General features: G+C 34.5%; 6 protein-coding genes across 7 annotated transcripts; 4 read left to right on the forward strand and 2 right to left on the reverse strand.

Annotated features, from left to right (window-relative positions):
• Positions 1-5,885: 5,885 nt before the first annotated feature.
• On the forward strand, positions 5,886-11,544 carry LOC107926839 (AT-hook motif nuclear-localized protein 14). Of its 2 annotated transcripts, none has more exons than XM_016857784.2 (6): positions 5,886-6,331; positions 8,029-8,081; positions 9,351-9,482; positions 10,239-10,391; positions 10,688-10,976; positions 11,058-11,544. In XM_016857784.2, the coding sequence occupies exons 1-6, from the start codon at positions 5,977-5,979 to the stop codon at positions 11,108-11,110; spliced, it is 1,035 nt and encodes a 344-aa protein (XP_016713273.2). In that variant the 5' UTR covers positions 5,886-5,976; the 3' UTR covers positions 11,111-11,544. The 2 variants fall into 2 exon arrangements, with proteins under 2 accessions (XP_016713273.2, XP_016713274.1); XM_016857785.2 differs by lacking the exon at positions 5,886-6,331 and adding an exon at positions 6,416-6,605.
• Positions 11,545-13,949: 2,405 nt separating this feature from the next.
• LOC107926811 (protein EIN4) lies at positions 13,950-18,536 on the forward strand. The gene is made up of 2 exons (XM_016857739.2): positions 13,950-16,702; positions 17,607-18,536. The coding sequence occupies exons 1-2, from the start codon at positions 14,957-14,959 to the stop codon at positions 18,144-18,146; spliced, it is 2,286 nt and encodes a 761-aa protein (XP_016713228.1). The 5' UTR covers positions 13,950-14,956; the 3' UTR covers positions 18,147-18,536.
• A 1,138-nt stretch (positions 18,537-19,674) lies between these two features.
• LOC107926812 (tRNA N(3)-methylcytidine methyltransferase METTL6) lies at positions 19,675-26,809 on the forward strand. Its single transcript, XM_041104587.1, has 8 exons — positions 19,675-20,076; positions 20,197-20,306; positions 20,821-21,019; positions 21,111-21,212; positions 25,391-25,493; positions 25,659-25,801; positions 26,113-26,238; positions 26,336-26,809. The coding sequence occupies exons 1-7, from the start codon at positions 19,870-19,872 to the stop codon at positions 26,209-26,211; spliced, it is 963 nt and encodes a 320-aa protein (XP_040960521.1). The 5' UTR covers positions 19,675-19,869; the 3' UTR covers positions 26,212-26,238; positions 26,336-26,809.
• Positions 26,810-32,573: 5,764 nt separating this feature from the next.
• On the reverse strand, positions 32,574-33,951 carry LOC107926760 (AT-hook motif nuclear-localized protein 19). The gene has a single exon (XM_016857691.2). It carries the CDS (start codon positions 33,665-33,667, stop codon positions 32,759-32,761), a length of 909 nt encoding a protein of 302 aa, XP_016713180.1. The 5' UTR covers positions 33,668-33,951; the 3' UTR covers positions 32,574-32,758.
• Positions 33,952-52,058: 18,107 nt separating this feature from the next.
• LOC107926827 (uncharacterized) lies at positions 52,059-55,090 on the forward strand. The gene is made up of 5 exons (XM_016857759.2): positions 52,059-52,471; positions 53,367-53,656; positions 53,731-53,820; positions 54,187-54,551; positions 54,665-55,090. The coding sequence occupies exons 1-5, from the start codon at positions 52,258-52,260 to the stop codon at positions 54,927-54,929; spliced, it is 1,224 nt and encodes a 407-aa protein (XP_016713248.1). The 5' UTR covers positions 52,059-52,257; the 3' UTR covers positions 54,930-55,090.
• A 311-nt stretch (positions 55,091-55,401) lies between these two features.
• LOC107926826 (pentatricopeptide repeat-containing protein At3g26782, mitochondrial) lies at positions 55,402-57,890 on the reverse strand. The gene has a single exon (XM_016857758.2). The coding sequence runs from the start codon at positions 57,816-57,818 to the stop codon at positions 55,497-55,499; it is 2,322 nt and encodes a 773-aa protein (XP_016713247.2). The 5' UTR covers positions 57,819-57,890; the 3' UTR covers positions 55,402-55,496.
• Between the last annotated feature and the right edge of the window lie 14,199 nt (positions 57,891-72,089).

A 72,089-nucleotide genomic window follows, 5' to 3' on the forward strand; every position in this document is an offset into this window, starting at 1 on the left:
ATACCATCATTTCCATGTATTTTGTATCAATATCAAGAAACATGTATGAGCTCAATAATAATCAAATTTACATATACATATAATTTCCATATTACGTGTTCATACAAATCATATCCATATATTTCAGATTTATTTTCGTAATAATTCGTCTCGAATTCAGATCATCTTATACCAGAACTTTGCCTATTGAATTGTTCATTATTCGATGGATACACGGTTAGTACACATGAAGTGTACAATTCTGTAAACCGTCAATAAATATACAGGTATGCCATACGAACATGTAATCGAGAAGCTCTTTTGAGCCATATAACGGGAAGCTCATGTGAGCTATGTAACGGGAAGATCCGGAGAGCCATTAACGGGAAGCTCATAAGAGCCATTTATTGGGAAGCTCCGAAGAGCAATAAACGGGAAGCTCAAAAGAGAGCCATTAATCAGGAAACTCGCAAGAACCATTTAACGGGAAGCTCGTAAGAGCCAAATATCAGGAAGCTCATGAGAGCTAATAACGAGACACTCTTTCTAGCTGTGGTGTGTCTGCAACACATACAAGACTACAACCAATTCGGGAACCCTATATCCATCGAATTTTATTTATTCATACGGGACTTAATATTTGTCGGACATTGTCAGAAATGTGATTGACTTTCATACATGACCATTACACAATTTACATACATAAAATTCAATTCAAACATATAAATATACAATTTAATTACACGAACTTACCTGGCTAAATTACAACAATACTAAAGTTTAGGGGCATTTTGGTAATTTTTTATTTTTCTCGATTTTCTACCCGATCTCGATCTAAATTAATAATTTCATTCAATATATTAATTTAGACGATAAAACCATTCATTTCATGTAATTTGATCATTTTTGACATTTTTACAAAATTGCCCTTAAAGTTTAAATTTTATTCAATTTAGTCCCTAAACTCAAAACATGCAAATTAACCATTTCTAATACAAATACAAGCTAGCCAAATGTTCATGGCATTTAATACATTCCATTTTTGCAATAATTTCAACAAACCCTTATTTTTTACTATTTCAACAATTTAGTCCCTACTTGGGAAATTCATCAAAATTACTTAACAAAATACTTTTAAATATCAACCAATATCTCAAATTCACCATTTAAAATCTAAAATCATATAGATTCATCAATGGAAACATTCAAAATCTTTAACAGTTTTAAAATCGAAGGTACGGGTTAGCTAGACCTAATTGTAACGATCTCAAAAACATAAAAAATTATTGAAAACGGGGCTAAATTGAACTTACCTGCAGAAAAAATATGAAAAACAGCTTAAATATCTCCCTCCATGTCGGTTTAAGCAGAATGTAGAAGATGAATTGCATAGAAACATTAAAATTCAATTTGTTTGTTTTAATTTCAAACAATTTTCCATTTTGCCATTAAATCCTTTTATTTTATTATTTTCCATGCTTATGCCGCCTCATCATTTTAGTTTAGGTTTATTTTCTTCTTAAGTCCTTCCTCTTTTATTAATCAATTCATTTAATCTCTTAAATATTATAGTTAGCAAATTTTGCACCTTTTTCAATTTAGTTCTTTTTAATTAATTAACTATCGAAACGTTAAAAATTTTCAACAAACCTTTAATACCACCTTATTGACACTCTGTAAATATTTATAAAAATATTTACGGCTCGGTTTATAGAAACGAGGTCTCGATACTTCATTTTCCAGAACCACTTAAACTAGAATTTTATCATTCGAATCTAATAATTCATTATAAGACATAAATTATTAATTCAAAAATATTTTTAAAACCATATTTGACTCCTAAATATTAAATAATAAAATTTACGAGCTTACTCGCCAAATTTGGTGGTCTCGAACCACTATTTCTAACACCACTGAAAAACGGGTCGTTACATCTTTAGTTAGCCTTGCATAGTTTTTAGGTTTATGTAATTAAAATGTTGCGAACATAAATTTCCCTGTGACCTCACATAAATGCTAAGAAACTCTTAGTTAATATGATCAGTAAAATACATATTTAACTAAGTAAAAGATCCGATAGGACTTAATTTGGTTTCCAAACTCATGAAAGATTGAGTTACCGTGGAAGTATTTTTGAACATTGTTAAGCGTGATAAAGTAAATTGAATTGATTAATATGATTATCCTAGCCCATTTAATGTTGATTGTTTTTGTTGCTAAAGTCATTCATTCATACATTTAGGCAAATTGCATCTAGATTAAAATTGCATAGGAATCAATCTTTGCATCTAATTAATTTTACTTAGTTTAATCATCACCATCAAAATTATTGAGTTTTTACATCAAATTGTTAATTATAATTTTGCAATTAATCGGTTAAGCTTATACAGTCCCTGTGGAGACAATAACTTATTTTACTTACTTATTACTTGAACTACTGTGTACACTTACACAAACCCAATTACACAAACCCTTTCATTTTTTGGGTGGGCCTTTGAGCTCACGAACAAGTCTACGTTGAGGGATAATTCATTATTTTTTCTTTTCCTCGATTATCTATGGTCTAATTCAAATCCCGATCAATCTTTAACCTAAAAGTTTCAAAACTCAAACCCTATTCTCACTTCTTTGTTTCATGAAATAAAGAAGATGATAAGAGAAAATGTTTGTTTTTTTTCCTTTTATTTTTAACTTATATAATTTAATTAAAATTAATTAATCATAATTTATTAACTAGAGCTTAATTAATTAGTCACTAATCTTAATTAACAAAATTAGTGGAGTACAATGGCCATCCACCACCGTTTGGCCATTTAATAATGGTCTATTTCCTCATTTAGTCCTCCAATTAATTAAAATTTTATAGTAATTAAGTTTTACCACTTTTATAATTTAGTTCTTGTACCTTAATTAATTACCCAAACGAAAAATTAATGGACCAAACTTTAATTAAACTTTATATTAATCTCGTAAATATTAAATAATAATATTTAAGAACTTGATCATCGAAAATGGGGTTCCGAAACCACCGTTTCTAACGCCACTAACTTTCGGGCTATTACACGACGTTCATCTTGGTACATAAGTGCATAATCCCATACACAATCCAATCTTATATCATGTTATTATATCTAACTTAGCCCAACTAGTAATAGGGAACCCATGTTCTATTTCATTTTAGAATTCAATACATATATCAATTCTCAATCACATTCATAATCACAATTCAATTCATCATCTATACACATGTATTTCTTATCATACAACATATTTCTATTCAATTTCCATTTCACATAACATAATTAAAGTAATTCATGTTATTTCCCATTTTATTCATTTTAGTCCTCTATATAGATATTCCATATCAAACTCAATCAAAACAATTCATACTGTCACCATATACCCACCTCAATGATCAATCATCCAATAAACATACATATACAAGCAAATATTTCTATCCCAAATAAAAAAAAAGTACAAACTAGAGTTTCTGAGTCACTTATCGACAACTCTCGTTTTTCATTTCCCTCTCGAAGGTTCCGCATCAACGTTAGCTATGTGCAATACACAACATAATAAATAATATCAATTTCCATCAATTGGCATTCAAACACAAAATCAAGTATATTTTGCAATTTATTCAATTTAGTCCCTAAACTCGAGACAAAGATAACTTTCGATCTCAAGCTTTACATTAAAATCCGATTTCACATTTACTCATTAAGGACCTTCTACTTTCTATTCTTACCACAATTTCATAACAGGTTTGCATTTTACTTAATTTGGTCCATAATGTAACAGATCTAACAATCAAGATTGTTTAAGCTTTATAGTGTAGTCATTTTTATAATCTAAGGTTAATTTCTATCAATTTTACACCGAATTCATTCAATTCTCAACAATAGAAACTTATCAATATCTCACTAATTGAAAAAATTGATACATGGGTTAGCTTAATCAAGCTCTCATGAAAAAAATCTATAAAAATCAAAGAAAAACGGATGGGAACTTACTTAAAATGTTGTTCGAATATCAAATAGGTTTTCAAAGCTTTTCTCTTCAACTCTTTAATGGTGGACGGTGGCTTTAGGAAGAAGATGATGACTTTTTCATCTTTTCCTACTAATTTTTACTTACATAATTAGATTACTTTTAATTAAACTTAATTAATTACTTTAATCATGCTTGATTAAGCATAAATCCTTAATTAGTTTAATCTAGTGACAATCAACATCACATCTGACTATCATCTATTTAAAATTGGTCTATTAGCCATTTTAGTTCTTTGGATAATTGTTATTTAAGTCCCCAAGCCTTTTCCTAATTAAAAATCTATAGCGATTAAATTTGTACAATTTAGTCCATGAACCTTAATTAACCATATTTTTGGCTATTATTTAACCGAATTTTAATATATTTTATACTAACTCCTTAAATATCTCTATTTAATGTTTATAGACTCGGTTTACAGAAGCGTTTCGAAACCGTATTTTTCGACACAACTGAAAATCAGATCGTTACAAGATGAATCATGTATCATCTCCAATTTATAACCAACCACTAAAATTAGATATGAGACAAATTAAATTAAAATGTCAGAAATAACTGGACAAGATTACACAAGCACATAGTATTTGAAAAATGCTTCTAACTAGAAGTGCTTTACTAAAAAAACTGATAAACTATTTGAATAATATTATTGAGAATTTTGTGATAAATAAAAAATCACTTCTAATTAAAAGCACTGTACTAAAAAGTTAGCTTTTCTATTTTAATCATACAAAATAAAAGCTGCCTACAATCTAATAGCCTAAAGTTTGTTACTATTTAAATTCAACAACCACGATTTAAGAAGAAAATGAAACGATTAACGAGAAGTTTATGTTTCGCAAAAGCATGCACCACACAAATTGTCTCGTCAACCAAATCACACTAATTACCTAAATAAAATTTGAGGTATGGTATATAATCATTTTTTTCAAGTTAAAAAAATATTCTAACATTTTATTGTATATATTATACTATTAGTTAAATTTTTTATTGAGTTAATGTTACTTTCAACCGGGTTTTAACTTGATTAAGAGAATTATAAAAATATCCTTTGATGTATAAATATATTATATTATTATGAGTGCACTTTTATCTTTTTATCTTTTAAATAAAATTAATAAAATTTTGCTTATGGTGTGATTTGAACTCATATCACCAACACTTTTAAAATAATTTCTTTACAAATTTAGCCAAAGTTTTATTTTAATTTGTTTTATACATTTCAATGTTATTGTAGAAATTGTTTCACCCACATTGTTAGTATATATTGCATACATGTGTGATAGAATTTTTCGTATTGATAATTTTGTTGATTAAGTTGGTATTACGAATTAATTCGGTACCAACTTACGAAAAACAACAATGCTATAATAAACAATTGTAGTGTATTTAATATTTTTATTTTGATGTATTTACCCATTTAAATTTTCTTTTATTCACAATTTAAACTATTTTTTTTATTTTAATTTCGTGCATATTATATATATATATATATATTATTATTATTGGTTTTGAACATGAGGTTTTATTATTTATTTTTGTTATTTTTAAAGGTACATGTGTATTTTAAATAGGATATTACCACACTATAGAATTTATAGTATTGAAATTTATATTATATAAATTTAGAATATTTATATATTTAAATATATTATTATCGTATATAATATTATTGGATCTTAGGGGGGGAAAACCTCTAAAACCCTAAAAACAAAATAAACTAATCCGTTTATCAAGACATCTCTTGAACAGTCAAATATCAAAAGTCAATCATCTTACCTTCGAAACTTTCATCCAACGGCTCAGCTTACACGACCCCAAATTAAAATAAATAAATAAACCTAAAACAAAAAAAACAAATTATAAACTAAAAATAATAAAAAATAAAAAAATCTGCAGAGATTTTCCTCTTTCTCTCTCTAAAACCTCAAAAATATTGAAAAACCAATGGAACGCAATGAAGCCCAACAACACTACTTCACCACCAACACCTCCACCACTGTCAACACCACTCCGTCACCGACTAATGGCCTTCTGCCGCCTAACGAGAGTGGAGGTTCCCACCACATGGTGTACCCTCACTCCGTGCCTTCGGCGGTGACGTCACCCTTGGAGCCTGCGAGGCGGAAGAGAGGGAGGCCTAGGAAGTATGGCACCCCGGAACAGGCCATGGCCGCTAAGAAAACGGCGTCGTCGACCTCGAAGGAAAGGAGAGAACATCAGCAGCTGCAGCAGTTGGCTCTTGGTGGCGCCGGTGCTTCGCTTTCCGGGTCTTCTAGGAAATCTCAGTTGGTTGCTTTAGGTAAAAGGTTTATTACTTTTGGTGTACCCTTTTTGGTGAATTTGATGGTTTTGGGTTTGGGGGTTGCAAAGTTACTGAAAATTGAGAGGCTTTTGGTGCATGCGATGGGACACCATTGGCTTTATATACTCTCTAGGTGTTTTTGGAAAAAAAAATCAAAATTTCTTCTTCCGGTGCTTTTTTGGTGAAATTCGAGAACCTTTTGTTGCAAATTTGCTGGAATTGGGATTACTTTTTGGTGCATTACGTGAGAAGCGAATGCTTGTTTGCTGTGGTTGGGTTTTTTCTTGTTAATGAAAATTACTTTCTTTGTGGTTCCTATTCGTGAATTTGATGGTTTTGGGAGTTCTTGTGTTGCAAATTTTTTGAATTTGTGTGTGTTTTGGGTGCATTGTTTACGAATCGTTGCCTTTGTTTGCTCTAGGTGTGTGTGCTTTTTGAAAAATAGTTTTCTACTTTCGTCTATCGTTTTGCCAGTTTAATCATTTCTGGGGAGCTTATTGCAAATTTTTTGAAATTTTTTAAGAATGTTTTTGATGTTTTAAATTATGATCCTTTGATGTTTTAAATTATGATCCTTTGCCCTCTGTTTGGTTGTTTGGGGTGAACCCCGCTTCCCCATCTACGAGTTTATTTTTAGTTGTTTAATTGACAACTTCTAATTTTAAAGAACTTTTAGCTTATGGTTACCTATAGGTTTCTCTATTTGTGTATGGTCATTGTCTTTATATTTTCCTTTGGCTTATTTATTTTGTTCCTTATTTGTTTTTGGTTGTAATATTTTTGAAATTTCTGATATTTTTTGCTGCATTTTTGGGCAGATTTGCATTTCTTTTAAAACCTTTATTTGTTGGGGGAAAAAGAAAAAAAAACTTCAATCCATTTGGAGGACATTTTTTCATTATGTGCAAATCTGATTTTAGATTTCCACATTATTGGTGGTAGTTCATTCTTCTGTATTCCTTTTTTTTCTGTTCCTTTGCGAGGAGCTTTTCTTGTTTAACTTATAACTGCAAAACTGACTTGCATGGTTGCTTTGATTCATTTTTCGAAGCTCCACGGGTTTGCTTTTGGCTAGAAGATGGTATATCTACATGTATCTATGTAGCTTTGGTTTCATAACCAAAATCCAGATCACAGTTGAGTTGTGTGTTCTACATGTTGGTTGCTAGTTACTGGTGGTGGATAGTGCTATAGACTGAGCAGATTGGTTAAATAAAAAAAAATATGGGACTAATAGAGAAAAAGAAAAAGAAAACTTAAATTCTCTGAGTCACATGAATAATAGAGAAAAAGAATCCTTTTTCCTTTTGTCAGTAGGAAACTGGGAATTAGCCTTTTTCTTTTGTTCTTCAATTTGGATGGTAACCTTTTGTCTGTTAATTGTTATGTCAAATTCATCAATACACCAGATGACTGTTCTGGAGTACACCTCTTCAAGGACAGTGCAATGTTGGATTAGGACAGATGAATGCATATTTTTAGTTAATCCTCTCCTAGAATATCATTTATATGAATCAAACTTTCGTTTTGTTTCATTTATGAATGTGCTTTTACCCCCACATACATTGTATGTTTCTCTTGGCTGTGTGCTGTCTGGTACTTTGGTTCTTTAGGAGGTTTAGTTTGCTTCTAGTTGGTTCTGAGTTTCAATTAGATGCTTAATTCTTATTCCTGCTTCATTCTAATTGGTGCAGGCAATGCTGGTCAAGGTTTTACTCCACATGTTATCAATGTAGTTGCAGGAGAGGTATGATGCTTATTACTGTTACAAGCTTTTTTAATATTTTAGATAGTCAGTTCTACACATCCTTGAGTCACAGATATTCATGCATACCAATCCTGGTGCTTTTGAATTTATATAATCTGTTGGAACTATTTTCCTGCATTGTCTAATTGTTTCCAAAAGCTGTGCTCTCCTTTTTTGTTAAAGAAGTTGGTGTAGTTTTACAATTTTTCATACCTTGAAGCAAGGTTTTGAGGCATGGTTCGATTTATAAAATGTCCCATTGATTTTGCCTCATCTATTGATAATAACATATTTCAAGTTCAGAATAGCAGTGCTTTAGTAGAGGACTAAATTGTCAAAGAAGAGAAATTTGTAAAATCATCAATGGAAAAAGTCTGTTATGAGAAAGTTTAGTGTGCGACTTTCTGTTTCTGATATGAAATCCTTAAAAACTTTCAAGGTTGTGATGTTTTACTACAAGCAAGTTGAGGCCAATATAGCCAGTGTGGAAAGTTTCATGAATCCTGAGGATATTTGTGATACTTCCTATTATGTTTCATTTTTTATTTGGATTTTCCTGTTTATACTTGATAGTCATAAGGGGATGGCAGTTAAGGCATTTTGCATATGCAATAATTTTAAGACATGGCCCTTTTCCCCCCCTTTCTGCATTGATTTTCTCGATCATTTTTCCTATGAAGAGGATAAATGAGTCCTTTTACGTTGAAGAAGTATACTAGTCTTTTGATCAAGCATACTTATTAAATTGGATTTGGTAATTTGTTATCTCAAGAAGAGAGGAAAGGAAGAAAAGGGATTGAGTTCTTTCAGCTCTCTCTCTCTCTCTCTTAGAAATGATTGAGATGAAGCACCAATATGTGTCTTCACTCATCTGATAACTGATCCAACATAGGAATGGCAATATCTGGTGGTTACATTCAGTTAACATCTTTTAGTTTTTGGCAAGTTTAGTTATGCCATATTTTTTTCTCTTTTCCTAATGTTTTTGCCAGTAATGGGATGTTGCTGCACATTCCATCTGCCACCTTTGTGAAAGAATCCCTTATCCATTTGTGCCCCGCTTGCTAATGTTGGTGTTAAATGTAGTGGTTTTGTGCCTGAAACAGTGCCATGAGAGTAGATTTTTCTATTTTAATATTTATGAATTTCATTTACAACAGTAGTCTTATAGTGTTATATTAACTCTGCTAGGTCAAGATGCAATATTGTTTCTATATGTAAATCAAGTTATTTTGTTCCCTTCTTGACATGATATATGGATCCAAATAGGATGTGGGCCAAAAAATAATGCTATTCATGCAACAAAGCAAGCGAGAATTATGTATATTGTCTGCATCTGGTACGATCTCTAATGCATCCCTCCGCCAGCCAGCAACATCAGGTGGTAACATTGCTTATGAGGTAACCACTTGTTTCTCCCCTTTTGTTATAATTATTTTATACAAACTAGATGGCTCCTTGTTTATTCTTCTGGGATCTTTAAATTGGAACTTCATTTCAAAAATAATAAAAAAAAACACTTATAAGAAAATAAATAAAGTTTTGTTAGTAAAACCTGAGTTACTTCTAAATGCTGGGAGAGGATTAGGTTCTATGATCTAAAATGGTTTAGGAAATCTGTTGTTACTTGTCAACAAAAAAAGAATAGCCGAGCTTTTTACTTAAAAGAAATTTATACAATCTAAATAATGGTCTAAAGAATGCTATATAAGTTCAAGTGTTACTGGAAGCTTAGACCTATGCTTCCTTAGGGCACTAGTCCTGTAATATCGGGTTGCTTATAACAAATCATTCTCCTAGTTGGGGAAACGGAAAATAAACCAAGCGGTTAGAATCTGTTGTTTGTGTCAGCTGATTATAAGTATGTATAAAATTTCTAATGTCAGACATACCTTAGCTATGCCATGTTACTTGGTAACAGGTAAATGTTTTCATGTATGAGATATGGAAACAATTTATTATGATGCCATTGTAATGCCAATATACCTAAAAGGTTCATATCCTTACGTCATTATTAGTTTCCTTTACCACTTTGTCTTTGCTTGCATCACTGAGAGAACTTGTGGAAACTTGCTGATCTTTTTATTTTTTGGATAACTCGAATAACATTTTTAGTACTATCAAAAATATGATTTCTTTCCTGGGTGATGATATCAGGGCCGGTTTGAGATCATTTCACTCTCTGGATCTTATGTTCGGACTGAAATTGGTGGGAGGACTGGTGGGCTCAGTGTATGTCTATCAAGTGCAGATGGCCAGATTATTGGAGGAGGAGTTGGTGGACCTCTGAAGGCTGCTGGCCCGGTCCAGGTATTAGTCTTGTTATTATTTAATTTAGGGAAAAATGGGGGAATTTGAGCCTAGTTCGTTGAGCAGGGGATACTTGTATTAGTTATTGATTGAGCAAAATAAACAGGTGAATTAAAATAAAAAATGTACAATTGATATAAATAAAACTTGTTTAAGCTTTCCATATATGATGGAATTTTATGCTTGATGTTGGCATGAGAGGAAATAAGAAAGAGAGCTTGCGGATTCTTCTCTTGAAGTAGGTGTTATTGTCCTTTATTTTATGTTGAAGAGACGATAATTTATTGCATCTACAGGTAATTGTTGGTACATTTATGGTTGACAACAAGAAGGATGGTAGTGCTAATGTAAAAGGTGATGCCTCTGGCAGCAAGTTGCCATCGCCAGTTGCAGGAACTTCAGTATCTAATATTGGCTTTCGCCCAGCTTTTGAAGCTTCAGGAAGAAACCCAATTGATGGAAATGATGATCATCAAAGTTTTGGAGGAAGTCATTTCATGATGCAACCACAGGGCCTGCATTTAGCACCTCGGCCAACAGATTGGAGGACTGGTCTAGATGATAGAACTGGTTTTGAGTTGACTGGTTAGAGTCTTGCACATGCATATATGCATGCACGCTTACACTCATGCGGTAGGAAATACTGAAGCTAAATATCTATTGCAGGAAAGACAGGTCACGGAGCTCATCAATCGCCAGAAAATGGGGACTATGATTAGAAGGGAGATTAGATATTTGATTTGTCAATGAAGCATCTTTTGTCGTAGATGTATTTAAGTTACAGCTTTTTGCAAGAGTGAATAGAAACAACTCTCCTTGGCCCTTGCACCCGGAGTGTAATATGATATACCTGTACAGGTTGGCCTGATACTCTTTCGTTAGTTGATGCTGATTAGATTATGCACCATAAAGTAAGGAGATGGCTTGTGAAAAAAAAAATCCTAGTCCTTTGTTTAGTTGTTGAAATGCTTTCTATGGTATTGCTGCTGATAATTTTATTGCATTGTGTTATAAATCCTCACTGTTTGGGGTATGAGGGACACTGTAGTGATAAAACATAACAGTTGTGCATTTAGTCTTTGAAATTACTGATTGTTGAAAGCCCTTCTAATTAAGTTGTGGTTCCCATGATTATAGAAGATATTTTTGAAAATTCACTGGGAATTGTGGTGTATTTGTCATATATTCATGCACCCAAGTCAATTGATCTTGCAAGAACAACTACACTTAATACTTTCTATTCTTCCCCATTCTTAATCATTGTGTTGGATATTGGGATCTTGTCTCTTGTCTAATCTTGAATTTTACCTCAAACTGAGATCATTCAGTGCATGTGAATGTAATAATTGTGCTTTGACAGGTTCTTTTAAAAGGGTATGAAAAAGAAAGAGGGGTTTGTTTCAAAGTAAACAAACAAATCTTCAAGAAGTTGACTTATGCAATGTAATGCAGATTCTGGGACCAAACAATTGCCTAATTTATTTATCTATTTTTATTGTTTCATTTATAGAACATTAGTCTGGATTCTCTACTATGTCTAAAAATTTTCTGGTTTGCTTAGGGTGGGTTTGGATGGGCGATTGGGTGCGGTGCGGTGCGTTTAGCTTACTTTTTGTCTCACACTACAGTATCGCTATAGTATCTAATTTTACTGTCATCGTTGTTTTTATACTAACCGCAGGTAAACGTACCGCCCATTCAAACTCACCCTTAGACATTTTTAACTGCAAATTGCAGCATGCCATGGAGGATTACCCCTCTAACTTGATTTGATCACCTTAATAAAACCCCTTTTTTTATTGAATAAAATGTGCTAACGAAGAGCATTTAATCAAGCATATTTTTTCCAATAATTGATGCATGCATGCAGGCCCCCCTCTCTCTCTTTCTTTTTCTTTCTTTAATACGGAAAGGTGTTTATGGGTAGGGTTTTTCTTAAATAAAATATGTTATATGGGAAGGTGTCATATGGGTATGATTTTTTCCTAAAATAAAAAAGTTTTTTTTTTCACAATATATATAAGGAGATAGATTCTTATTTTCACTTTCCTATGTAAAGAAAAAAAATCCCTCCTAGAATTTTATTTAGTAATTGTAAGATTCATCAGGTGGAGGTTGGGAATTCATTTTTTAAGTTTAAATATGTAATTAATGCATGTAGTTTGACAAAACTCAAGATTTAATTTTTGTACATCAAAAGTTAATATTTTTTATTTAATCATCTTTTAGTTCAATTATTAATACAATTAGTAATTTTCATCAATATTTATCATATTTATTTTTCATTAACTATATATAGGTCATATTAAAGTAATCTAATCAACTTGTGAAGTGTAAATATAAAAAATAAAAATAAAAACTTAATTTTTATTTTTTAAAATAATGACTTTAAGTCTTTAATTTTGCCAATAACCTACTTTTAAATTAAGATTTTTTCCCTAAAGTTGGTCTTTGGTTATTGATCGATTTTATGCATGTACCTTTTTTTCAAAAAAATAAAATCATCAAAATAGTAAAATTTTGCAGGAATAAAAAAGGAAATTGTTGGCCAAAAGAAAAGTCCAATGGCTTCAAATTAATAAAAATTAAATGCTAATATTAATGAGAAGCAGTAATATTAATGTTCTAGCAGCAGTAAGTAGTGTTGGACCAAATTAGATTGGTACATTATTGGTATTCTAAAGATTAGCAAGTTAACTTTCGATATATTTAAAGGGATAATAATTAAGTTGCAGATCATTTAGTTAAATTGGACGAAAGTAGAGTTAATGCTTAGTTATTCTTAAAGATCCACTTCACTCGGTGTGAAGTTTATTGGAGAATGATATCCATCAATGAATAATGATAGAAGATGTTAAGTCTATATATTTAGACACGGTCTAATTGATTTTGTGTCTAATAATAATAATAATAATAATAATATGTTAGGTGTGTTTTAGATCTAAAAAATATCCAATTATAGAGTTTTTTATACATTCACACTTATATCAGCCTCATGTGCGTCACGTGCTTGGTGTTCCATCCTCCAACTCGCTCAGAGTTAACCCGCTGTGTCTCTCTAACTCTAATCAGTAACTGCCCTCACCAAGAAGGCTCCAACTGTCAATATTGACATGTCACCAAATCATCCAGTGTTATTCACCGCCAGATCAAATTTGAGAATAAAATTGAGAAATATACATAGGAAAAAGAATACATATACTGTTCTTCTTTATCCCTTTCTTGTTTCTACTGAAATTCTTCAAAATATCAAATGAAATTCGTAAATCGGATAATAAAACGTAAGTACACAAATAGTTGACATTATAAGATATATTTTAAATCTTTATTGAAAGTTAAGTAAATTATATATATTTTTAATAAAAAAGTATTATAATAAAAATAAGATTATTTTAGCATGTGTGTGATACAAGTGACACATTAAAAAAAAATTCTCAACAGTTAAGTATTAGACAATACTGGTGATTAAAAAAAATCTAAAAATAATGATTTTATTATGTGACTGGGGAAGAAAGGGTGTCTAGGTTCTCTTAACATAGAACTTTGGTCTTTGTGGGGGTCCCTTACTTTTTTAAGCTCCTTTCATTTCTTTTTTCTTTTTGGGGTTGTGTTTTTCTTCGTTGTTGCTATTATTTTCTTTAATTAACTTTAAGACAAGTCCTCTCTCTTACCGTGTCCTTGTCCTTCAAGTCGGTTTTTCTAAACATTTCTTTCAATCTAAAGTGCCAAGAGAGAGATTTTATTTTTTCAGTCTTAAAACCATCTGCTAAGGGGTTTCTCTAAACAAGACCTTTTTTTAGAGTGTTCATTTTTTGATTTTGCCGAAAAAGAAAAAGCAAAAGCAAAAAAAAAAAAGTGGGGTATTTGATTTTTTCTTGATTGGATTTGGGGAAAAGTGCAGACTTGGTAAAATGGGTAGTGGTTATTTTCACTTGGGAAGTTGAAAGCTATATATATACTATTGGTGTTGATTGAGATTGGTGGTGCTTTTTTTTCTGCCAAAGGTTTGTTCTTTTTAACTTTGCTCTTTGATTCTTTTTCCTTGTTGTTTCCATCTTGCTTTTGAGAGAGGTGAACAAAAAGGTTGACCTTTGATTCTTGTTGTTGGTTTCCTCGAAGTTTTTGTTATTCAATTGAAGAAAGTCGCAAGTGTATAAAAAGATCATCTTTTTTTTTCTCGATTTCTTTCTTCTTTTTCCTTGTGGCTATATAATAAAATCTTGGAGGGATTTCAAAAACTACTTCTTGATTGTCGGGGCTGAACAGAAAGGAAATTCTTGAGTTTAGAGCAGGTGGGGGTGTTTTAGATCTTGAAATCTAGGAAAATGATGTTACTTGCTTGCATAGAAGAAGCTGTGTAGTTTTAGATCTTGGATTGTGGCATATGGGATTTTATTGTGCTTGCAAAGGAATTGGCTTCAGGAAATGAATACTAAAGCTTTTAGCTGTAGTTAAAGGAGTTGCCTTCACTATATTTGGTTGAGTACTAAATTTTATATATTGGGGGTGTGGGAAGTTTGACATTTTACTTGTATGGATTGAACCGGTAGTCACCTGAGGGGGCAATGTTAAGAGCAGTAGCTCTTGGCTTGTTGATTTCTCTTTTTGTGGTCTTGGTTTCTGGCACTGATAATGAGTTAGCGAGTTGTAATTGTGATGATGAGGGCCTTTGGAGTGTACATAGCATTTTAGAGTGCCAGAAGGTGAGTGATTTCTTCATTGCTGTGGCTTATTTTTCGATACCTATTGAACTGCTTTACTTCATTAGTTGTTCGAACGTCCCCTTCAAATGGGTCCTTGTTCAGTTCATAGCCTTTATAGTGCTTTGTGGATTGACTCATCTTCTCAATGGATGGACTTATTATGGTCCCCACTCATTCCAATTGATGCTGTCCCTCACCATTGCCAAATTGCTCACCGCCCTTGTCTCATGTGCCACTGCTATAACACTATTAACTCTGATCCCTCTCTTGCTCAAAGTAAAAGTGAGGGAGATTTTCTTGAGGCAAAATGTATTGGAGTTAGATCAAGAGGTGGACATGATGAAAAGGAAGAAGGAAGCCGGTTCTCATGTTCGTATGTTAACACAGGAAATCAGGAAATCCTTGGATAAGCATACCATATTGTACACCACTTTGGTTGAGCTTTCTAAGACCCTGGATTTGATCAACTGTGCCGTGTGGATGCCAAATGAAAATGGAACGCATATGAACTTGACTCATGAGTTGAAAGCAAGTTCTTCAAGGAGTAGTTTTCACCAGTCTATTCCGATGAGTGATCCTGATGTGAAGGAGATAAAGGGGAATGAAGGAGTGAGAATCCTGAGACCAGACTCTGCACTTGGGCTAGCAAGTGGTACTGGATCAGAAGAGGCAGGTGCTGTTGCAGCAATCAGGATGCCAATGCTTCAAGGTTATAATTTTAAAGGGGGAACACCAGAATTGGTGGAGACTTGCTATGCCATTCTGGTATTGGTTCTTCCAAGGGCGAACTCAAGGAATTGGTGCTATCCAGAAATGGAGATTGTTGAAGTGGTTGCTGATCAGGTAGCTGTAGCTCTATCCCATGCTGCAGTTCTTGAAGAATCTCAACGAATGAGAGAAAAACTGAGTCAGCAAAATCATGTGTTGCAGCAGGAAAGAAAGAATGCAATGATGGCCAGCCAAGCAAGGAACTCTTTTCAGAAAGTAATGAGTAATGGTATGAAGAGACCAATGCACTCAATTTTAGGCTTACTTTCAGTGTTTCAAGATGAAAACATGAACTTCAAGCAGAAGACTATTGTTGACACATTGGTTAAAACAAGCAGTGTCCTTTCAACTTTGATAAATGATGTGATGGAGATTTCAGCGAAAGATAATGGAAGGTTCCTGCTAGATATGAGACCTTTTAGCTTACATTCCATGATTAAAGAAGCTTGTTGCCTTTCCAAATGTTTATCTGTCTATAAAGGCTTTGATTTTGAAGTTGGTGTTCAGAGCTCTTTGCCTGACCAAGTGATTGGTGATGAGAAAAGGACTTTTCAAGTGATTTTGCATATGGTTGGCTATCTACTGGACATCAATAGTGGAGGAGAAACCGTCTTATTCCGGGTTCTACAGGATGTTGGTAGCCAGGATAAGGACAAAATAAATGTATGGAGATCAAGCACACAAGATAATTACCTGCACTTAAAGATTGAAATTGATATTCGTGGGGGGAGTTCTGTGGCTGATGCATCAGTCTCAACCAAAAATTTCTCTAGTGAGAAGCGGAATAAGGATGAAATCAAGGAGAGCTTGAACTTTACGATGTGTAAAAAGCTTGTGCAGGTGAATATTACAGTCCTTTTTTCTATTTTCTATTCTTGATTTTATACCTTGATTTGGCTACCACTGCACTTTGCATGGAGTTTGAAGTAACCATGCATCCAATGAGATGAAATTAATAGATTATTTGTGTTGCCTGTGTATGATCATTTGGTGCTGAAATCTTTCAAGAGATCTGAAAGATTTCCAGCTATTTTACTGCATTTTTCATTTTGACCCCCAAGTTTTTCATGGGACATGATTTGCGGACATGGCAAAGACAGTATAAAAATTCTTGTATGAATGTGGCAACTGCTTTTAGCCTTTTAAGCTGTTTGTGCAATTGATTTTCAAGTTCTGTACATTTAGTGTCTTGAGTTGTTTGCTCAGAGCCCTTGCGGTAAGTTGCTTGTTTCATCGAGCTCCCTTCATCTGGTTTAGGTAACTCTAAAAGGTCTGGATTGGATACAGAAAATCAAGTGAAATAGTAGCTTTTGCCTTTAAGCTTTCTCTAGGGTCAGCTAGAGTTATAATGTGGTCTCAAGAATTCAATTGTGGATATCTTTAGCATTCAATCATATTTTTAAGGACAAAGCAACTTTCTATTAACAGAAAATAGAGCATACTTTCCTTTTCGTCTACTGATGCCATTTGATAATATTGACACCATATATAGAGAAAGGGATTTATATAACGATTCTTTGAAGTAGTTTAATGTCAATGGTAGAGTATATAGAAATTTTGAAAGGGATTGTTCTTTGAGCTACGCTGATGTGCTTGAAGCTGTTTTCTGATTCTTTATGTTAATAATGTGTTTGTCTGTCTCTACCTGTTGTCCTTTAACCATTCTTTCCTTCTACGTAAATAGAAGTATGATGACCTTTGCATTTCTTGTATTAATTGTAGATGATTTGTTGGGTGTATGCAGATGATGCAAGGTAATGTCTGGATATCAACAAACTCTGTGGGCTTTGCACAGAGTATGACACTTCTTCTCAGGTTTCAAATCCAGTCATATGTCCAAAGAACCATGTTCGCAGCTGGAAACTCTGAGCGATCAAATTCCTACTCCAGGTTCCGAGGTCTACGAGTTCTACTAGCTGATGACGATGATATAAACAGGACTGTGACCAAGAAGCTGCTAGAAAAGCTGGGTTGTGAAGTGACAGCTGTTTCTTCTGGCTTTGAATGCCTCAGTGCAGTAAGTCATGCTGAAAATTCTTTCAGGATTGTTGTTTTGGATCTTCATATGCCCGAAATGGACGGATTCGAAGTGGCAATGAGGATCCGTAAGTTTCGCAGCCGTAATTGGCCATTGATTATAGCATTGACAGCTAGTGCTGAGGATCATGTGCGGGAGAGATGCCTACAAATAGGAATGAATGCAATCCTTCAGAAACCTGTTTTATTGCAAGGAATGGCAGACGAGCTTCGAAGAGTTTTGCAACGGACAGGGGAAGGGATTTGAGGAGCCGCTTATACTTTAGGCCAATGGGGACTGTATACTTATTCAACCCCGGGTAGGCAGGACAGGTCTTTTGATACTTGGCCTGCCGGTATGAGGAGGTAGCCTATTTGATTTCCTTACATGTTCCTAAACAGCTTGCCGTCCACCTGGTTAGAGCAGAGAGATCTTCAACATAGCATTTGCATTCTGTCATTCCATGGTATACCAACATGTAGGCATTAAATTTTGCTAACCATTTTGCTCATTGAACTTCATTACCAGAATTTCATGGAATGACTGGGGGTAAAATTACTTGTACACTTATTTAATACCAAAATCAAAGTTAGTGTGAGATTTATGAAACTGAAAACGTATGGAGATTAATGTATACCGTCAATTCCTTTTCTTCTATTTCATAGAGTATATCAGCAGTGTACCATGCTATGATGATAAATTGAATTTCAGAGCCTGGAATATCTTTGAAGGTTTCTCAAGATGCTACCATTCATATGTTCAACTTCTATCCTTCTTTTCCCATTGATGCATGCTATTGTGATATCACTGCCGTTGAATATAATCTAGAAATGGTTGATGTTTGTTTGTTTTCAGCCATTACTGTGATATCCATGGGTGCTCTGAAACCCTGACTTCATATGCTATCACTGGTGCATATACAGCATTTGACGGCTAAAAGATTTGGCATTTTAGTCTCTGTCCTCATGATTCAGTTTTAGAACAACTTGTCAATGTTATAAACCTTGGCATCTGAGCATGGAACTGAAGCATCAATTTTGGAGCATAAATTCTAGGGACAGGATGCTGAAAACCACCATAGAAAAATTCTTTTACCATATCTACGTGCTGTCCCCAGCCTCCACAAATTTGTTCACACAAGTACCATCAACCCCTCAAACCAATCCCAAAGGATCTTTAAATTTATACAAATACATAAAACATCCGGTAAGAATACCAATGTCATTTCTCCAAGTACTGTACCTAAAAGTAAACCTGTTGAAAGTGGGAGATGTGTGGTTTATTAGTTAATTATTCACTTTATTCTTAAATCTGTGTGGGTTTAGCTTGTTTGATTCAAACAATTATATAGATTAATTTATTTTAACATATACATTTATAAAAAAAAGAAATAAATGTTTTAATAATGCAATACTAAAATTTTTGGTTGAATTGATGTCACGATTCAACTTAACATCAATAAAAATAAAAAATTATTCCTTTGTAAGTAAATTATATTACTATGAGAATATTGTCTTTTTATAAATCAACAAAAATACACGGTGTTAATATTTAACATTAAGTTTTAAATATTAAACTTTATCCTTTCAATTGAAGCTTTATTTAATTTGTATATAAATTTTTAATAAATATATTTATTAAATAATTCTTTTCTTATATTATGTGTGTGTATAATTTGGAGATATCAAATTCGAGTTCCAACATGTGTAATATAATGTGGATTGGAACTTAAAATTCTTCAAGTTTAAAGTTGATAATATGTAGGATAATTGGTTTATAATCTATAGAAAGAAATTTTAAGGGTCCAGGTTGGGCTGGTAGCGAACAGTGCATTTGAGACCATCAACTCAGCATGTTTTTCTTTTCTTTTTTGGTGACAAACATAAACCGAACATGATGGTTCATATGAAATCCGAGTTTAGTTAATTTGAGACCGGTGGTTTGAGAACTCAAAACTTTGATCCCACTAGATATTTTCGAAGACAAAAAAATGAGTGCATCGGCGGCTGAAGCTTTAGAGTACCATTCCAAAGACTTCAAATGGGACACACTTCGACAAGAAATAGAAAACGACCCTTCTCTTAACTACCATTTTCTCCCTTTTGTATACCCACAACCAGAACAACAACTTTCAAAAGATCCCATAAAAGCATGGCAAAGTTTCCACATTCAACACTCTTCTGGCAAATTCTTCAAGGTTTGTCTATAACCCCCCCCCAAAAAAAAATCCAATCTTTCCTTCATTCTTTTTCTGGGTATTCTGTTGCTTTTTAGTTCTTTGTTGCGTAAGCTTAAATGGGTACTATGTTTGATACAGGAGAGGAGGTACTTGTTGAAAGAATTTCCAGAGCTGGTTTCTTGTGGAGATGGTTGTAAGGTTTTGGAGGTTGGGTGTGGAAATGGCAGTTCTGCCCTTCCTATATTGCGGTAACCCCTAAATTATCTTCGTTTTTAATTTTTTTTTGGTTGTTATAATTTGAATAAAATTTGATAGTTGTACTATATTCTTAACTGTCTAGTGCAGTGAAAAATGATGTTTTGTTGTGTTGATGATATGAGAAAAGCATTGGTTTTCTTTAGTTATTATATTAAAGAAAGGTTAATGGTTTTCGAATATTGTTGAAAGTATGGATTTAACAACGGACTAATAGTCTACTTTTAACTTGTTTCGTCTTAGGTAGCTGCTAATCTTAATTAATCACTTTGGTTTTGTTCTACCATCCATTTAGAAGTGAACTATATTCTGCAAAAGTTTATATCATTATTCAGAGTAAGAGCCTAAGAGAACTTTGGTTGATACTTATGAAAGTTGAGATTGTTTTCTTTGAGCTTTTGTTGTGAAGATTAATATTGAAGTATTGAGAAATTGTAGATGGAAAGTAATATCAAATAATGTTGAATTTTCGTTTCTTGTACTTATACCTTCAATACATTTATCCAGTGGCAACGAGAAAATTATTCTATATGCATGCGATTGTAGCAATGAGACCCTACAGAGAGCTAAAGAGTTCGTAGCTGCTAGTAATGTAGCATCAGTTGAGAATCGTTTCTGGCCATTCTATTGTGATTTTGCAACAACTGGATTTCCAAAGTGGTTGGCTTATGCTAATTGCAGAGAAAATCTTGGACAAAAGGACCAAATTTGTGTTTCAGATAGCTATCTTTCCTGTGTCTTACATTGCTTTGCTTCCAATTATTGGCTTTTCTTATATCATGGACTTAATATCTCACTTTTTCTTCCCAGATGTTGGAGAAGAAAGAACCCTTGAAACTGGTTCATGGTCAATGGAAGAAAGAAGCTGTTGCGTTGGTGGTGTAGACTTTGTTACCTTGGTATGCATATTATATTTCATGAATTCCTTGATAGGCAATGTTAATAGAAATCTTAATTTTCTTGGAAATGAAGGAAAATAATTTACTGCATAGTTCATGCTTGAAAGTTATCACGGTGATTAGGTGATGCAGGTGCTTTATCATCAATATTTTATTATTTTCAGTTTTGTTTCAGTTTATTTTATAATAAATAGTTTTCAAGTTTTAGATATATTAGTTTTCTTCAGGGTTAAGTCTAGGGTTGAGAGTAAAATTTTAGTTGCAAGAATGTCTAGTAACTTTACTTTTAAAAAAGTCTATTGCAAATATGCTGTAACAAATTTACAGCCATAGCATTATTATTATTATTATTATTATTATTATTTTGAATTAATATAAAGGAAGCTGAATGGTTTTTTTAAACCCCAAGTTTTTTAGAGTTCCAACTTCTAACTAGTTTTACAGTCATAAATCCTAATTCTCTTGTTTGCTATTGTTTTCTTCACTAAACCACATCAATTTTGGCATTAGAGCCTAATTAGATCCTAGGGATTATATTAGTATTTGCTTTTAAGCCATGGTTGGATGCATTAGAGATCGAGGAAGAGGAATCAGTGTTGAGAAATGAAATTAGCTACAATACGTCATGCGATTGAAGAATTTTCGCTTGCAGTTTATGCTTGGCTGTGATAGAAAGAAGTGGAACCTTGATGGAGATTCTGGAAGCTACCGACAACCAGTTTGACATACTGGAAGGTAGTCTCACTGATTAATCTGATTTCAATGACGAAGAAAACCCCTTTCATGACATAGGAGCTGCCAACCTTGCGGTATGATGCGGACTGAAGGATCGATTGGTGCATGCCTTTGAACTAAGCGAGGGTGGAATTGATGTTAAAGGTGCTGATTTTCTTGACAAGATGCATGTGGAAGAGCAAGAGTATGATCTATTATATCTTATTTATGATGTGTATCCTGAGGAAAGTGAAGAAGGAAAGCCTGCGGTTGTTTAAAGAATGACAACCACAATCTCAAAAGAAGGGGGACGATTGGAAGCAAATTGGAAATCTCCTAGTATGTCAAAGGACACAACGTCAGATGATGATTCTGGAGTAAAGAAAACTGACAGGAAAACTTGAAGACAAGTTATTGTGTGAAGGGGGGGGGGGGAATTACTTGCACTTAACCTGAAAGCTGTTTGTGAAAATAGAGTTCTAGTGGTTTCTAGAGAAGATCAGTTGCTGGTGGATGAAATTCATGAAAGAGGTAAGAATGAGGAATACATTGTGTTAGATAATAAATATATTGGTGACCAGCAGGTGGAAGTCAAGGTAGCCAAGGATCAAAATAAAGGGGAAGCATTACAATACAAAATCATATTTAAAATGAGGCTATTTTGGGAGTCAGATGATGCTGTAAAGGATCCAATGTTTGTACAACTTTCTTATTTTCAATTACAACATGATTACATTGTGGGCTATTATCCTGCTGGAAGAGATGATGCCGTGCAATTGTCTACACTACTGATCTTACCTGAGATTGGATTTGTTGGTAGCCTTGAATTGTGCATCGACTGGAATACTCTCCTACGCAAATATCTTTAGAGACAAATTACAATTACTTGAACAAGATGAGATTGGGAATTGGATGTTTTCTTGTAACCTTTCAATGGAACATCTTACAAAAGATGATGCAAGACAAAAGTTTTTACTATTGTGGACACTTCTTATAGGATTTCGATTTCTTTCATGTTTGCAAAATTAATGATCCAATTGAACTTCTACATGGACAGATAATTTTGGTTATCAACAAGAATGGGGTTTAATTTTTTTCATGCTGCTCCTAAGGAGTATTTACAATCATTTCAATTAAGAGACTTGTTGCAGTTTGGCAGCGGCAATACTTCTGTATTTTTCAAGATGTGAGTTTCCGTTGTTCTTCAATATTCCAACTTCAAACTAAACAAGGGGGTGGAATTTGTGTTGTTATTCGGGCTGCTTTTATTAGAGAAGACGACAATGAAGTTAGGTTAGGGAACAAAGCCAAAAGGGAACATGGCTGAAGCTTAAAGAAGATACGATTTGGCATTATGGGAACGAGACTTGGAGCAATATATGCCTGTATATGCTGTTTCATCTTCACTTGCTTGCTTAACTGATTTGAAGTCATCCATTAGAAACTCAACCACCAATTTCCAGCATTGTCCACTTCTGAGTATAACTTACTGGCCTGTATCAAAAACTGACCTGTCTCTTGAAAGGAACTTGATTGTTGTGATCTACAATTCTTCGGGATGGAAAAGAGAGGATGTAATACGTTTTATTGTCGTTAATGAAGATGTTATCGATCATGATTATTAGGGAAGAATATTTGAATCACAGCTTGTTCCAGCATTAGATGCTTATATGGATCTAAGCTATTATGCTAGAGCTTATTTAGGATCTGGATCAACATGAATCGAAGCTGATAGTGTAAAAAAATCTTCAAGAGTTGAAAGGGCATCTATATATGCGAAAAGAACAGCACAAACTGCTCTTTTGCAGCAAAATAAACCGACTTCCAGTGTGGAAGCTGATACAACAGGTGGTTCTTCACTGAGCTCCCATGCTATGCCAAAGCTGGAAGTATCTACTTCTCCATCTAAAACTATACATTTAAGAAAGGGATACTGTTAAGTTTGTAGGTACCACATCACCTTTTGGACTTTCCTCTCCACAACTACTTTAAGGAGGCCAACGACTGGTGTTCGGAGCAAAGTAGTCCTTGCTTTTGAAGCAAATGGTTCCTCAAAATTTGGGGTCAAGTATGACAGATCTATTCTCTAGAGCAATGACCTTGGTGATCTTTGTGAAGAAGATCCTGGTTTCTTCTGTGCTGCTAATTCATTGTGCTCAGATAGTTTTGGAGGTGCAATTGACAAGCTAGTTGTTAATGAACCTTTTGAGGTTGTATTGAATGAAAGAAAAGGCTGTCCCTTGATACTGTTTGTGACGGATATAGAGAAGTGTAGAGCTGGAAATATACATAGGAGACTCACTACAGCAAAAACAGACATGGGAGATCTTATATCAATGTTGAATCAAGAAGTTGCAGTTAGACAATTCCTTGCAACATAGTTACTAGGATTTGGAAGTGGAACTTGAAACCACTAGAGAGAACTGTGAGAACATGCAGCAAGTTGTTTTGTTTGAAAGAGAGATTTACTCAAATACAGTGGGATTTGGAGTTACTTCAAAAGCAATGTTTGGAGCTGGATTTCAAATTAAAGAATGAACAAGACAAAAGGGCACAGGTTGAACCAACAAAGTTATTAATCATGAAGCACTACAAAGAGCTGGTCCATTTATGCCGGAGCTGAATTTTCCAAGCCAGGGAGAATGATGCAGAAGCTTTATTATTTATATTGTTTTTCTTGAGGGTTAAATCTAGGGTTAAGAGTAAAACTTTATTTGTAAACTTTATTTGTAAAAAAGTCCAGTAACTTTTCTCGCAAGCGAGCTATTATAAATATGCTGTAACAGATTTACAGTTATAGCATTATTATTTTCTGAATTAGTATAAAGAAATTAGAGGTTTTTTTAAGCCCTAGGTTCTTTAGAGTTCCAACTTCTTCCTAACTAGTTTTACAACCCTAGTTCTCTTGTTTACTGCTGTTTTCTCCCCTAAACCACATTATTAGGTACAACATCCAATAATTATTAGTAAACGATGGGGAAAAAATGAAAGAGGATTGTAACCTGCTATGCTGGAAAGGTAAGAGTGTAAGCTTCTAAAGTGAAGATAGTGCTTCAGGATGCGTAACAGGAAACTAGCCTGGAAAACAAGGCATGCCATCATTTAGAAGTGGTTGAGTGTATTCTTCACCTCTTGTTTAAATTGGTGCTAGATTGACGTGTTTTGGTACAGAGTGTCATGGTTAGTCTACAAATTGAATACATGGTTTAGGTAGTGGTGGTAGAATGCGACTTATGTTTTGTTCTTCTAGAATTTCAAATAGCTGCGAACTGCATTGATTTTCCAATTTCCTTTCCTTTGCAAGTCCCTTTTTTTTTCTGCAATATTCATCCCCCCTCCCCCCAACAAAAAAAAAAAAGCATTATCCTGAAATTATTATACTGTATGAAAAATAGATATAAAATACTATTTGAGTCTACTATATATGGATTTTGATATGTTTTCTTTGCTACATAATGTGTCAGATATTCACTCTATCGGCAGTACCGCTCCAAATAATGCCAACAGCCCTGCGAGAGTGTTTTTCTGTCTTAAAACCGGGCGGCATGCTCTTATTTAGGGACTATGGTATTAATCAACAAATCACAATGCTACTGCTTTCAGTTATTGTAAAATGCTTGACTGTAGTTTTTCATCAGACCTTGTATTTCTAGCTAAATTTAGTGCTTTTGAAAAGAATAAAAGGTTGTTTCCAGAATCAGTTTACAAAAGTTTCAGTTTGATGGAATCCAGGTCTCTATGATATGACAATGCTGAGATTTGAACCGGACCAAAGAGTTGGGTTCAGGGAATACATGCGTTCAGATGGCACCCGTTCATATTTTTTCTGTTTAGATACTGTCAAAAATCTCTTCAATTGTGCTGGCTTCATCGAGGTACAAAATTGGGTATTGGGAAAAAAATTAAGTTTGTACTTCTTATAACCTGGATTTGTGCGTAAGATATAAGTTGCTTCACCACCATTGGTTTGACTTTTACTGCATAAATCTCACTCTGGAATGGTTTCTAGAGCATTTGTGTGTGGTTTGGCTGACCCTTTACATCAAAGAGAGAACGAAACCTTCTCGGAATTTATAGATTTATATTTTATAACTACTTTGTCATGTCTGAAGATAGAAACCCTAAAGAAGTTCGCGGTTAATTTGACTGCTAGTGGTGTTGAATGTTAAATTATTTGCACTTGCAGCTAGAGATTGAATATTGTTGTGTGAAGTCAGTGAATCGCCGAAACGGGAAGAGCATGCAAAGAGTATGGGTACACGGTAAATTCCAGAAGCCCACATAAATTTATAGGTCAGCAGCACTACTTAAGGTACGGTTGGAAGAGGGCTTCTTTTTTTCGGTGAATGACTAGATGTGCATATTTTTCTCTCCATATAGCTTACGGTGACAGATTTTTCTCTTATCAGAATGCCAACAAAAGGAAATTGCTGATGGTCGACTTACAATTTCATGTAGAGGACATTGTCCAATGAATGGAAAATTGATATTCAATAATCATTTTTCCCATAAGACATCCTAAATAGTTATGACAGCTCTAAGCCTGCGGAATGGTATCATTCAGTCCGATCGCATGGAGAAGAACAAAAGATGGAAGTTATTTGGACCTTCAGCGTATCATAGAACTAATGTTTTGTACTGTTAAGCGTGTCATAGAACTAATGTTTTGTACTGTTAATTTATGTCAACTAAATAAGTCCTTGGTCCAGACAAGTCCGATTTTAGGGCCTTGGACACATATATGTACTGTCATAATCATTTCAATAACCCTAATCTTGATCGTTCCTCTTGAATATCTGTCAAGATAGAATAGGTTAGTGAATGCTACAACTATGTAGATACATGCATATGGTGATGCAGAATTGAATTTGGTTTGTTTCTCACTCATCGTTTGTATATTCAAAGGCCCCTGACCAATAATCCAGGAGGCCTTACAGTTTTCGTTTACTTAGATCCGCTGGCCATGCCGTTTACGACTCACATTGTTAAGAAATAGGTTAGCAAATACTGGCTATCTTTGGAGGTCGGTCAAGTAATTTTTGGAGCAGGCACACCGTGTAGAATTCTCTTTCACATCTAGCAAGCGAATGGGAAAGATAAATACTTTCATAAAATTAGCATCAGAATATATGTTGCGCTTGAATCATCACAGGTTGTGTGTGAATAAACTTCTTGCTAAATTGTGGAAATGAGTGCAGAAAACTCGGCATTCCTTATATATAGGATTTGGCAGGGTATGCTACTTACTGGTAATGCTTCCATTTGATCATGGTTTCTCTCTTGGTCTAGCTTTCAGTGGTTTCTTTCTTCAGCATGTTGCTTCTGTAACCATAAAAACTGTTAAATTATAATAGTCTCACTGGTTAATTATTTTAATGTTTAGGTCAACGTTATTAAATGTTTTTAATACTGAAAACAAATGAAAATGTAGAAAATATTAAATGTTCCCAACCAACAAAAATATTGTCTCCCTTTCTTTGTAGCAGTTCACTCATATTAAATACTTCACTTTTATTATTGACATGTCAAGACTCAAGATGAATGCATATAGAGAATGTGGCAAGTTAACCTTAGTTTCATGCATAAAACAAGATATGAATGTCTCATCACTCTCTTCCCTCAAAAGAAAATGCATATATGCAGGGGAGGGGTTGATGGGGCATTCATATCTTGTATCATTCATGAGATTAAGGTCAACTTGTCACCATCTCTCTATGCATGCATCTGGAGTCCTGATGTCAATAATTGAATGAAGTCTTTAATATGTTGTGCGTAGTCTTGTCTCATGCATTTATTCTTGTGTTGTGTGCATAACGCCTCTCTTAAGTTTTGACCATGGATTTTTTTTCCGTATGTTGTTTAAACTTGAAAGAGAAACGTATGAATGCTAAGTTTAGAAATGTACATGGCAAACTCAAAGAAGCATTGGACAGTGTTCAGGCTAACCCCAAAATCCAGGCGGAATTTTAGGGGTTCTAGTAGCTAAGATGTTCACATCATGATACATGTGGTAGGCAAAATCTTAATCAGTCAGATTGTCAACTAGATCTGGTTTCTGTAGTGGGACCCTTTTCCTTGAAATTGGTACAAATAGCCCATCTTTTGTCTTCTTCTACAATTGTCCATTTCTGCACTCTATCTTTTATTGTAAATTTACAGAAAATGGAAAAATATCAATATGCCCCCTTACTTTTTGATATATATGTTAATGGTCCCCCACTCCCCCTTCTGCCTGCATTCAATTATTTCCGGCATGCATAATGATAAGCAGAGCTCCACAATTCCAGCTTATCAACCAACACAGTAATTTGGAGACTGCAAGAGCAAAAGATTGAAATCCCATCCTTTACTTTTGCAGACGTTGGTAAGGTTTAATATGCCATTATTGTTCCAATATGATGGTTTTGATTCAGTTCTGTGGAAGTTCCAGTATAAATATATATATCTTGAAAGAAACCTGCTTATTACTGTAAAATATTAGTTTTTGTTTTGTTTTAATTAATTGTTCGTCTCTCTTTTCTTTGTATTTCTAATGGAAGTGAGATGGTATTTAAATGAAGATTGTATGCCTGCATGCAACACATGTAGCTTTCTAAGGTTTAAAATCCGGGATTGAAGAGCCATATAAACTTCCTTTTTGACTTTTCTAAGTTTTATTTGAGAAAACTGCTAAACATTAAGATCAAGACAAAATGGATATTTATTTGTTGTAGACTTGCCATATAGCACCCTAAATACTAACAAATGAAAATTAAATTAATCTAGCTTAATTGCTGATGTGCATAATAGGATTGAAAAGAACATTTATGCCTCATAAACCGATAGTCTGTCACCGAATTAAAAAGGCCTTCCTCCTACTTCTCAGATATGGACCATGAAAAGTTAATTATTATGACGGTTATCAAATATTAGTTTTACATATATGTGATAGCCTCTCTAGTGCCTTAAGGTTTGGCATCCCCCTGCTGCATAATCATCCATGTATCAGGATTTAGTGATCCATAATCTGCTGAAGTAATCAACAGTAGGGGAGAGAAAACAACTTCATAGTTATTGACTTCAAAATTCGGACTGTATTGAGCTATAGATGGAAAGAATATTGTAGGAAGTGAATATGAAAGTACCTTCACATTGCATACTCCAACATGATCTGATCCCATCATTGAATTCATACAAATATATGGGTCCCATCGTGCAACCCTCTAATTAAAACTATAATTAGAAACTTTGGAGAAAAACATAAATGACTCATTTAACATCCAGAGAATGCTAGTAACTACAAAAAGTATAGCCGTCCCCTTGTTTTGTACATTAGTTGAAGACGTCTGGATAAAATCATAACCGCAGTCCTTTCTTTCCTTTCATTTTCTGTTTTTGTTTAGCAGCAATCATTTTCTGTTTTTGTTTAGCAGCAATCTTTGGCCTCCATACACGAGGAGTTGATGAATCATTTATTTGAATCTTCCAGCCGTGTACGGATACTGAAGATTGCTGTTCAATAAAAATGACAGGTTGTAACTTGGTGAGCGGTTGTCACGTTTGGCTCTTACTTTGAGTAGACTCTTCTTTAGTTTTAACTTGCTTTTCTAGTTTGCAAGTTCCCTTCAGGAGATGAATGTTGGTAGCTGGTGACCATTTATCAGGGATTGCATCACGAATAATGATTCATCAGGGAACTGAAACAAGTGAGTGCATTAAAGTACTCCTGCTTTAGTAGACTATGTTAAAATGGCCATCAATGGGATGAACGTGGTGTTATTTGATTGGAAAATCGAAATAATTTGAGATTATCTAACCGGATAGGAGGTGCAACCTTTTGAAAGTTAGGTCAAATGGCACCTAATTCGCTGAGAACGCTGTGTACCCCACGGCAGGTACATGCAACGAATAAAATAATTCAGCATTTTAGACCTGGAAAGTGAACTTGCTCTCAAATTTCAATTGCTGATGCATGATTCTCCATTATCAATAAATAAATTAATCGTTTGCAATTATACAGATTAGGCTTTATTTGGGTGGACCACATTTCCATAATATCGATTTTCCGGATTCCCTCTTAAAAGTATTATAGTTTAATTACCTTGTTCAACTTTTAAGAAGAGCCAGGGCTGCAAACATTGGTAAAACTACACTTAGAAAGACAACTAGGGTAGATAAAGGAATAGCTATTTCTTGTTTGGCTTTAGTTGAAGGTTATTTTAATAAAAAAAATTAATTATTAAATCCAACGTGGGTTCCACCACTCTCACTGCTTTGCCATTAGAATGTTGTGCAAGTAACTAGGTGAAATTACTAAGGTGTTCATTAACAATGTCATCATCATGTGAATCCATGTGACGAGGGTCCTTGATGTTTGCTAAAACTCTAGAATCCTTTTGACTGTTTAGAAAACCAGCCTTTTTATGGACATCATGCTGATCTTTTGCCATTAACTTGATTTAATTCCTTTCTTTACCTTAATAGATTGTAATAGGATGAGGATGATGACTGTGCAGCCCTCGTTCTATACTTTCAAGTTAATCCATCAGCCAAAGCTTAAGATTCTTGTAGCTGGAGGACAAATTCAAAAACCCGATTTCTTAAGATTCTTGCTGCTGGAGGACAAATTCAAAAACGTTACTTCAAGAAACTGGATTCTAGTTTCATTTTATTAGAGATCTGTGTATAATATGCTAACATCTTTTACATTGTTCCGTCATAACGAAATCATTCACATTCATAGTCTTAAAAATTTATGCCAATACAACTGTTTCGGACTTTATCATTACTTCTGACATTTGCTCATGTTGTAGATGAAAGGTTTGCATGAAATCCATGGTTTAAATTCTCTGCAGCTATGCCAGTAAAGATGGAAATATACCTAAATGAGCATTTGGAACTTAAGGAGCAACGACTGTGATCGAACTTTTTATCGATCTAGTTAGTTTCAAGTCTCATGATGCTTTCGTTTCTTACTTCTGCAAATGTGAATACTGAAAAACAGTAGTCTTACATGTAGTAATGCCTTGAAAGATGCTGTTTTGTGCAAAATTCAATGCACATTCCATCATGTTTTCATATTTTTTAAAGAATGTTTGATTTGCTGCCATTTGTGTTCCTTCTGCAGACTGCCATTGAATTTCACTGCTGCACTTGGAATTATTTTAAAGGTAAGCCAAGAAGCATGCCAAAACTCATGAAAACGTTACCCCCCAGTTTAGTTGATTCATTTATGGAACTTTCAAGAGGGTGTTAGGTGGATGAAAGGGTTTGGATTTTAGCATTTGTAATTGTTTTTTTTTCTCAGATTTCGATTTACATGTGTATACATATGAAAAAAAACTCAAGGTTCAAGGATGATGCACAAAAATTAAAAAAATAATGCTGAGTACGAGAATTTGCATAGCACATGGCATGGCATGAAGCCAAGAACCATTCTTGCTTTCGCACTTCCCAGCCGAAAGCACCCCCATTTCATTGCATTTCATATAATATTGGTGGAATAAGAGAGATAATATTAACAGTTAAATTGCATTTTGTTCGTTATACTCAAAAGATTGATAAATTTGTGTTGTATTTTTCATTAGAAGGTAATTTATTTTTCTGATAAAATTTTATTCATTTTTGCTGTTAAATTGACTTTTGAACATCAAAATGAGGTTCATGTGGCATGTTACGTGTAATTGTTTGGTTATTTTGTCAGCCACACAAGATGAAATTTCTATTAGAAATGATAAGTTTACTTTTTTTTTATCTAATGTATATGGATTAATTTATTCATTTTTTGAGTAAATACAGCAAAATATAATTTTACTTTTGATATAAAGACTTTCATAGTACTTTTATTAAATTAACGATATTTTAATATTATCTTTATTCAATTAAATTAATACTCAATAAAAATATTATTCAATTGAATTAATTAATAGAACAATTTAATTAAAAATTTACCTATAGCTTACCTCATTACCTAGTTTGAGGCACAAACATGATAACTACTAATTTTACTTTTTCTTCCAAAACAGAAAATAAACTTAATTCATGCAATCATCTTTAAAAAAAATAGTTTCAATTTAACATTTATGATCCTTTTATTTTATATAAATAATAACTTTATGTAAACAAAAGTTAATTGAAATGATAAGGATGAAATAGGTAATTTATAAAAATTAGGTGATATTTTTGTTATCAACTGTTTCAATTGATAGATGATGTATAAATGTAATATAAATTCTCTAAGTACCAACATCCCCTCACCTAAATTACATCATACCAACCTAGAAACATAAGTAAAATCAACATGAAAAAGAGAAGCAATCTTGTAAAATGGAGGTATGTTTTTGAAGTTGAGCTTTAGCTCCCACTCAACCATTTTATGCCTTTTTAGTTGATTATCAAGGAACTAGGAACAGAAAATGCATATAGTCTTATAAAATGCAGACAATTCTTTGCTTGGAACAGAAAATTGATATTAAAATCATGACATTAACTCTCCTCTTCTGCAACATAGTAGTAAAAATATGGTATTCAAGCCATTGTTGACATAAAATGATCCAAAAACAATTAATTGAAAATATTCGAATATGTGAAAAAAGAAATGAATTGTAAGCTTGTGAATTGCAATGAAAATGGAGGTGGTTTTAACGATTCATGGAAAAATTCACTAAATATATAATTAGTGATATACCTTTTTATGCTGTCTTATGATCTAACAAAGAAAGAAAGAAGAGATGAAAGGAAGTTCGTAAGAAACTAAACATCATCTTATTATGCAAAGTAATGAAAGTGAAAGCATATATCTAAATCTCTCACAAGCAATGTTTTTTCTTTTTCTATTCTACTTTCTCTTATGTTTACTGATATGGTGGCCTTCCACCATGTGCCCAACCATAAGCCTCATGGCTCAACTGTCCACCGTTAGGAACCAAATTTGGTGGCAAATTATTATAAACTTGCAACCCTGGAGCATCACCACCACCGCCACCTATGCCGCCTTGTTGATGTCCTCCACTTCCACTTCCACTGCCAATCCCTGGTGGGGATCCACCGCTTCCACCACCACCACCACCAAGCTGACCTTGAGCTCCACCAGCTCCTTCTTCTTCCTCCTCCAAAGGCAGCCTCTCATATGTAGCGTTAGAAAACGTTGCTGCTATAACCATGACAGGCCCTGATGCCATCAGTGACCCTACTACACTACCTCCAACAACCTGTCCTTGACCACCGGCTAGGTATATAGTTAACCCGGTTGACCCTGGAGGAGCTGGTCCAGGCAGAAACGCACCAGTTAAAGACAAAATCTCGAACCTACCATGAAGAGCCATCACTGCACCAGGAGCTGAAGGTTGTCTGAGTGTAACGTTAGTGACGGTTCCACTCCCACTAAGAACTGAAACTCCTCTTTGTCTCCTCCTAGCAAACTGAGCTAGGGTTTCAGCTACATCAGAACCATTAGCTATTTCCATAACGTGACTCCTCAGTGCATTAGGGCTATCCCTGGTGACAAAGATGGGTGGTTTGGGCTTGTTTTTGGAGCCTGCTGGTCGACCTCGGGGACGACGAGTGGAGACTTCTACGGCACCTTCTCTGGGTTCATCGCTATGCTCTTTGTCTTCTTCTTCTTCTCCGGTTCCTCCACTGCCTGTTTCTCCATTGTTTGCCATGGATATACCCAGATCTGGTTTCTTCATTGGAGATGATGAAGTAGCTGATGTTTCCATTCCCTGTAGCCCTACTTGCCCCGCCCACCATAGATTAGCCATGGTTTTCAAGTTTTTGAGCTCACGAAAAGAAAGAAAAAAAGATTATAAACAAAGCAGTAGAAAACTGGATTTGGATCTTGTTTTGGGTAGTGATACGACCGAATCAAGGCTTTAACAACAAGAGAACAGATGGAAGAATTCAACTCTCTAGAAAAGTTGGCCGCGAGAGAGAGAGAGAAACTAGTGGAAAGCAAGCAAGTATGATAACCGATCAAAGCTAAGGAATTGCTAAGGGCAAGAAATTAACCCCAAAAAAGTATATATTTTTATTTCCTTCTTGTTTAATTATGCCCTATCTCTATACTCTTTCAAACTTTTTAATTGATAATATTATTAATGAATTTTCGTATGTAATATTTTAATATTTAAAACTTTTATTTAAGTATTAAAGTCTAATTGGTAACATATATTTAAAATTTAACAAAAGTTAATTCAATTTTAATTTTTAAATCAAACTAATAGAGAGATCAAATTTTTTAAATTAAGTGGAATTAAATTTAAATATTTAAAAATACAAGGATTAGACTTTTTGAGGTGTAGTAAGTACAAGTTCCTTTTTAAAAATTTCCAAGAAATTTGTTGGATTTATATTTGCGTTGGCTTTGGGGGGTGTGGACTGTCAAGGCCCTGGGGAGCTATGGTTTCTTTGTATTTTCAATGCAAAAACTTTTTCTTTGGAAAATGTAATGGGAAGGAGTGATGGGAAAATTTAGGGTTTATTTTATTTTGTTGGAAGGTGAGAAAGTGGGGTGCACGACTTACTTCTTGCTCTTGCCCCGACGCTACATGTACTTCATTTATGTTATCAGAATTTTTTAAAATTATTTATATTCACTACTTAAATCGAACCCATTTTATGTATGATTTTATGAACATAAAAAAAATTAAAAATAAAATAAAATATATTCCTTCAAAAAATATATACATCTTTATCTACGAGCCTACTTGAATTCGAATACTAACACATGCAAACATCATATATAGATAAATAGACCATCATATATAGTAGCAAATTTGAGAAGTTTTTTAGTTGTAAACATATATACTAAGATTGCTTAGGATTCTCATTATTGTATCAAAACATCATATTTATTTTTATAGTTTATAAAAGTTGTACTCCTACTTAATATTTATTTTGTAAAATTATGATTTTTTTAAAATTAATTATATAGAATCCCTCTATTAGTTAAAAAAGTAAACTCGACATTATTCCAAAAATTAGTAGTAATAATAAGGTATAGCAAAATAATAGTTGCAAAACCCTCTTTGCATGACCATCCTTTTTACCAGCCCATTCGAAGCTTACTCTAATTGCACTCAACACATCAACCTTTTTTTATGGAATGCGGATATCTTCATTCTTTTTCATGTTCCATCAAAATATACTTGAATTTCATTTTTTTTTTTATTTTTATGAAATCATCTAAGTTCAGAACTGCATACATGTATTTTTGCAACCTTAATTTTTAATTTAACTTTTAACCTTCTAAACGTGGAGGTATTACCTAATGCTCTTCTTGGATATACACACTAATCAATAAATTAACTGGTTACTGTTGTTTTTTTGCAACAAGTTCATTGTAGAGAATAGTCAAAGTATGATGTTGTAGTTAATAATTAATATTATCAAGTAGCTGGGTTTTGATTAAATGGTTTTTGATTAATTTATAAATAAAGGTTTTCAAACTAGTATTTTAAGATTATTTTTTTAAAAGGTAAGATATTATTCATAATACATTATATAACCAATAAGTTTATTCCAACATATTCCAGTCCATTGAGTAGAAATATAATTATATTTCCAATACATGATAAGCTACCACCTAGTCGTTTAACAGGTTGAGTAGTTGAACCTTCACTAGGAACTATATATTACTTTAATTGATCTCATAATGAATAGAATAAAATAATTATACATGTTGATAGGAATATGTTGTAACACCCCAAATCCGGTCCAGACGTTATGGTCGAATCTAGCGATTTTATATGATAGAGTGTTTAAAAACTGTGTCGTTGCGTTAAAACCATTCCCATTAACTTCCTTTTCTTAATATCTTATTAGTTCCAAAATTGTGTTGCTCATTTAATCGATAGTTTCAAAACGTTATTTGTTTGCGGAAGCTTCTAAAACAGATTAAACAATCGTGCGTTTGAGAAAAACATTTATTTTTTTTTTGAAAACCGAGGTTTCCTACTACTAGCAATTGTAATCCATAAGGTAAAGATAATTAAAACCCAAAACCAAAGTCTGAAAGTCCAATTACAACCCAAAAACTTTGCCAGTAAAAATAGAATAGAAATAAAACAAATTATCGTAAATATTGGTTAAAAACCATGAAAGTCCAAAACCGTGGTCACCGTCGAGTCCTCCGCCGCTAGACCTGTCCATGGGCCGGGCGGCCCGGCCCGGCCCAAAATATGGGAGGGTTCGGGTAAAAATATAGGACCGAAATATGGGCTTGGGTAAAAAAATGAGGCCCGTTTAAAAAACAGGCCGGGCCTCGGGCACCACTTTTTTGGCCCGGGCCCAACCCGGCCCGAATATAATAAATATATATTTTTAATTTTTAATTTTTAATTTTAAAATACTTTTAAAATATTTTTTATTTTTAAAATAATTTTTTAATATTTATTAAAAAATGGGCTGGGTCGGGCCGGGCTCGGGCTTATGATATTTTTCCCGGGCTGGGCCTGGGCAAAATTTCAGGCCCATATTCCGGGCCTATCCGCTGTACCAATCCGTCTAGATCTAGGGATTACCTGTGCATATTTAAACAAAAGGGACAAATTTACGAAAACTCAGAGTGTAATCCCACAGAAAACAAACAACAGCAAATCACAGTGCACAGTTAAAGCAGTCTTGGGCCTAAGCCCTTTTTCAGTATTAGTAACAGTTTGGGCCTTAGCCCATCTCAGTACAGTATCAAATATGCAGTAGGGCCTTAGCCCATCACAGTATCAGTAACAGTCATGCAGTATTCAGTAACAAAGTCCTACCCAACTAGCCTCTATACACCATCTCCGTCTAACCCTACACTCTATGTGGGGATCAAATCAACCCACCCATCCCTACATTCCAAGTAGTACCGAATGCGGCACAAAACAGTAATTTGCAGTCGACTTGGGCGACCCGTAATTTGTAGCCTTAAGAGCCTTTCAGTACACTTCCTCCAAATATAATTAACTCAACCCCGTGCAATGCAACATACAAGTCATGACATGCTATCTCTGGACATCAGTACATATAATCAATTTAGTATACAAGCATACTATCATCATTCTCAACACATATATAAATCAAACTGTCAGTTCGAACAATTAGGGGTCTAAGTGATGCTTACCGACCCTACAGTAGGTTTACAGTTGACTTGGGCGACCCGTGCAACCTTAGCAATCAATTCAGTGAAAATGGGCTCACACGCTCATGTGGTCTGCACGTGTGGGCCCACACGCCCGTATGACCCACTCGGCCTTGGCCTTGGCCGCATGGTCCATTTTTGATGTAACCCATGCTAGCTAAATGTTTATATATGTTTTCTCTATTTACTTATATGTTCCTTCAAAGTTGTCTACTTGATTCACTGTTACTAAATTATTTATATCTTAAGCTACAAAATTCCAAATTAAGATTCGCTTGATGCCTTTGAAACTAGACTCAAATACCTTTCTACCATAAAATTTTCAGAATTTTTGGTTCAGCCAATAAGTACAGTAAAATCTTCAATCTTACCCCTATTCTGCTGTCTGATAGCTTCGACCTTTCTTTACTAAAAATTAATTATCTCTTAGTACAAAATTTGGATGAAGTTACCATTTGTTTCTATTGAAAATAGCTCATTAATAATTTAAACATGTAAGTTTTAACCCCTAATTATTTTTCTCCAATTTTTGATGATTTTCCAAAGTCAGAATAGGGGAACCCGAATCCATTCTGACCTTGTCTCACAAAACTTATTATATCTCACGATTTACAATTTCATTACTTATACCGTTTCTTCTATGAGAAACTAGACCCAATAAAATTTAATTCCATATTTTGTTTATCCTCTAATTTGCTTTCCACAATTTATGGTGAGTTTTCAAAGTTATCCTACTGCTGCTGTCCAAACAACAATCAATTTCGGCTTTTCACTGAATTCTATTTTCTGCGTTTCGGGTACACACCTGGTTCCGGTTTGACGTGTAGACACTCCCAAGACACTCAGAACTTAGAATTGACATTCCCAAACACAGAGTCAAATTTTAAATGAGTTTTTAAAACACGAATACGAATGACCATAGCGCTAATCAAGCGACCAATGCTTACCCCAACACCCTTAGTGATTTCAATTACGAGGTGACACGAGGAAGACTCTGATTGGTGATTACGAGCCCTTGAATCCTCCCCTAATTGGCATAAAAAAAACACTTCAAAAGAAAGTTAACAAATGGAGACAAATGACTTATCTAAAACTTACCGAACGATCGCAGACAAACGTGGTGTAATACCCCCTACCCGCATTCGTCGCCAAAATAGAGTATGAGGCATTACCAGATTTTACCGAATAATATTTTTTTTAAAAACTCAATATAACCCCTTTATAAAAATCTAATCTTCCCTGCAAATTTTAAACCAAGACCAATCCAACACAACCAATCCATTTCAATATATTTTCAAGATAGATTTATCGTATTCATAAGATAATCTCATCACATACCAAAACCAAAATTTGTTAGCCATACCAATGGCTAACCATACATTCATTTCACATTAACATCTACTTTACTAGCTTATACATGCCATTGATTTCCAAAATAAAGTTTCTTTATATACCGAGATCTTGAGGTTGATAGTGTGATGTGTCTCCGACCAAATCCGACCTCCGAGCTCTTAACACTACAAAACAGGGGAAAATGAAACAGAGTAAGCACTTTGTGCTTAGTAAGTTCATGTAACAAGAATTATACTTACCTAATATTTTCAATACAATGCAATAAACATTCATACATCCATTCAATACATTATTCCCCTATCATGCACAAACTTAACATTCAAGTTAGTTCAATAATTTCCATGTATTAATAATATATATGTCATGATTGATGAGCTCATCAATTCCATAATTTCCATTCCCTTATTATTTTTCCATATTTATCCCGTTGAACTACTTAATGGATTTTCAGGGGTACACCTAAGTGTACAAATCCGGGTCCGTCAATTCATATTCATGTGCACACATTTCCATTTCAGAGAGCACACTCCCGCGAACCTCATCCTTACAGCGGGATTACCAGTCCAGGCTAAATCTCCTGTAATATAAACCTATAGAGTATTGTCAGGATTACCAGTCCAGGCTAAATCCTCTGCAACGACAATTACTCTAATGAGCTTGGATCTGAATTACCAGTCCAGGCTCAATTCAGACCCTAATTCGGATTACCCGTCCAGACTAAATCCATTTTCCACATATTCTCCAGAAGGGCTATATCAGGATAGGATCACCCGTCCGGGCTAGATCTTTTTTACCGTCAATTCCTTTTCAGAGATCCATCGAATTTTCCTTCCATTCAACCAGGATTTCTTCCCCTTTTTATCAAATATATCAATGTTTCATCAATTTTCATACAATTAACATTCAAACCATATTCACATCAATAACAAACATTTCAAGCATTTAAGAATATAATTCAAGTTACACGAACTTACCACGACACTTGTTCGTAAAAAAAAATCTACTAATCCCGAATTTTTTCTTTTCCTCGATCTAGCTTCGTATTTGAATTTTCTGGATCTAAATAAATAAATTTAATCATTAATCTAATACATTTCATGTTCATATGTAACATTCTCTATAATTCCATTATTATTTATAGTGCATTCAAAGTTGTCTCATTGAGTCACAGTCACTAAATTATTTATATCTTGAGCTACGGAACTCCAAATTAAGATCCGTTAATTTTCCCTGAAACTAGACTCACATATATTATTACCATAAAATTTTCATAATTTTTAGTTTAGCAAAAAAGTACAGTTTATTCCTTAAATATTCCCATGTTTCATTGTTTGACATTTCCGACCCCTCTTCACTAAAAATTAATTATCTCATTACACAGAATTTGGATGATGTTTCCGTTTGTTTCTTCTAAAAATAGACTCATTAAGGATTCTAACCATATAAATTATAACTCATAATCATTTTTGTACAATTTTAAATGATTTTCCAAAGTCAGAACAGGGAAACCCTAATTCATTCTGACATTGTCTCACAAAATCTATTATATCTCATAATTTACAATTCCATTGATTAAACCGTTTCTTTTATGAGAAACTAGACTCAATAAGATTTAATTTAATATTTTATTCATCCTCTAATTCGATCTCTACAATTTTTGGTGATTTTTCAAAGTTAGACTACTGCTGCTGTCCAAAACTGTTTTAGTGTATGATGTTAATTACCATTTTTCCCTAAACTTTCAATAAATGATAATTTCATCCCTGCTCAATTAACCTCTCAATTGAGCTGATTTTTCTCAATTAACACTTTATCCCATCACTTTAAACTACTTTATAATCTTTGGAAATCATAATTTTAGTACTAGACTTTAATTCCAAACCTTTTCACAATTAGGTCCTACAAATCAATTTCTATTGAAATTATTTAATAAAATCATCTCATAAACAAATTAAAGCTTCAATTTCATCCTATTTCATCATAAACTTCCAGCACATATTCATAGCAACTTTCAAATTCATTCATAAAATAAAAAACTAATGAATTTAGTAATAGGACCTAGTTGTAAAAGTCTTTTGAAACACAAAAATTACAAGAAAAACGCAATGATTAACTCACTTGGTGCAAAAATTATAAAAAACCAGCTTGAAGAAACCCTTAGGACGTTTTTTGCTGATGAGAATACAGAAAAATAAAGAGAAATCTAGATAATTCCACTTTAGTCCTAACTTTTAAAGCAAATTTTGCAATATTCTAATTTTACCCTTAATTCTTCAATTCTCCTGATTTTTCACAGCTTATGCCGCCCAAAATATCTTCTTTTGGGGTTATTTGCAATTTATGTCCCTCCTCATTTAACAATTGAGCTATTTAATCTTTCTAGTAACTTTTACACCTTTTTCAATTTAGTTCTTTTCACTTAATTGACTAGCCAAACATTAAAATTTTCTAAGGAAATTTTAATACCATATTACTAACACTTCATAAATATTTATAAAAATATTTTTGACTCGGTTTTACGAGATTGAGGTCTCGATACCTTATTTTTACCCAATTTCTTCAATAATTTCTTTTTCTAACTAACCACTAAATCGGTAAAATTTTTCTATCGGTATTTTCATACGATTTTCCTATCATACAAATATTCATGCAAAAATATTAAAATAAATTTATCTTTAAATTGGATTTGTGGTTACGAAACTACTTCCGATAACCTTGAATTTGGGTCATTACACGTGGAGCGATACGAGGCAGAGTGAGAAAAGAAAAATCAAGAAGATGAAGGGTGAAAGAGAGCAGAAATTCAGCAGCAATGAAGAGAAAAATGGAAAGAGGGTGGAAGGATTTTGGGGAAAGTAAAAAAAAGAAAGATGAACAGAATATTTGATAACCACCCCAATCCCTTATTTCTCTCCATCAAACTCCCTACTAAATCCACTACTCAGATTTTTAGTCCATCTCAAACCCTCCTAGACGCACGAGCAAAGATAATGCCCACACCAAGATTCGAACACAGGACCTCCTTCACACCAACACTCCACTTATCCACCAGACCAGCAGACCCATTCTGTTAATCATTTGCCAACTTTTACTTAAAAGCCTACTGACCAAAGATAGGACTTATTCATAAAAATGCCAAAATTTGCCCAAGTCCTAGCTTAAACTTGGAACCTCCCAAACACACCCAGAACACATAACCACTAAAACAAATAGATATTTTGTGTCACACATTTACAATACCCAAAATTAAAATTTTGGGGCGTTACAATTCTACCCCTAAAGAAAATTTTGTCCTCAAAATTTACCTGATCAGAACAGATGAGGACACTGCTGACACATCGCATCCTCAGGCTCCCATGTGGCCTCCTTAGTGCTATGATTACATCATAGAACCTTTACCAGTGGAATGAATTTCCTTCTCTGAACCTTAACATCGCGATCCAAAATCTTAACCGGCTCTTTCTCAGAAGTCAAATCTTGCCTAACCTCGATTTCTTCAACAGGGACAATATGAGTAGGATCAGAGCGGTAGTGCCTCAAAATGTCCTCAAGTATCTGAATCACCCTCTCAGACTGACCATCGGTCTGACGATGGAATGCAGTACTGAAGTCTAACGTTGAACCCAGAGCCTCATGTAACTTCCTCAAAAAATGAGACGCGAAACGAGGATCCCTATCAGAGGTGATCGAAATCAGTACTCCATACAGTCTCACTATCTCAAAAATATAAAGTTTCATCAGCTTCTATAGAGAATAATCAGTACGAACCGGTATGAAGTTAGCAGACTTGGTTAATCGATCCACGATGACCCATATTGAATCCTTCTTAGTGGGTGTTAGAGGTAACCCATTAACGAAATCTATAGTTACGTGCTCTCATTTCCAAAGAAGAATCTTAACCGGCTGCAGCAAACCTGAAGGTAACTAATGTTCAGCCTTAACTTACTGACAAGTTAGACATTTGCCCACAAAATCAATAACCTTATGTTCCAACCCTGGCCACCAATATAACCCACGGAGGTCTCGGTACATCTTATTTTCGCTAGGATGTATAGCATAAGGGCTACTATGCCCCTCTCTCAATATAGCTTGTCTCAAATTAATATCATTCGGAACACAGATTCTCCTACGAAAATAGAATACCCCATCATTGTTCAGTCCAAAATCTATAGTACTACCACCCTCAATCTGCCAGAATCGAAGACCCAATGACTTATCCTCCAGCTGCTTACCCTTAATCTGCTCAATCCATGATGGCTTAACCTGAAGCTTGACTAATAAACTACCACATCAAATAAACTTAGGTGAGAAAATATCGCCCTCAAATCAGTCATAGCCCTACAGCTCAGTGCATCAACCACCACATTGGCTATACCAAGGTGGTACTCAATGGTGCAATCATAGTCTTTAAGTAGCTCAATCCATCTGCGCTACCTAAGATTAAGTTCCTTCTGAGTGGGGAGATACTTGAGGCTCTTATGATCAGTGTATATGATACACTTCTCACTATACAAATAATGCCTCCATATTTTCAGTACGAATACCACAGCGGCCAACTCCAAGTCATGCGTCTAATAATTCACCTTATGGGTCTTAAGCTGACGAGACGTACAGGCTACCACCTTACTATCTTGCACCAACATACATCCTAAACCGACATGTGATGCATCGCTATAAACAGTGAACTCCTTTCCAGGCTCTGGCTGTATTAGAACAAGGGCCTCACTTAGTACAGTCTTGAGCTTCTCAAAGCTCTCTTACTGCGCATCAGTCCAGTTAAATGGCACACCCTTACGTAGTAACTTAGTCAAGAGTGCTGCAATCAATCAAAAAAACCTTTTACAAATCGTTGATAATATCTCGCCAATCCCAGAAAACTGCAGATCTTAAACACATTCTTAGGCTGCTTCCACTTCAACACAGCCTCAATCTTTCGAGGGTCAACTTGAATCCCCTCAGTCGAAACTATATGACCAAGAAATGTCTCCTCACACAGTCAGAACTCGCACTTACTAAACTTTGCATAGACTTTTTTTCCCCTCAAAGTCTGAAGAATAACTTGAAGGTGCTCATCATGCTCATCCTCAGTCCTTGAGTAAACCAGTATATCATCGATGAATACCACCACAAAATGATCTAGATAAGGTTAGAACACTCGATTCATTAAATCCATGAAAGCTACTGGTGCATTAGTCAGTCCGAATGGCATCACTAGGAACTCGTAGTAACCATAACGAGTCCTAAATGCCATCTTATGAACATCAGTCTTCTTAACCCTTAATTGATGATATCCAGATCGGAGGTCAATCTTGGAGAAAACTGAAACTCCTCGAATCTGGTCAAACAGATTATCTATCCTCAGTAAGGGGTACTTGTTCTTAATGGTCATATTGTTCAGTTGCCGGTACTCAGTACACATCCGCATGGATCCATCCTTCTTATTTATAAATAGTATTAGTGTTCCCCATGGAGACATACTAGGTCAGATGAATCCATGGTCCAATAACTCCTAAATCTGAGCCTTAAGCTCCGTAAGCTCCTTCGGTGCCATTCGGTAGGGGGCGATAGACACCGGAGCTATACCAGAAAAGAGCTCTATCCCAAACTCCACTTCATGATTCAGAGGTAAACCTAGTAGCTCCTCCGAAAAGACATCCAAAATATCCTTTACCATTCTGATATCCTTAACTATAGAGTTTCTAGAATCTGAAACACTTACATAGGCCAAGAATGCCTCACATCCCTTACGAACCAACTTCTCCGCCACTAGTATAGAGATCACATTAGATAAATTGTTCTGACGTTCTCCAATCATGACTACCTCAATATCCTCCTCGGTGATTTTCGCATTTTTGACAAGGTCAAAAAGATCTCACTCCCTCTGCGGGGCTATCAGAACTCTCAAATTATCTCTGAGGCCATCCTCAAAGTGGATACATCACTCATACTCAAATGCCACCATACCTCGAGCATAGTGGCTTAGTCTCAAAAACTCGGCCTCATACTCGGCCACTGATCGATCTCCCTATGTGCTCATATCACACATGACGAGGACTCAGCTCGAGCCCCTCTATGGCCTTTACCTTGGCCTTTAATACCCCGTCCGCGGATACCTCGTGTGCTAATATCTAATCAGATTTATATAGTATTATAAGTTTTATGAATCAGTTACAGTTCTAGTGTTTATTAACAAATGTTTTATGTAAAACAGTATCGGTTATTTAGAGTTCATTTTCGTAAATCGCAATCTCACTACAGTTTCTAGTTTCTCTACAATTTTTAGTATACACTAACTAATGTGTTTTCAGTATAGTTTACTACCTATAGTAGTTTCAGAATATACTATCCATAACAATTTCAGTTTAAAACAAATCACAGTTTAGAATACTTATAGGATCGGCGCCAGAGACTTGGTGTACCACTTACTCAGTAAAAATATTTCAAATCATTTGGAAATCAATCAATTTTTTGAAAGCCAATTTTTAAAAAACCCATAATCCACAGCCGAGTTTTGCAACCTCTGACTTGGTTTTGGAGGAAGTTACATGAGGCTCTGGGTTCAAGGTTGGACTTCATTATTGCATTCCATCCTCAGACCGATGGTCAATCTGAGAGGGTGATTCAGATACTCGAGGACATTTTGAGGCACTACCGCTCTGATCTTACTCATATTATCCCTGTTGAAGAGATCGAAGTTAGGCCAAATTTGACCTCTGAGGAAGAGCCGGTTCAGATTTTAGATCGCGACGTTAAGGTTCCGAGAAGGAAATCCATTCCACTGGTAAAGGTTCTATGGCGTAATCATAGCACCGAGGAGGCCACATGGGAGCCTGAGGATGCGATGTGTCAGTAGTGTCCTCATCTGTTCTGATCAGGTAAATTTCGAGGACGAAATTTTCTTTAGGTGTAGAATTGTAACGCCCCAAAATTTTAATTTTGGGTATTGTGAATGTGTGACATAAAATATATGTCTGCTTTAGTGGTTATGTGTTCTGGGTGTGTTTGGGAGGTTCCAAGTTTAAGCCAGGACTTGGGCAAATTTTGGTATTTTTATGAATAAGGCCTATCTTTGGTCAGTAGGCTTTTAAGTAAAAGTTGGCAAATTATTAACATAATGGGTTTGCTGGTCTGGTGGATAAGTGGAGTGTTGGTGTAAAGGAGGTCATGTGTTCAAATCTTGGCGTGGGAATTATTTTTGCTCGTGCGTCCAGGAGAGTTTGAGATGGACTAAAAATTTGAGTAGTGGATTTAATGGGGAGTTTGATGGAGAGAAATAAAGGATTAGAGTGGTTATCAAATATTCTGTTCATCTTGTTTTTTTTTTCTTTTTTTTTACTTTCTCCATAATCCCCCCACCCTCTTACCGTTTTTCTCTTCATTGCTACCGAATTTCTACTCTCTTTCACCCTCCATCTTCTTGACTTTTCTTTTCCCACACTGTCTCGTGTCGCTCCACATTTGTCTGCGATCGTTCGGTAAGTTTTAGATAAGTGATTTGTCTTCGTTTGTTAACTTTCTTCTGAAGTGTTTTGTTTATGCCAATTAGGGGAGGATTCAAGGGCCCGTAATCACCAATCGGAGTCTTAGTTTGTGTGAGAATTACTATTCATCAGTTGAAGGTAAGGTTTAGTCGCTTATGAGTTTAAACCTCGATCCGAGTTTGATTTGAGATTACGTTATGTGAGATTAAATTAGTTTTATTTATTCAATTATAGGCTTTGGAGTGCTCGGGGGATGTTTTAGCATCAAACAAAACCAGGTGTGTACTTGAAACGCAGAAAATGGGATTCGGCGAAAAGCCAAAATTGTTTGCCGTTTGGACAATAGAGTAGGCTAACTTTAAAAAATCACCATAAATTGTGAAAATTAAATTAGATGATGAAAAAAATATAAAATTAAAGCTTATCGAGTCTAGTTTCTCATAAAAGAAATTTTGTAAATAATGGAATTGTAAATCGTGAGATATAATAAGTTTTGGGAGGCAAGGTTAGAATGAATTCGGGTTCCCTTGTTCTGACTTTGGAAAATCATCAAAAATTGAAGAAAAATAATTAGGGGTTAAATTTTACATGTTTAAATTATTCATGAGTCTATTTTCAATAAAAACAAATGATAACATCATCCAAATTTTTTACTAATAGATAATTAATTTTTAGCAAAAAAAGGTCGAAGTTGTTAGACAACAGAACAGGGGTAAGATTGAAGATTTTACTGTACTTATTAGCTAAACCAAAAATTTGAAAAATTTTATGGTAGAAAGGTATTTGAGTCTAATTTTAAAGACATCAAGCGGACCTTAATTTGGAATTTTGTAGCTCAAGATATAAATAATTTAGTAACAGTGACACTAGTAGACAACTTTGAAGGAACATATAAGTAAATAGTAAAAACATATACGAATATTTAGCTAGCACGAGTTACATTAAAAATGGACCACACGGCCAAGGCCAATTTGGGCCGAGTGGGCCACACGAGCGTGTGGGCCCACACGGGCAGACCATATGGGCGTGTGAGCCCATTTTTACTGAATTGATTGCTAAGGTTGCACGGGTCGCCCAAGTCAACTGTGAACCTACTGTAGGGTCGGTAAGCATCACTTAGACCCCCTAATTGTACGAACTGACTGTTTGATTTATATATGTGTTGTGCATGATGATAGTATACTTGTATACTGAATTTGTTATATGTACTGATGTCCCGCGATAGCATGTCATGACTTGTATGTTGCATTGCATGGGATTGAGTTAATTATATTTGGAGGAAGTGCACTGAAAAGCTCTTAAGGCTGCAAATTACAAGTTGCCCAAGTCGACTGCAAATTACTATTTTGTGCCGCATTCGGTACTACCTGGAGTGTAAGGATGGGTGGGTTGATTTGATCCCCAAATGGAGTGTAGGGTTGGACGGAGATGGTGTGTAGAGGTTGGTTGGGTAGGACTTTGCTACTGAATACTGCATGACTGCTACTGATACTGTGATGGGCTAAGGCTCTACTGCATATTTGATACTGTACTGAAATGGGCTAAGACCCAAACTGTTACTGATACTAAAAAAGGGCTTAGGCTTAAGACTGCTTTAACTGTGCACTGTGATTTGCTGTTGTTTGTTTTCTGTGGGATTACGCACTGAGTTTTCATAAACTTGCCCCTTTTGTTTAAATATGCATAGGTAATCCCCAGATCTAGACGGATCGGTGCGGTGGAGGACTCAGCGGTGACCACGGTTTTGGACTTTCATGGTTCTTAACCCATATTTACGATAATTGGTTTTATTAATATTCTATTTTTACTGGCTAAGTTTTTGGGTTGTAATTGGATTTTCGAATTTTGGTTTTGAGTTTTAATTATCTTTACCTTATAGATTACAACTGCTAGTAGTAGGAAACCTCGATTTTCAAAAGAAAGAAATACTTTTCCTAAACGCATGATTGTTTAATCTATTTTAAAAGCTTTCGCAAACAAATAACGTTTTGAAACTATCGATTAAATAAGCAACACAATTTTGGAACTAATAAGATATTAAGATAATGAATTCAATGGAAATGGTTTTAACGTGACGACACGATTTTCAAACACCCTATCATGTGACATTACTAGATCCGGCCATAACGTCTGAGCCAGATTTGGGATGTTACCAAATGGCTCCAAAATTGTCTTTATTACCAACATGTGCCTTTTTTTTAACTAAAAAAAGTATCTTATTAGTTATAAAATTAAGTTTAAAGGCAAATAGTTCTTAGTAAAGAAATGAGAAACCAAATAAAATACAACAAACTTGGGTTGCGTTGGGTTGGTTTGGGGTCAAGTTCTTCAAAAGAATTTAGGGTCGGGGTTGGGGTGGATCTTTTCTTCTTGGGTCGGGATTTGGGTTGAGATAGCCTAGCATCGGGTATAGGTTAGGGCGGGTAAAAATTTGACTTGCAATTTTGCTTATTTTTTCACTGCAATCAGTAATAATTTGCACCACCAGCAAATTGTCGCATTCAAGTGAGACTTTTTTTATATCCTACTTCCTAAGTAATGTTGAGATTATCATATATTGCCCATAGCTTCACCTGCAAAATAGTACAAGTACCCAAATATCAACTAAATCCATCAATTCAATGTCTACAACTATCATGGCGTACTCTCTCTGTTATAGCATGATGATTACTAGTGTCTATTAGTCCATGGCAATTGATCTTTATCTTGCCCTTCTCTAGTATCTTGTTGGGATTTCGTGCTCTGAGTGCATTGATTTTGTCATTATGCTTATAATTTTTTGAACAACTTGAGTAAGTACAATTCTATATTTATATTATTATATTTTGTATAATTTGTTCTTAATGGTTTTTGCATGAAAAACAAAATGAATAAAGAAAATATTGGACCATTAATTACCTAATGTTTAACTAATAATAAGTTACATCATAGGGATAAATTATGATGTGGGAATACAACTTATATTAATAGGTAATCTAAATAGTCCATAGTTTGAGGAATTAAAATGGGTAATTGATTCAAGACACTATGATGTTATCTATCAAGTCTAATTGATGAGATGCCTTGCCTTGGGTATTGGAAGAGATGTCTCTCCAAAAGATAGAGACATAAATGTGATCGTCTGGATTGACAATATATCAGACATGATTCAAGTTAAATTTTTCCTAAATTTTTTTATGAATTTATTCACTTGTAACGTTCATAGTATGGTTTACCTTAGTCTTGAGTAAGTGATTGACTATGTGTATGTAACTCAGATACTTTGATATATTGAAAGTTTGTGCTCAGTTGGTATCAGAGTCGAAAATTAGTATGTTGGGTATATGACTTGTGCATGGCATGGTTTCACCTACAATAGTAGAATTCATAGCTCATTTAAAGAGTAAATGATATCCTCTCACTAGTATTGTATGACTTAAGAGATAAAATAGGATCATATTGGGTGAATGGATTTAACCCAATGAAATTAAGGATATCATATAAGGGTAACATATTAATGACACAATCATTGGACAAAAAAATCTAAGTTGCTTTCGTAATGATATATAATAAGGAGTTTAGTCATGATACTTTTAGTGTATTGACTCCATGACTAAATAATGTTGTAATTAATAGACGAAGAGTTGTAACTTAATTACAAATTATTTAAGCCCTAGTTATATATGCTCGATTGGTCCTAAGTCTGCTAGCTCAGTGCAACCTTGTATGATTTCAAATAAGAACCGATACGATAAATGAATGAAAATGACAGAAGAAAAATAGATTGCATGAATTACTAACTGCGATAATTGCATTTTCTTAAAAGGGACAAGATATGGCTTAGAATTTAATTTAATTTAATTTATTTGGATTGTTATTTAATTGATTGTAATTAAATAATTGAAGTTCAAAGTAAAAATTAAAGTAACTAGCTATCGCAAGTTTTATTAAACATGACAATTTATTTATTTATAGATTCTAATATGGTAAAAAACATAATAACTTTGTTGAGATTAGAATTGGTTAAAGGAAAATAATTTAATAGAAATATTTAATTTTAAATTAATTAGATAAATAATGTTTTCGGAACAAAAAAACTAATTATTGGGTTGGATAAATATATAAAATTGTTTTCATTTAATTTAAAATTAGACTGTAGATATAATTGCACTTAATGCATGAAAAAACCCAACAAGCTTATATGTAATAGGGGTGGGCAGCACACTAGGAATCCTAGAGTGTCTGTTGCTCACTACACAGTCCTAGAGGAACTCTGAATTTTCTATTAAAATATTATTCTTCCCTCTCTTCTTGTACTAGTAGAACTCTTGTGATTTTCCCTATATATAGAGACTATGGGGTAGCTAAAAATACACATAATTGGTATGTGGATACTCTATCAAAATTTAGGGGCAATTTATTTAGCTGTAAATAACTTTTATTTTTTGTGAATACTCGTGATAGAGAATTTCGATTTTGGTTCTTTATAGAGAAAGTGAACTTTCCCGACTGGAAAGTTTTAGTTTTCATTCTGTGTTCGGTTCATGATAAAAGTTGACTCTCTTAGAATCAAAGGGTTCGATAATAGTTGAGAAGATTATTGAGTCAAAAGCCATGATTTGATAGAACTCCTTAAGCGAAAACACAAGTATAAAATTTAGTAAAATTTATTGCTATAGATATCACCACAAAGGTTCAGTTTTATGAAAACTTTATAATTCTATCGTGCAACAAAACACTTTTCATAAATAATTGTTCCAACACCTCTTCCATCCAACCACAACTATGCTTTTACAATCTATCACTTGTTTTGTTTTAAAAGTTGTCATAATCCTTCTTGACCAAGCTAGACTTTAAGTAATTATAGTAGAAGTATAAATTACCAATTGAGATAATTCACGTGTTTTCCTTTGCTTACGGGTCTCATAGATAGTTCCTTAACCACCATCCATTATTCGTAATTATCGCTCTCAAATGGCCATGATCACTGCTCCTCCCTGATTAGTTCATTCTACAACATCTCACTACTTTCCTTCAATGGTGATATCCTTAGACATGCCTCATTCAGATGACCATAAGCATCACAACGAAAATAAATATGCGACAAGCTTTTATACTCAACTCTTTGTAAAAAGTTATCTTCACTTTAGAAATCAACCACTTACATAGATACATGAACACATTGCCAATATAACATACTGACCTCTCACTCTTCTTTTTGTCTTAACATCAACTTGAATAACCTTACCAATAGTCTCCCCAATAATGCTCAAAAAGCTTTTTTTTTATAGAACTCACTAAAGAGATCCAATAGTCTGATCTAAACAAACATTATAAGGTTGTGATTGTAAAGTGGAGAATGATGGAGACCATGGTTGAATAGTGAAAAAATGACCAAAGATGACCTAAGGCCCCTTTAATAGTACCTTATCATAATCCATCATGGAACTCAATCTTGCCATATAATCATCGTTTTCCAAATCCATAACCTACACTATTTTGCATAGGCTTACCAAAGCTAAGATTCAATTCAAGAGCATGTTATAACTGATTCTCCTACCCAATTGCTTAAGGATTACTATCTAAGGCATACTCTTTTCAATCCCAAAACTTGGATTGACGAAACACCAACCACTATCCCAGTTATTCACTTTCGACTAATTCTCTATCCTTTCCAATCCTATTCACATAAGTGATTCTACCCCTTAATATTGAATTCATTAAAGTATACTCGAATGATGCCTTCTTACCCTCTAATGGCTCCATTATTGAATCTCCATTACCAAGAGGATTTTTTGTTTGTTTCTGAAACTTATTCATAGCCCTATCGGTACCATCTAGTGGCAAAGCCTCCCTTCCGAAATCTTGAAAGTCTCCTTCAATCTCCATTTCCAAGCTTTTTTGCCTAAATTTTTTTTTTGTCAAAGGTCTACAATACAAATGTGATAACTTTAACTAATGAACACCAAAATAATAAATATGATATAATATATTTAAACATGTTTAATAAGCATATCATATAAACATGTATAGATATTTAAGTTGTAGAAAAGAGGCTTATAAGTTGATTGTAAGAGTGAATGAAAAATATAAGTTTAGTGGGCTATGCCTATATAAGCCTAAAACGCAAATGGGCTAAAAGGATGGTATTGGCTCCATTTACATATCAAAACCCAAGCCCAGTAGAGAATTAATTTAGTTTTTCATTATCCTACCAAAAGGAAAACGAGTAATTCTAATTACTACTGAAAAAAGATAATAGCCCTTTTTATTTCTTTTTAGAGGAGCAGAAGAAAAGGGAAAACTTTCCCCTACATATTTTCCTTTTCTACAAAAATAAAATTCTTGAAAGCTCCCAGTTTTACAAACGGCACCAAACGTTCGAAGAAAGAAACAATCGGTGATTAGTTGAGAGAAAATGGGTGACAATCTATTTGAAGGGTTACCACCTCCATCTCATTACCAGCAACTACAAGGAAAAGAAAATGAAGAAGTAGAGGGGAAAGAAGGCAATGATCAAATTAGTTTCTCTTTGAAGACAAGTAGTAGCAGCAATAACAAGGAAGCTTCTCCAAAACCAGTTCTTAAAAGTGCTCTTAAGAGACCTAAGCCTACAGAATCTAACCCTGAAGGTGAACCCTACCTACAATTTGCACAATTCTTGTTCTTTTTCCCTTTTCTTTCTTTTCTGGGTTCGTATAATTTTATGTCTTTTATTTGATTTTGAATTCTTGTTGTTGCAATTTTACTTATTATGAAGTGGAATTTGACATGGGTTTTGCTTTTTGGATGTAATGTGACTTTTTTGTGATAATTTTGGGATTTTGCAGCAATTTTCAGTCTAAAATTTCGTTTTTTCAGTGGGGTAAATTTTTTCCGGGGTTGGGGGTTATTGGGGATTGAATTTTTTAGAGTAATTTTGTTCTTATGCATGAGGTTAATACGCATTGCAGTTTGGAAGAAATTGCTTTGGAAACGATACTTAAGTATGGCCTTGGCTTTTGTGAACATGCACTTACCTTGTTATTTTATTCTTTGGTATATGAGAGACTAGGAGCAAACAGAGATGAAATTTTGAGTTCCTGTGTTTAGTTGTTCTGAAAATTGAAATGGAAAGGAGGAATTGTAGTTGGGAGGTTGATTTGACTATATTTACTGACTTAAGATAGGTTCTAGTCTTATGTATACGGCGGTGTATGCGTTTTATGATTTGGCCTTTTTCTTTTTTAACTGAATGATAAAATAGTACATGAAAATGGTTTCATTTTCATTCGGGTGAAAGGAGGACGAGATCAGGAGAATGAAGAAACTGGCTTTTTGTGTTATAATATTTTAAATATATTTATATGAGACTTGGATATTGAAATGATTTGTTTTGGCATAATATAACTCAAAGGGAAAGTACTTGTGTGCTATTTTTGTTTGTTAGTTTTACGATTTTGCTACTTGACAACTTCTCCCTAGAAGCTTCTTTTTGGCTGAACTCTCTTTGCAAGTAGCTGATTGTTTATGCATTGTACTACCCAGCTGCTGTACAAGAAAAGCGCTTGAGATTTAAGATGACAACAGATGCCTCAGAGACACAAGTTATTGAGGCAATGCAGAAGATTGCGTCGCATATCAAGAACCCCACCAAGTTTTCTAAGGCTTCAAAGCTTGCCATACAGTTGATACAGGCTGGAAGTGTGAAGGGTGGGACTAGTGAACATTTTTTTGCTATATTGGAGGCTGCAATGTCATGCACAACTTCTTGTACTGATCCTTCAGTACGAGGTGATTATCATTCACTGTTCTCAGCAGCACAAGATGCAGCTGAGGTATGATTTTAGTTTGCATTACAAATATAAGGCTTTCTTCCTTGAATATTTTCTTACTTTATCTTTCCTTGCAGTGCCTAAACAAGAGGCAGAAGAACCAACTGACTGTATGGACATTTAGGGCGGTGATGGCAAATGACTTTCTAACTGATGACAGCTTTGTGGTACTTACTTTATTTTTACTTTTAGTATGTTTTGTTGCAATAGTACTGTCATTCATGAGTTATTCATTTTTCTGAGTACATCATGTTGACAAACATAGAGACAATTATATGCTGTGATGCTGGTGTAAGGTATTTTTTTTTGGTGGGGGGGGGGGCAAAACTGGGGATTTTGTAACAGTTTAAATGGTGTTGTAATGTATTTTTTAGCATTAGTGAAAAGCAGATCTTGTAAACATCATGAGTTTTCCTTAGTGAAGGTTGTTGTTTGCTTGACTAAAATGCTTTTTGACAATACTGTTTAAACTGATTCCTTTTTCTTAGTATGTTACTGATGGTGTCTTTATATGTTGTTTCTGAACATTATAGTTTTCGAAAACTGCTAGTAAATTAAAAGATGCAATATGTAGTCTTCCATTTGCGACTGAGGATGATGACATAGATGAAGCTGCTACCCTGAAAGATGAGACTGAAACTGGTAATGAAGAAGACGACAAGAAACAAACTATAGTTGAGTCAGCTGAAGAAAATAACAAGGATGAGTCAGATCCTTTCGGACTTGATGCTCTGATTCCTAGTTCTGGCAAAAAAGATGATAGAGCAAAAGGAAGGAAAGATGTGGCAACCAAGAGCAGGAAAGATGATGAGGAGGACACTAAGATATTTCTCAAGTCAAAGAGAGAAGCCTTGATTTCTTGTTTAGAAATTGCTGCTCGACGTTATAAAACACCATGGTAAGTGTTCATTGTTTGCTGCTGCTAATTAAAGGATAAGAAACTCTGCTTTTATATAGTTGCTTGTGTTTAGTTTTATTTAGTAGATTAATTGCATGCTTTATTCTTCTTAGGTGCCAGACAGTTATAGACATCTTGGTAAAGCATGCATTTGACAATGTAGCAAGGTTTACATCTCGACAAAGGGATGCCATTGAAAAACTATGGGCTTCTGTTTGGGAGCAACAAATACGTAGGAAGCAAGGGAAATCAGTAACTGGGAAACTTGACGTGAATGCTTTTGAATGGCTTCAGCAGAAATATTCTACTGAGAAGATCAGCATTCGGCATTCTGTTGGTGCTAGTGGAGACCGTCGATGTCAACAATGGCTTGGTTAATCACTTATTTTTTTTTCATGTTCTCAAGGAGTATTGTGATCTAACTCTTATCCAGAAAACAAATTGAAACCGTTGATTGAAAATCTGTTCATGTGAATGTAATACTCTTCAAGTGTGTAATATTTTGAAGGAGACAATTCAGAATACTTGTTTCTTCTCAACATTTTCCCTTCATCTGGTTTAATTCTTCAAAAATAGCCTTAATGTATTCTGGGATGATTGTTGATGAAACACAACGGGTTTAAGACCCTCTTCATTTGGTTATGCTTCCTAGTCGTTGAAAGAAGGGTCTAAGGTCTGAACCTGATAAATCTTTGATATTCTTCACTTCACCATATGTGGCAAAAGTAATAATATTCAGTTTCTAGCTGATTAATGTTACTGCAGTGATCTCAGGAAGGTAACAAATGAAACTTGAAGGAAGATAATCAACTGCTGATCCAATGATGCTGGTTTAAGCAACAGGTAAAAATGAAGAGTGTGAGAGAATTTTAATTTCCTTTTCATTAACTTTTAACTGTACATATTCTCACTGTGTTCTTGGAACATACATACACAACTGGGGTGCTACCAGTAATCTCCACAGGAACAGTTTCCGTCTCTGAAGTGGTGAAAGCGCTTTCGATCACGTACTATTATTACTCTCTGATATATTTTAGACAGCAGCTTAGTTGCAGTGTGACAGTCCTTACAAACTCTCAGATTTTTTACAATCTGAATTGGAGTGCCTGGAGCTGTGCTAATGAGACCAAAAGCGATAGCCAATTTTTCGCTGTGATAATTGAGTGCCGTTTCTTTCTCTTCCTCATCTATATTTCTTAAGACAGCAGAAGTGTCTGCCATGTACCCTGCCTCCTTTAGCTTGTTTCCCATCTCAGACACCATATCATTTATCTTTTCGATTTCTGGGTGTGCTTTATCTCCCATTATGAACTCATGAACATATCCATTTACTTCGATACAGCTGAGCCCTGGTTCTTTTCTCATTCCCTTGTTCTTCATTGCTTTTCTCACCTCTGCAACGTCATTCCACCTATTTGCCACTGCATATATATTTGAAATAGAAACATTATAACCACAGTTTTGAGGTTCCAGGTAAACAAGTTGCCTAGCAGCCATTTCCCCTAATACAGTGTTGTGGTGAAGCTTGCATGCAGCAAGAAGAGCACTCCATATAATGGAGTTTGCCCTTATAGGCAAGCTTTTGATAATCCCATAGGCCTCATCAAGCAGTCCTGCTCGACCAAGAAGATCCACCATACAACCATAGTGTTCAATCTTAGGAACCAATACAAATGCATGAACCATTTTCTCAAAAATTAACTTCCCTTCTTCCACCAATCCTGCATGGCTACAAGCATTTAGAAGTCCAATAAATGTGATATCATTTGGCCTAACACCCTCTCTTTCCATCTCGGAGAATAGCTCCAAAGCCTCCTTACCGCATCCATGCATTCCTAATCCTGCCATCATCGTATTCCACATACCAATATCTCTATCTTTAACTTCCTTGAACAGTTTCCAAGCCCCATCAATGTCTCCACACTTGGCATACATTTCCAATAGTGCGGTTTTTAATATCGTATCCATTTCAACAGCTTGCCTGTTTATGACAGTATGAACCCATTTACCCATATCAAGGGCTCCAGTCTCTGCACAAAGTGAAAGCATCGTAGTTATTGTTACTTGGTTAGGTCTCACCCCATTTTCCCTCATCTTGACAAAAAGATCAAAAGCCTGATCTATGCAATGTGTTTGCGCATAAGCTGCAATCATAGCACTCCAGATCATAACATCTTTGTCTTTAACTGAGTCAAAAACTGCTCTAGCATTCCTTATCTCTCCACATTTCCCATACATATCAACCAGAGCAGTAGCAAGAGCCAGAGACGAACAAATCCCGTTTCTCAAAATATAAACGTGTAATTGTTTTCCCAGTTCTAAAGCCCCCACAAAACCACACTCTACAACTAAACACAGCAAAGTAATCTCGTTTGGCTTTATCCTTTCTTCAATCATTCTAGCAAAAAGCTTCATTCCCTCTTCTAATTTATTGCAATGAATATATCCAGCTATCATAGCAGTCCATGAAACAACAGTTTTCTGGTTCAATCCATTGAAAAGCAGTCTTGCAGAAGCTAAATTTCCACTTTTGGCATACATATGAATGAAAGCAGTAGTTAACTGAAAACCCATTTTCTCAAGATTCCTTGTAACATAAGCATGCATTGCTTTTCCCATTTCAACATCCATGCGGTCTGCAAATAAAGTAATCATGCTAATCATGGCAACTTCACTAGGTCTTATCTGTAAAACTTGCATCTTTCTTATCATCTCCAATGCTTCCATGTACAATTTGCTTCTAACATAGCATCTAATCATTGTACTCCAAGAAACAGCATCTCTTTCATACATATTATCAAACAACAATCTGGCAGAGACAACACTGTCACATTCACTATACATTTGTATCAAAGCATTACTTACAAAAACATCTTCAGTCAATCCATTCTTCACAGCAAAACCATGTATTTCTTTGCCCAATTGGGTGTTTGAAACAAAACTACAAGCTTTCAGTATTGCAGGGACCATGAAGTTATCAACTTCATAATCCATTCTTCTCAAATAAGTATAGATGTCAAGTGCACTGTGGGGTTGGCTGTTTTTAGTGTAAGATGTAATAAGGAAATTGAATTGTGCTGAAGGGCTGAACTTGGTTTCATTGAAGTGGGTTTTCACCATTAGAGCATGGGTTTGCCTGGTTTGTTCAAGGGTGGGTTGAAGAAAAGTTTCAGATTTTGGAATTTGGATGAATTTGATTGTTGAAGCCAAGGCAGAAGGAGAAGAAAGTGACGGTTTCTCTGTTGCAGCTACTTTCATCATGTCCATGGCGTTTTGTTATCTTCACAAATAAAATATCTGGTTTGCAAAACTTCAGTTCTTTTTCCCACTGATAGTTTGCACTATGCTGTTTTGTGCCTTTCATAGAACTTTAGAGGTTTTCAAGCTTCCCCTTCGGCCCAAAATTAGGTGGGCCGAAGTACACCTAATATCTCCACTAAAACCCTAAAATTCTCCCATCCTTTCATATTTCTCTGCTATAGGGTTTCACATAAACCTCTAAATTCTTCAATCTTCCTTGTGCAGAACTCCAAGCCCCAAATATCAGCAAAAGACAAAACATTTTCATGTTCTACCTTAGTGTTTTGCTTGATTTTTATGGTCATATAGCACTCATCGAAGGCTTGCAGGTGACTTTTATTGTGAGCTCAAAAGTTGTGCAATATCATAAATATCATCCCCTTCAACAAAAAATATATGATATTTCTGATAAATATTAAAAGTGCTCATGGGCCGGGTTTAAGCAATATATTTAGATCATTTTTCTAAATTCAAGTTCAACTTGGATAAAAAATGGGCTTATTTTTTTTCAAGGCCGGCCCGATTTAAGAAAAGTAAATCCGAGGTTGGTCTAATCCACCCATATTTAATTTTTTAGATTAATTTTTATTTAAAATTAATTTTTTAAGGAATATGATACACTAAACGCATTAAAAAGATTAAAATAAAAGTTTTGTAACATATTAAAAATATATCATATTAAAAAAACTACCATAAATATAATAAATCTTTTATTATATTAAAAACACAACTAAATATAATAAATATTATATTGTATTAGATATAAATTTTAAAATTTTATATTTTGGGTTGGATTATTTAGTTGGATAAGTTCTTTTAGGTCTTGGGCAATAGATTTAATTGTTATTAGATTAATGATTTAATATAAATATTAATATAATTTAGGCCGGGTCAAGCTTGAATTAAAAAATTCTTATTCAAAACCCGACCCATATAGAAAACGATCATCGTATTTTATCTAAACCCTCTCGATTCTTGGTTTTTAATGGATGGATGATGACATTTTCTTAATACCCATTTGCTAATCTATGGTTATTAGAATGAGGTGTGGATATCTTTTTGTTAATTTGATGAGGTTTTGAAGTTCAAGAGTCCAAGAAATTAGCAACTTCTTTTCTGTTAAAATCGTTCATAAAAAATATAGACTTAACTGTTCTATGGTGTTTCACTTTCTACAAATTTCGTGCCTTAGCCGGCTGTGTATTTCGCCGAAAATGATTTTTATAAAAATTTTGAAAAACTATTGTTTTGGAAAATTCTGAGTAAAATGATTTTTCAATGTTTAATCATTTTTTTAAAAAACTGTTTTCAAGAAGATATACGCAACTTAGATTATATTTATTAAGTTATATATATAGAGATTGTGAATAGTGAGATATTGAAGTTGGAATGGATAAATGAAATTAAATATTCTTTAAATAAATACTCGTATACTATAAAATATTTATTATTAAATAAAATATTAAAAATATTTTAAAATTTAAAATTATTATTAATGCTAAAATTTATTATGAAAATGGAATTGTAATATTAAATAATTTTATTAAAAATAAAAAATATTGATTATGTTAATAATTAAATATAAATATATATGTTTAATAATATAAACTTATGAGAAAATATTTGGTGCACCATCGGTGGCAAGTTTTAGACTCCACAAGCTAATCATGTATGATTAATGATATTAAAATTATGAGAAAATATTTGGTGTACTATCAGTGAAGGTTTTATACTCCACAAGTAAGTTTAGGAGTTGACAAGTGTTCTATAGGTGTATAACAAAATATTAAAAAAAAAGACGCATAGTAATTTTTTAAGATTGTTTATGGAATAAAAAATGTACATTGGTGTACCAAATACTAATCCTAAAATTATAAGATTAACAATATTAAAAATTATGATAAATTACACCATTAATCACCTAACTATTAGCGTGTTTTTGTTTCGGTCATTAAACTACAAAAGCTTTCAATTTTGTCATTAATGTTTTTGTTTGATGATTTTTTGGTCACTCTTTGTTAAAAAATTAATGGAAATGATGATGTAGTCCTTTTTGATTTGGCATAATAACATATTTATTCCTTAAATTTTACGCATTCTATTAATTTAGTCTTATTTCTAAATAATTCAATAAATTCAGCCCTCTTCATTTACAAATCCTATCAATTTGATCATAATTTAAAAACTAAATAAAAATAAAAATACTGAAAAATTATAGACCATATTTATAATTTAGTCAAAAAGCATTATAGAAAAATATGTTGGATGAGAATAGAAGCAATATACCCAAGAAAATGGAAAGAAAGGATTTAACTAAAGTTAGGAAATGAGACTAAAAAATTAAGCCTAATTTTTGACAAAATTGTGAATAAGTCAAATCCTAAACCTTATACCACAAATTAAGAAGCCAAAACTATGATGTTGATTCAATAAACCCCACATAGGACCAAAGACAAATTGAATGCTTTGGACCACGTAATTGAACTTCTTCCAAGCCAAGATTTGGAAGATTGAATAAACCCCCAAGTATTCCACTTAACACCAACATCAATTCACACAACTATTCTAAATTGTGTACCTTGCTTCATTGACGCTACAAAGCTAGAATTTCCATCCCTCATGTCTTTCTTTTTTTGTAATTTCCTCCTTACTTGTTGACTAAATTTGGCTAACAGTGAAAGGGGGAAGCAAGACCAAGTGAATTCATTAGACAGTCTTGGTCTTGGAACCAAACTAATTAATCTATCTTGAAATAAAATTGGGTACCATTAAATATGTTTTTTTCTTCTCAAAAATGTATTCATTAGAACGAGTTTAGTAAATAATCTTTTATACTCTATAGACCCATTAAAAGGTGGATGCTAACAACGAATTTTAAAATTATTACATACTCAAAGTAAGTATCAAACTTTCAATCACTGGTTAAAATAAAAAAAAAATTCTTGTCATCTTATTTAATTCTCGTAATTGAAGACTATTAAGCATATTGAATTATGTATTAAAAATAAATATTTAATATTTTAAAAAATAAAAATTTAAGTACCAAAATGAAGGTGAGTTAAGCTACAATTGGTGGTGTACTTGAGGTGTTGTACCTCATCTCTACTTTTTTCAACTAAACGTAGTCAATACTTGAAAATGAAAACAGCACGTTATGAGAGCAAGTGCCGGTCGTTGGGACATTAACTTATTTCGACCGTAATTTCGCTGACTTTATCAAATGTTATTGACAAGAAAACATATAGGCTTAAATTAAATAATTCAAGACTAAAGTAATGATAATAATTTCTTACCTTAAATTAAAAATAAAATACTTTTAGTCAGTGAAGAATCTTAGCATTTAATGTTGGGGCTCTAAATTGTGGAAGAAAAAAAAGAGTTAAACCTTATACAACATAAATTGGTTTTAATCAAAATTTTAGTTTAATTTGTTAGGTCTGATTTGACTCGGTTCGAAAAGTAGGCTTAAAGTTTTATTTAAGCTCAATCCGAATAAAAATGTTAAAATTTAAGTCTGGTCTAGCCCACCTGTATTAGTTTTTTATATAAATTTTTTAAATATAATACATCAAAAATATTAAAAACATTAAAATAAATGTTTCTCAAAAAATTAAAAATAAATTTAAAATAGTTATACGTACATTTAAATAACACTACGATAAGTGCAACTTAACAAGCAAATTCTTCTAAAATAGTAACAAAATTAATAATAAAACAAGAGTTATATAAAATAACAATAAAATAATAACAACACAATAGTGAAACTGTAGCTGTTGACACCATTTTTTCGACAAAACAAGGTCGACTTAGATTTTAAAAATGAAAACGAATATGTGAGTCGCCACCAATCTTTTTTTGATGAGGTGTGATCGGATCACCTCGAAAAGTGGTTGTTTTTAATAAATGATTTGGTTTTATTAAAACGACGATTTTGGTTCACGAAATGCAGAAAAATAGGTTTTGGAGTCGGTTACGTACGAGGAAGGATTAGCACCCTCGTAACGCCCAAAATTGGTACCTAGTTGATTAATTAATGTCTTAGTGTCAAAATTTTGAAAAGGTTTTAAATTACAATCCTTTTAACTTTGAATAAATTGAATTAAAAGATAATACACTCTTATTTCAAAGAAATAAAATGTCTCACACAGTGAGTTAGGGCACAACATTCTTAATCTTCAAAATTAAGTTTATCTTTTGACTTTTTAGAACCTATGCATTTTGAGAAGGATATCTGATTATTTAGGTCAAATGAAAAATCAAAACCCAGTAAGTTAGGGTTCAATTTCACAAAATTCTTAAATATCGAATATTGCCTTTATTTTTATTTATTATATATTTTTTAGGAAAAATCCTTATCTCGAGAAAACTACATGTCATATCCAATGCGTTAGGACATAACGTATTGAATTCCCGAGAATGAGTTTTTTATTTATGTGTTTTGATTAAAGAACATTCTCGATTATTTAGAATTGACGAGGAAAATTGGAACCCAATACGTTAGGGCTCAATTCTTTCGAAGATCCCAAATACCGAACATTGCGTTATCTTTGAAAAAAAACTTTTTGAATAAAAATGCTCTTGATACTTGAATGATATTAAACGTAACCTTTTAAACGAATAAAATGCGATGGAACGATAATGTATAACGCAGAATGACGATTTGTAAACAAAATATCTAACGAAAGACAGATAATCAATAAAAACAAATAAACAATACCATACCTATAAGAGTAATAATCACGTGTAAATATTAACATCAACATTTGAAAGCTAATGACCTAAAAGCCTATCGCAAATATAACAAATTTAAAATAACTAAAAAAAAGTAGCATGAGAGAAAAGAAATTTGAAATTATCAACATATATACACAAAATACACGTATATCAAAATTTAAAAGAAGTAATTAATATGAAGACTTGAAATAATTTAAAAATAGAATTAAAAATGAATAATAATAACTAAATGAATTTTAAAATAAATATTATAAGAAGAAAGTCAAAATAAATAAAACCCAAAACAGTACACATATATTAATCTAAATAGGTAATAGATATAAATCACGTATTATAAAAGAAAACTAAAAAAGATAAATTCTATTGGATTAACATAAAAATATAAAATAATTCATTATGAAATTAAATAATAATATATGATAATAATATAAAAAAACTTAAAATAATAGTGCATAATAGAATAAAATAATGAATATAAAAAGGTTAGGTAAATTGATAAAAATAAAAATAAAAATAAAAATACTAATAATAATAATAATAATAATAATAAACTAAAAAATGCAAAAGGGATTAAATCGAAGTCAAAACTAAATTTAAGGGAAAGAAAACGAAATTAAACAAGGTCCACAAGGTCAAATAGTAACACGCACGTAATACGAGGGACCAAAAAGGGAAATAATCCCACGCCCTCAAAACGCAGCGTTTGAATCTAGATAGAATTGAAACAAATTTAAAATACACAGGGAAGATTTAAAAATATCGAAAATGAAATTGAAATAATGGAATAAGATGGGGGGATTAAAAGCACAAATATCCCGCTCAACACCAAAACACGCGGGTCTATCCGCATCTGGGTCGGGTCATCGGGTATGGCTCAATACGGTGTCGTTTTGAGGCCACCCTAGCAGGCCTTTAAACGACGCCGTTGTGAGATCTGTATAAAACCAACTTAAAACTGGTTTTTTCATTTTCAAATGGGTAAAAACCCTAGCCGCAACAGATCGCACTAAGGCTCTCCGACTTCGCCAGACCCCAATTACGACGGAGCAAGCGACAGCTCGGCGACCAGGTAAATTTCCCGACCTTGACTCTTCCTACTTCTTTTTTATACACGATTAATAATAAAAAAACAGAAAAGAAAAAGAAACGCAGAGAGAAAAAGAATTTAATAAAAAAAAGGAAGAACACCTTCTTTCAGAATATTTTTTTGATTTTTCTATTGATTCTACTTCAGTGTTTTTTTACATTCGTTTCCTCCCCCTTTCATTACAGATTTTGATGACTTTTATAGCCAAATAAAAAGATAATAACCTAAAAAATCTATTCTATTTTATTTTTATCATTTCTGTCCAATATTACTGCCATTGTTGCTAATTCTTTGTTTTTCTTTGCAGGCGCTGAGTCAACTGGCAGAAGGCTTTGCCATTTTGGTACAAAAATAGGTGGAGGCGTCGTCATCGGGCATGGTGCGTGCTGAAGGCGCACATGGGGCAGCAGCGGTGCGAGAAAAGGCAGGGAACCCTAGGGTTCCTTGATGCTGTTTAATTTTAGGCCCCATTGGGTCAGTTAGGGTTTAAAAATTGGGTCGTTTTGGCCCAATGTACATAGACTGTTATTTTTATGGGTTTTGGGTATTTAGACCCAGGTCAAAAATTGACCTATTACAGTAGCAAAGTAATGAAAAGACAACAACAAAAAAAAGTAATAAAATTGTAAAAAATAACAAGAAAGCAGTAAAAAAGAACAACAATTTCTTTTTGCATATTCAAGTCAGGTTGGGCCGGACTGAGCTTGGGGAAAAAAGCTTTACTCGAGGCCTAGCCCGTATTCTAAATGGGCCTTATTTTTTTCCCAAGTTTATTTTTCGAACCTATATTTTTACCCAAATCCTTTCACTTTTCAGACTGAAGATAACAGATCTTGTCTTCCTGTATTGGCAGCAAATCAGATCGAAGACACCAGCTTGGCCTCTCTGAGTTTGCAGCGGAGCAGACTGAAGATAACAGATCTTGTCTTCCTTTATTGGCAGCAAAGTAGATCGAAGACACCAGCCTGACCTTATTGAGTTTGCAGTGAAGTAGACTAAAGATAGCAGATCTTGTCTTTCTGTATTGGCAGCGAAGCAGATCGAAGACACCAGTCTTGCCTCCTTGAGTTTGTAGCGGAGCAGACTAGAAATAGCAGATCTTGTCTTCCTATATTGGCAGCAAAGCAGATCGAAGGCACCAGCCTGACCTCCCTGAGTTTGCAGTGGAGCATAGTAAAGATAGCAAATCTTGTCTTCCTGTATTGGCAGCGAAACAGATCGAAAACACCAGCCTTGCCTCTCTGAGTTTGCAGTGGAGTAGGTTGAAGATTGTAGATCTTGTCTCCCTAAGTAGTAGTAGAGCAGATCAAAGACGGCGAATCTTATCTTCCCAAGGTAGTAGGGAAGCAGATTTAAGCCACCAGTCCTATCTCCCTGAGCAGCAGTAGACTAGGTTGAAGATTGTAGATCCTGTCTCCCTAAGCAGTAGTGGAGCAGATCGAAGACAACGAATCTTATTTTCCTGGCGTTGCAGTGGAACAGATTAAATCTGAAGGTAGCGAGTCTTATTTCCCTGGCGTCACAGCAGATTAAAGCTGAAGGCAGCAAGTCTCATTTCCTTGGCGTTGGAGTGGAGCAGATTAAAGCTAAAGGCAGCAAATCTTATCTTTCTGGTGTCGTAGTAGATTAAAGCTAAAGGCAGCAAATTTCATTTCCTTAGTGTTGCAGTGGAGCAGATTAAAGCTTAAGGCAGCAAATCTTATCTCCCTGGTGTCGCAATAGATTAAAGCTGAAGGCAGCAAGTCTCATTTCCTTGGCATTGCAGTGGAGTAGATTAAAGCTGAAGGCAGCAAATCTTATATCCTTGGAGTTAAGATTGAAGACACCAGTCTTATTTCCCTGGCATTGCAATGGAACAAATTAAAGCTAAAGGTAGCGAATCTTGTTTTCCTGGCGGTGCAATGGAATAGATTAAAGCCGGAGTGGAGCGGATTAAAGTTAAGGGCAGTAAATCCTATCTCTTTGGCATTACAGTGGAATAGATTAAAGCTAAAGGTAGCAAATCTTGTTTCCCTGGCGTTATAGCGGAGCAGATTAAAGCTGAAGACAGTAAATCTTATCTCCCTAGTGTTAAAGTTGAAAAAACAAGTCTTGACCCCCTGAAGTTACAATGGGGCAGACTGAATAAACCAATCTTATCTATATGAAGTTGCAGTGGAGCGGATTAAAATGATGGATCTTATCTTTCTCAAGTTGCAGTAGAATAGATCGTATCAGACCTTATTTCCTTGAAATTACAGTAAATTGAAGCTAAAAGTCTTATCTCCCTGAAGTTGCAGTAGAGCAGACTAAAGATAGCAGATGTTCCCTCGAAGAGCTACAAATCCTATCTCCTTGACGTTGTAGCGGAGTGGATTGAAGCACCAGGTTCTATACCTCTGAAGATGCAATGGGTTAGAGCGAGGCTACTTGAAGAAAAGAAGCACCAAAGAAGTCGAGGCTCGGCAGAACCGGGCAAAACTGGCCCTCTTTAGTCTTTGCTCTGTTCCCGTTACACGATAACGAGCAAAGAGGGACAGCTGTAATACCCAATTTTGCCCTGGGCCCCATACTAATAAATTAAAAAAAAAGTTCAGTCCATTTACATTCAAAATAAACCGAAAGTTCTTAGCCCAACTATAGAAATTAAAAGCCCAAAAATTACATTACCCAAATACCCTTGGCCCAGTCAGCCTAAATTAAGTTTCAGAGGCCTAATACACCAGGCCCAAACCCAGGCCCAATTCGGAAGAACATCCCAGAAACTTAGGGTTTCTGAAACCCTTCAACAGCCGCCTCCGTACGTTCCCCCACACGTGCGCCGCTCCCACGTACGCTTCCCCCACGTGCGCCTTGCCTCCAGCTGGCCACCCACCTGAAACAAAAATGCAACAAACAACAGCGAAAGCAAGAAAATAACAAAAAATGGCAGTAACAGAAACAATAATAGAGGATAACAACAAATAGGAATTTTGGTTATTTTTTATTTTATTTTTATTATCTCTTTTTCTGTTTTCATTTCGACTATAAAAAGCTGATTAGAATGATGTGAAAATAAAAAAAGAAGGGAGATCAGCAAAAAAACTGTAAAAAGAAAATCAAAAGCAATATAAAAACAGTTTTCGAAAGGTGATGGGATTTTTCTTCATCTTTTCTTTCTTTTGATTTTTTTGTTTTACTTATTGAGTGTAAAAAATAATAAAAATGGAGAAAGAGATAAGATCTTACCCTTGTGCGACGTCAGAATCCTTGTTCACTCCGGCTAAATCGGAGTTGGAGGAGGTTCGAAACGATGAAGAGAGACGAGGGTGTTGTTGCAGCTGTTATGGTGAAGAAGGGCCAAAAGTTTTCTGCCTAGGGTTTTGGTTTAGATTTTATAGAGTAGAAAACGACGCCGTTTAGGGCCTGCTTCAGTGGCCTTAAAACGATGCCATTTAGTAGCCGTCGATCCGCATGTTGACCTGACCCGGGGAGGATCCGCGTGTTTCGTGAAGATGGGTTATTTGCGCACGCGGTCCTTCCGAATTTCTAGTGCACTTAAATCCAGTCATTTTATTTCTTTTTAAGTTTAATCTCTCATTTTATTTTTGTTTCATTTTAATCCACATTAAAGCGCTGCGTTTTGAGGATTGGGAATATTTCCCTTTTGGTCTCTCATGTTATCCGCGCGATGCACTTTAGCCGTTCTTTTATTTTTTTAATTCTGTTTGTTACCCATTTAATTTTGTTTTAATTTCAATTCAATCTTTGACCCATTATTTTATTTTATTTTCTCTCTTTTAATTATGTTTCAATTCTAATTTAGTTTTTATTAGTTTAATTTTAAATCTAATTAGTTTTTATTTTTGATATATTTATTTTTAAATATAGTATTCTTTTAATATTTAAGCTTAACTATGTTTTAAATTTATCATTAGCATTATTTTAATATATAATATACTATTATTTTAAATTATCATTAATATTATTTAAATTTATCATACATCATAATTTAAAATTAATATATTTTGTGACAGCCCAAAGTAGACCCTAGTCGGGAAGTGGTTTCGGGACCGCTAAACCGAGTCACCGAAATGTTTGAATGTGATACTTATTGTCTAGAATATGTAATTATGAATGTGTGAAAATTTCAAGCTTCGATTTGGTTGATTGCATGTGAATTTAGTCAATAGGACTTATGTGAGAAAATTCTAAAATGTGATAGGTCAATGTGTGAGGACCTATTAGTGCATGTGGACAAAGGGGGGGACTTGCATGTCAAATTCCCCCCTACTAGTAGTGGCCGGCCATGACAAGCATGGTAGACCAAGTTTGATGGCCAAGACACGTCATAGACATGTCTTGTTGGTGCATCATGGGTGGAAAAAATAAAATAATGGGCATGGAAATTAAATAATGAAAAGGAGTATGGTGAATACAAAAAAAAAAGAAAAATGTGTGTAGTTGTTTTCTTTCCCCCCCTTTTGCCGTGAGCTAAAGAAAAGAAAGGAGAGAATTTTTGTTCATCCTTTTCTCATCTTCATACTTGCCGAAACTAGAAAGAAAAACAAAGAAAAAAAATTTCTCATCCTTTGGTTCATCCTTGGCCAATAATTTTAAGGAGGAAGGAAGAAGAAATGTGAAGAGGTTCGGCCATGCATGTAGCTAGGCTAAGGTATGTTTGATGATGTTCCATGAGATGCATGCATGTTTTAGTTGTTAGCTTGAGTTCTACCTAGCCCATGGTCTAAATCTTGCTATGTGATGGAAATGACACTTGACCATGGATGCATCATTCTTGGTTGATGTTTGATGTGGTGGTGATGAGACATGAGGATGAGTTAAGATTCGACCTAGGTAGAGGTTGTGTTAATGCCATTGCATGCTAAATATGAAGCTTGTTAATGATGCATGTGATGATGACTTGATGATTCTTGAACCTCCTTTTTAGCATTGTTGTGTGAGCACATATGTGCATTGGTTGCTAAATGGAGAAGAATCGGCTAGCAAGTTGTGTGCTAAGGCCGAATGTAACTTTGCATGTTAATGAGCAATGCATGTGTTAAATTGATGGAAAGGGGGAGGATGCTTTACTAGTGTGTATATGTGTGTATTAAGTGTTGAAATCGACCCCAAAAATAGACATGCATATTCGGCCAAGGGGGAAAAATTAGCTAATATGTTGTGTTGATGCATGATTTCACATGTATGTGACTTTAATGTCTAATGTATAAATATGGGCTAAGTGCCTTGTGTTCATCTTTTCGATGCCTAAATGATGAAATCAATTTATTTGTTTAATTAAGCTCAAGAGCAAAGGGGAAATAGATCCGATAAAGGGAAGGAAAAAGTGGTCGAATAGTTAGCGGAATCGTTCGACAACACCCGAGGTAAGTTCTTGAGTAAGAGAGCTTAAATTACGATGTGATTAAATCATGTTTTAAGCAAATGAAAATCATGCTCTATGTGTGGCTATTGAGCCGAATGTGCAAGGATGATATGTGCCTTGTGTTTGAGTTTTGCAAATGAAAATGAAATACGAATGTGCCATGAATTATTGTTAGATGTGCGAGTTATTAATTCCGGGTTAAGTCCCGAAGGCCTTTGTGCGAGATACTAATTCCGGGTTAAGTCCCGAAGGCATTCGTGCGAGTTTTAAAATCCGGGTTAAGTCCCGAAGGCATTGTATGAGTTACTATAACCGGGCTATGTCCCGAAGGCACTTGAACGAGGAGCTATATCCGGTTAAATTCCGAAGGTACGTGATTTTGGTAATGAATGAGCTTGCTGTAAAATTTCAGCTAATACTCGAAAAACATCCCAATATTGGGATATGTTACGTATGTGTTGAATTTAATCGAGCTCTTACAAATAAATATTCGCTCAGTTGATGAACGAGCTACCGGCCTTCGGCTAAGTTGGTCTTTTGTGTATGTACATAAGGGTTAACGTTGTGAAGTAAGTTTGATATCGGAAAAATTGTGTATTATGAAATATTCCATTTAGCTAAATGTGTGCTATGCTTTCGTTATGCTGGAATTTCTTGCTCAAAACTTACTAAGCATAAATTGCTTACTTCGTTCCATTGCTCCTCTGTTTTATAGATTTTTGGCTCTCCAGCTATCGGACTCGGGATCTTGAAGTCGAAGTCGCCCACACTATCAAAGGCTCTTTTGGGTACTCTTTTGGTTGAATTTTGATATGGCATGTTTAGGACGACCCATTGTTGTTTTTCGAGTACTTTATGTGATGTATAAGTTTTGGATAGCCATGTGAAAATGGCTTATATGTGTTTAAGTATAATGTTATAATCATTTAGTGTGGATATGCTTGACAAGGATTGGCCACGGGGATGGTTAATCACTTTCATAAATTGTGCTATGTATGCAAAAAGGGCTAGTTGAACCATGAAATAGGTAAAGCCTACCTTAAAGGTAGATGCTGACAGCATCAGTGATGTAGATTTGGAAAATCACTAAAAATAGTAGGAATGGAATTAAATAGTGAATAAATTATGTAAACAAACCTTGAAGAATCTACTTTCATAGGAAAGTAACGAAACAATCATACGGACAGTATGTTAAGAGATATTAAGGTTCTCGTGAGACAGGGTCAGAGCGGGTTCTGGGTTCCTTGTTCCGACTTTGGAAATTGATTATAAATTAACCAGAGATAATTAGGAGTCATACCATATATGTATAGATTCCTCTCTGAGTCTAGTTTCTATAGAAATAAACAGCATCAGTATTGGAGCCCTGTACAAGGAGATATCCAAGTCGTAATGCGCAAAGGTCAGGGTAGTCGATTCCTGTAACATGGGAGACTTTAACTAATAAACTGTACTAATTGGCCCCATCAAAAATTCTAGAAAAAAATATGTAGATGGGCATATGAGTCTAGTTTCAGGGAAAAATCACGAAACTGATTTTCGAGTTGTGAAGCTCAAGATATGATTTTTAAAGCGACTAGTACACAGATTGGGCAGTGTCTGGAAATTTTTTCAAAGTTTGTTAACACCTCGTGTTCGACTCCGGTGTCGGACTCGGGTTCAGGGTGTTACATTTTATTGGTATCAGAGCTACGGTTTAGTCGATTCTAGGACTACCGTAATGTTTTGGGTCTAGCTATACATGCCATTTTATGTGATTACTTGATAGTGTGGTGATTTCTGACAATTGTAAATGTGTTTATTTATAGTAATGGATCCCGATCGTGACCGAGAGGTAGCTGATGATCTTGAGAGTGTAGCGCCTGCTCCCGCACAAGGGACAGTGCCAGCAGACTCTCAACCTAATGCTAGTAATCTGAATGATGAAGCTAGACAAGCATTCTATAGCGTGATGAATGATTGGTTCAACCAATACATTCGAACTAATATGGCTGTTCCACAACCTCCATACCCGACAAATACTACCCCCGCACCTACAATACCATCGGTAACTGACCAAATAAGGTCAAATAAGCCCCCAGTTGACAGAATCCGAAAACATGGGGCTACTGAATTTAAGGCTATGGATAGTGATGATGCCGAGCAAGCTGAATTTTGGCTGGACAACACTATCCGGGTACTCGATGAGCTATCTTGTACACCCGATGAATGCCTAAAGTGTGCTATCTCCTTGCTACGTGATTCTGCCTACTATTGGTGGAGTACTCTGACTTCCGTTGTGCCCCGAGAGCAAGTAACTTGGGAGTTTTTCCAAACTGAGTTTCGGAAAAAGTATATCAGTCAGAGGTTTGTTGATCAAAAACGGAAGGAATTTCTTGAGCTTAAGCAAGGCTCCATGTCGGTTACTGATTACGAGCGAAAATTTGTTAGACTTAGCAAATACGCTCGGGAATGTGTTTCGTCCGAAGCTATTATGTGTAAACGCTTCGAGGATGGGCTGAATGCAGATATAAAAATGTTCGTTGGCGTTCTTGAAATACGAGAGTTCGTGGTACTTGTTGAACGAGCTTGTAAAGCCGAAGAGTTTAGAAAAGAAAAGCAAAGAGTTGATGAGGGAACTGGAGAGTTTCGTAAAAGATCCTCGGGAAGGTCTCTTCAACAGGCATCGAAGAGATTTCAGGATGATGCGGGCCAGTTTAGAGGCACTTCGGGTTTTTTTAGACGAGATCGTGATCGACCCCTTGTAGGTACACGAGGCACTTCAGTCGCCAGTGTTGGGAATGAACGTCGAGACAAAACGAAATGCCGATATTGCGGTAAATGGCATTCGGGGAGTTGTAGATTCCCTGACCGCTCCTGTTACAAATGCGGATCAGTTGACCACTTCATTAAAGATTGCCCGAGGTTGTCGGAACAGAATGTAAATCAGAGTGGGAGACCGGGTGCTACCACTGCTCGGGGTAGACCATCTGGAAATGCGAGCAATACTGGTGGTGGTCAGAGAGGATCTAGAGATGATATAACCAGATCCGAAGCTCGTGCGCCTGCTAGAGCTTATGCTATACGTGCC

This window comes from Gossypium hirsutum, chromosome D11, assembly GCF_007990345.1.
Source record: "Gossypium hirsutum isolate 1008001.06 chromosome D11, Gossypium_hirsutum_v2.1, whole genome shotgun sequence".
NCBI lineage: Eukaryota > Viridiplantae > Streptophyta > Magnoliopsida > Malvales > Malvaceae > Gossypium > Gossypium hirsutum.

Coding starts and splice junctions, on each gene's coding strand:
- LOC107926839 (XM_016857784.2), top strand. CDS start 5,977: ATGGAACGCAATGAAGCCCAACAACACTACTTCACCACCAACACCTCC. Junction 6,332..8,028: donor ATCTCAGTTGGTTGCTTTAG/GTAAAAGGTTTA, acceptor TAATTGGTGCAG/GCAATGCTGGTCAAGGTTTT. Junction 8,082..9,350: donor TCAATGTAGTTGCAGGAGAG/GTATGATGCTTA, acceptor GGATCCAAATAG/GATGTGGGCCAAAAAATAAT.
- LOC107926811 (XM_016857739.2), top strand. CDS start 14,957: ATGTTAAGAGCAGTAGCTCTTGGCTTGTTGATTTCTCTTTTTGTGGTC. Junction 16,703..17,606: donor TGTGTAAAAAGCTTGTGCAG/GTGAATATTACA, acceptor GGGTGTATGCAG/ATGATGCAAGGTAATGTCTG.
- LOC107926812 (XM_041104587.1), top strand. CDS start 19,870: ATGAGTGCATCGGCGGCTGAAGCTTTAGAGTACCATTCCAAAGACTTC. Junction 21,213..25,390: donor GTGTAGACTTTGTTACCTTG/GTATGCATATTA, acceptor ATAATGTGTCAG/ATATTCACTCTATCGGCAGT. Junction 25,802..26,112: donor ATTGTGCTGGCTTCATCGAG/GTACAAAATTGG, acceptor TTGCACTTGCAG/CTAGAGATTGAATATTGTTG.
- LOC107926760 (XM_016857691.2), bottom strand. CDS start 33,667: ATGGCTAATCTATGGTGGGCGGGGCAAGTAGGGCTACAGGGAATGGAA.
- LOC107926827 (XM_016857759.2), top strand. CDS start 52,258: ATGGGTGACAATCTATTTGAAGGGTTACCACCTCCATCTCATTACCAG. Junction 53,657..53,730: donor CAGCACAAGATGCAGCTGAG/GTATGATTTTAG, acceptor CTTTCCTTGCAG/TGCCTAAACAAGAGGCAGAA. Junction 53,821..54,186: donor TAACTGATGACAGCTTTGTG/GTACTTACTTTA, acceptor TGAACATTATAG/TTTTCGAAAACTGCTAGTAA.
- LOC107926826 (XM_016857758.2), bottom strand. CDS start 57,818: ATGGACATGATGAAAGTAGCTGCAACAGAGAAACCGTCACTTTCTTCT.